Source organism: Triplophysa rosa, linkage group LG21 (genome assembly GCF_024868665.1).
Source record: "Triplophysa rosa linkage group LG21, Trosa_1v2, whole genome shotgun sequence".
In the NCBI taxonomy this organism is placed as follows: domain Eukaryota; kingdom Metazoa; phylum Chordata; class Actinopteri; order Cypriniformes; family Nemacheilidae; genus Triplophysa; species Triplophysa rosa.
Window position 1 is genome coordinate 2,569,195 of NC_079910.1, and position 59,153 is coordinate 2,628,347.

The window sequence follows — 59,153 nt, forward strand, 5'->3', positions numbered from 1 at the left end:
TTATATATTATATTATATTTTATATTATATATATTATATTTTACTGCCACGACACAGAAATGGATTCAAAATGCAAATAAAATTATTATCAGCCATAAAATTATTTAAAATTAAACAAAGTAAGCATTTAATTAAGCTAAATAAAAACAATTTTTGACAATTTTTACCATGCCAACAATTCATCCTTGATTCAATCTAAACCTCTTTTACACATGTTCCATGGCCTGCTCCATGAATGTTTGATAACACCCTTCAACCACCACACCATCCCATTACACAATGCTGTGTGTGTGTAATCGCTGCCACACACAGACCCATTTACACAGCGCGCTTTCATTAATAGGATTGCGTTATGCACAACACCTCATCTCATTGGCTGAACAAGAAAGTGGGCGGAGACGATCTGCACCAAATGGGCTGGGAAAAACCGAGGATGCTCGGACAGTGTGATACCCATCTTAGTCCAACGCTGCATGGCACAGGAGAGAGATAAAGCGTGAAATGCAAAGAGCATGAATCAGATTTTTTTACGCAGGGCCTGAGCAAAACCGCACGTGTAATCTTGTCATTTTATCTTTTCTGGCTTGCTGGTGTTTTTCGGGTCGCTCTGCAGACTGGTTCCTGGCGCTGGATTTATGGAGAGCTGCTAGTGAAGTTGGAAGCCTGTGAAACGCAATGGCCGTGGCGTTGGACGCCATGTGGGTGCGAGTGAAGGGGGTCTGTAAGCAGAACGGCCTTCTCATCCTCTCAGTGCTGGCCGTTGTTATCGGATGTTTGCTGGGATTTTTCCTGCGCTCCAAGAACCTCTCGGAGCAGGTTAGTCCACCTGACCACTTCTCGTATGCACCAGAACCTGTACTGCAGCACCCAACAAACTCTCCTCAAAACCTTAAAGCCCATTCCCAACCCACCTACAGTGACTGTCCAGACGTCTCCTCAAGGTCTCCTTCGTGTGCATGAACTTTTCGTCTCCTTTTTTAATATTTCCCATAGAAACATTCCCATAGAAACAATTTTTCCCGATGACAATTTTTTCCGATGACTGTAAAACAGAAGCGTGTTTTTTCAGAGCCATTCTTTGCATTTTCAAATTTGATTGAGCATTTGCGGCGGTTTTGGTTTATAGAAGGGGAGGTGACGTTAGAGAAACAGTGGACATTTTCCTGAAATGAATCTTAACACTTGAGAAAAACACTTGAATGGAAATTCGATGCACACTTGTTCACGAAACACTATAGTGCAGTTTATTTGATTACGTCCGTAGATTAAGATTAAAAGGGGCAGCTAAAGGTTGCGTTTTTCCCTTTTCATTTTGCCACGGTCACTTCCACTGAAACCTCTGTTATGATTCTGAAATACGGCTAAAAATAAACCCAGCGAGAGGCATTTGCTGTGACGGCCGGGGATTACTGTCCAATCATACAAATGCTCTCAGTAATTGTACATTAAGCAAGAGCTGCTTAGTGTCACGGCATTTAAAGCAGGTCCATCCTGCTGTCTGCCATTTCAGCTAAATTACAATGTGCTTCTGAAAAAAAGTACAACTTGGCTTATTTTTTAAAGAGAGGGCCATTTTTAGAAAGAAAGAAAGAAAGAAAGAAAGAAAGAAAGAAAGAAAGAAAGAAAGAAAGAAAGAAAGAACGAGAGGTTCTGACCCCCTTTCTCGTTCATTTTCAATCTCTCACTAGATACAAGAGCAGGCATCTGAGAAAACACTTGAAAGATACACAGATCTCTAGAAATTTCTAGGTTATCTCTAACCCAGCGTTTGGTTGAAAAAACCAAACCCAACCGTTGGGTCATAGATTCACGTTGGGTCAAAAATAAACATTCTCTATCTTAATTTAAACTAACGGTTGGGTTCGTCCCTTTTTGACCCAAAGCGTTTTTTTAGAGTGTACATTTCTGTGTGTGCACTTCATGTTTTTTTCTGTAAGGGTTATGTGTGCATCACAAATTTGTATCATAAATGAATGTTTTCGTGATTTTTTTTCTGCAAACTAAAAAAAAGGCCGAAGAATAGTCTTTGTGACATTTAAATGTCGCTATTTCTATTACACTGTTTTGTACGGATTGGCTTTCTTTGACAGTAAATGTAAAACCTTGAAAACGTGTCCTTCCCTTAGACAAAGAAAACCTTTTTGTTGGTGCATTCCGGTGTGTATAATGTGTGTATGAATATTGCACATAGTTTTCCCGAGATGTGAAAGATTCATAATCTAACACCGTGTCTACACCGGACGCGGCGCGATGCGACGCGACACATGGCTTGTTCTGCATCGCGCCACGTCCAGTGTGGACAAATTTTAAAATTATAATGGGTTCTAATGTGTTCTATTGTCTCTTGTCGTGCCGCATCTGGTGTAGACGCGGTGTAACACGCTTCAGCTTTCGGTTTACAGAAAGTGTGGTTGCATTAGTAGTCGTGAGTGCTGTTGAAATGGATGTCAGGGAATCAGTGACATCAACATGTCAGTTATCATTTACTGGTCCAAACCTGATGACCTTTCCTCTTTTACATACAACAAAAGTGAATGGAAAGAATAACGACAGTCAGCTCAGCTCAGTGCAGGTCAGTTTTATTTAGAGTATATGGAGCTTTTCACGATGCACATTAATTCCAAGCTAAAAATTTGTAGACATAATTACCACATTTCACGGGTTTATCATTGATGGCTTTATTTACATTTCCTAGTGGAATTCCAAAGGCGAAAATTAGTGGGCGTGGCTTGCGTTTTTCACTGCGAATTGATTGGATGTGTAAAAACAGCTGTTGCATTGATTTTGAAATGAAACTGGCAGCAGACTGACAGCTGAAGGGGAGGAGTTAAAGCCAAGCCGTCTAGTTTACGTCATTTGAGATGGATAGTCATTTCAGATTTTAACTGAAGATTATGAGGGTACATGAATTTTAAAAAGAAAATGACCCACATTGATAAGCTATTTACTATAAACGCTGCAATATTTCATGAAAAAATAAGAATAGTCATTTTTTATTTCACTGGGACTTTAAAGTTAAAGTTTCATGTAATTTTGCCTCTCGTCATTGCAAACCTGTCTGACTTTCTTTCTTCTAAAGAACACAAAGGAAGAGATTTTAAAGAACGTTGGTAACCAAACAACATTGAACCCCATTGACTTCCATTGTATGAACACAAACCACCGAGACATTTCTCAATATATCTTCTTTTGTGTTCTACAGAAGAAAGAGTCATACTGAGATTTAAATAGCTAAAAAATCCCTCTTTTTTGTAGCTCTCAAATCTCACATCTTATTCATGTTCTGCATATATTAACACATACAAATGTTAATGTGATGTGAGAACTGATGCTGAGGTTTAACTGGTTATTTTTACACTGGGTTCACACCAAACACAAATTAAGTCATGCAAATTACGAACATGCGTCAATCTCGTCTTCCGCGAAGGTTGAAAATATTTGTCAGATCACGTCACTCACGCGAAAATAACGAACTTTTCCCGTGAGTAATAACGGGCGTGGAACGCGATTGTTCGCGTTTGGTGTAAACCCAGCATAACACTATTCATTTACATTACACTTACATTTATGCATTTGGCAGACGCTTTATTCCAAAGCGGCTTACATTGCATTATACTATTTGTTTCTAATTATGTGGAATCCCCTGGGATCGAACCCATGACCTTGGCGTTGTTAGCGCCATGCTCGAACCACTGAGCTACAGGAAAGCTGTTTCTGTTCTTCAAAATCCTATAATAAACTTTTGTAGTTTACACCAGGAAATTCAAGAGCCTTCTGCACTTAAGAGAGAATTGTTCTTGGGGCTGGACTCATATCTCAATGTCAAACGCGTCGGGCCCGTCGAAGGTCAAGTCATCATTTTTGTTGTGTTTTGGCTGAAACCTGGTATGAACTTCAGGCATTTGAAAGGTTGTATAGGTAGAGATCTCAAACTATCTGACAGCGAAAAGGCGGTTTAAAGGATGTGAATCGTCAGGTTATTTGTCTTTTTACCCTGCTGTTATGACAAGACGCATGAGTAAAATTGTTTAGTGATTATTGGCTCTCGAGCTCAACAAAAGTTTACATTTTACATTTTGTTGTTCCACTAAAAAAAAATAACTTGCGACGTAAAGTAACGAAAGAAAAAGCCATGCTGGCCAAATCTTTCGGGCAAAAACGCAAATAGAAAACCAATTTGCTGTGACTTAAAATTTCTATTTTGTATTTTTTTTTTAAAAGTCAGTTTAAAAAATTGGCACTGCAAGACTGTTTAAGCAAAAGCTAAAACGTATGAAAATATGATTAAAAGAAAATGAAACCTGCACAAAACTGTTACAAGTAACAGCATCTTGAACATTTAGGACGACCTTCACCATTTATTCTGTTTTCAGATCTAGAATACTTTAATGCCATATCAGAACACAGAGATCTCTGTGATGTCCAGGACACTTTGTTACTGACAAAAAGGATCAAGGTGATTCAGGACATTTTCTACAGCACGTCTTAAAGAGAGTTGTTTTAAACACATAGTGAAAACTTTCCGCGCTGCGGTCTAAAGTTCCTCTTGGTGTGAGAATATCGGTGCACTTGATTGAGGAACAATGTTACCTGATTAACAACTGTTTCTCATCTCGACTGGTCTTACAAGCAATCAGTGGGTTTGTTTTACAAGATGACGTGATGCGGGGAAATGTCCTGAGGTGCACCAACGCTTTATAGGAAAACTGACTGTGCACGTATACTTTCAGGACTGATTTTGTACTTTAATTATGTAAACGGACAGAAGTACTGGAGCGCTCGGTCCAAAATGAGCTTTTAGAGACTAATAGTATAAGAGCAAAAGAAACATCAAACTCCAAAAGCCAGGTGAAGTGGCTTTTAAGGGAAAATAGCAGAAAGCTGATCTTTGTTAATGCTTTTAACCATCTCCGGCCATACTGAAACTCCAACGGTTGAAACCATGCTGAGACACAAACAGGAAAGAATTACAGAAAGTTTAGTGACATGCGTTCAGCCGGGAGATGGATGCTTGGATCATATGTTGAACTTGCTGTATGTGACCATACACTGTTTTTGCTGGGGGTTTTCCCGGGGGGGGGAATGGGGTGGGAGTAGTTCGGTTTTGTGAATTTTGGATAATTGCGTTCTTAAATTAAGATTCTTGTTTCTCTTTTTAGTTGCAATGTAATAGCGGCAACCAAAAAACACACAGGCTAAAAAGATTTAAAGGGATAGTTCAACCAAAATTGAAAATCTTTTCGTCATTTACTCTCTCTCATATCATTCTAAACCTGTTTGACTTTATTTCTTCTGCAGAAAACAAAAGAAGATATTTTGAAGAATGTCGATAACAGAACAACACCATTGACTTCCGATGTATGGACACAAAACATCCAGACATTTCTCAAAATATCTTCTTTTGTGTTCCACAGGAGACAGTGTCATCAAATATAGGAATTTTTATTTTTGGCTGAACTGTCTCTTGAAAGTAATTTAACTTCAGACTCTAAATTCTGATTGGACGAGTCATGAATAATGTAAATACGTTTCACTGATAGCCAGGCAGATATTTCTACTGGACCTTATAAACAGTAAAGCAGAATCTGTCATTTCTACAGTTTTACACGATATACGGTCATCATATATGATCATCCCGCCCAACTCCAGTTAAGCTATTAAAAAGGGTTCCTTGTTGCGCTGTAGGAGCACACATGCGCTTCCTTTGCAATGAGTTGAAACACCTCCACACAAATCAATGGGACATTTAACAACTGCACGATTCTTCTCAAAGCACATTGAGGGTGTAAAAGCGTATCATTACAGTTTGTTGAGAACATTGAGCACTCACAAACAAAGGAAAGCATGAAGTGTCATAAATAACGAAGAAATCACAGTAATCATTGTTCTATTGTAAATGAAGTATCTCTGCATCTGGGCTTTTGTTCGATTATTTCTCCAGAGTTTCTGAGCGATGAAGTATAGCCGCCACTGTAATTAAAGTGACCTAAAAAGTTTTGTAACGTTACAACAAAAACCTAAGACAGATTTTGCTGGAAAGTTTTGATGGATGATAGCAGGCTCCCTTATGGTTTTCCCATCTAGCCTGATCTCACAGGAACTCGCAACTATTTTACGAGATGGCTAATTTGCATGAAAAACGTACAGTTGTTAGAAAAAAGTAATAACGAAGCCCGACCCCTTAACCTGACCATCGCTTGCGTGAAAGAAGATCCAGTTAGCCACCATGTAAAATAATTCATTCAAGATTGTGTTGGTTTTTCAAAGTCTGCGTAAGACGACTGATCGTACAGTGAATGAAGCCGCTGTAAGCAGATAAAAGGAGGTCTTTTGTGCTGAATCGAAGTCATCTTGATATCTATAATACACTGCCATGAAAGATCTTTCCTATACTCTAATACTGACACACTTCACATAAAAACAAGTTCTCCTGGCAGCACTGGATGACCACAGATAGCATTCTCTGCATTGGGTATCAGATATTATCAGTCCGGTGAGTCCTCGATTGACCGCTGGGTAGGATGTCAACAGCTCGATCAAAGAACACAGCTCTCTCTCTCTCTCTCTCTCTCTCTCTCTCTCTCGCACACACACACACTCCCTAGATCCAATCCTCTTCTCAGAGGAAACTCGCTCAATTATCACATTTGATTATATTTGAGGAAATATACACAAATGAGAAAATTTACTGACATACATTAGCAGTATAGAAAGATAAAATGTGTGTAGCATAATTCAGACGGCTTGGTTTTGGAAAAAGGTTACAATATATGTTTGCGTTCATATTGAAATGTCAGATTTTGTTTGTAGATTTGATCTACATCAGTGATCTCATCAGTGACTTTCAACGGTGCTTTTAGATTTGCCTGGAATAATTTCTCATCAAATTCTGCATAATTATCTAGTAGCTGTGCGATTCACATTCACGTTACACTGCTATAATTAGTATGTGATATGAATACATATTTGTGTTTTACTTTCTATTCCTTTTAAGGTAATTAAAGAAGAAAAAATCTAAGATTCAGTTGAACTGAATTGCAATCTAATGTGCATTGAACTCACATAACTCAATTTAAAACCGTGTGCATTTTTCTCTGGCTTTACAGTTTGTGGCCGTGATATATATATATATATTTATATGAGAGTGTGTATGTGTGTGTTTATCCCTTCGTGAAGTTTTTCATGGAAGTTTCTGTGTATATGTTGAGATTTTTATTGAGGTTTGTATGTGTGTGTCGGTGCTTGAGAGTTATGAAAGTGTGTGTGTGTGTGTGTTCATGTTTGTATATCCCGGTGGGGACCTAAACCTGAATACACACCAACACATGGGGACTCGTGTCACTGTGGGGACCAAAATTGAGGTCCTCATGGGCAAAAAAGCTAATAAATTGTACAGAACAATATTTTTTACAAATCTAAAAATGCAAAAAGTGTTCTATGATCTTTAGGTTTAGGGATAGGGTTAGGGATAGGGGATAGAATATACAGTTTGTACAGTATAAAAACATTACGCCTATGGACTGTCCCCACGGGGATAGTCAACCAAAGCCTGTGTGTGTGCGTGTGTGTGCGTGTGTGTGTGTGTGTGTACAGGTTTTTATACATTATAGGGACCAGCACAATAAATTGATTAATAAACATACTAAATAATGCTTATTAAAAAATGTAAAAATGCAGAATGGTTTGTGTGTGGGCTAGGGGATAGAAGGCACAGTTTGTACAGTATAAAATTCATTATATGTATGGAACGTCCCCACAGTGTAAAGAAACGTGTGTGTGATCAGTGTATAGAGTGCTAGTCAGAGTTTTAAAAAGGATTAATTTCTCAGTTCTGGCAGTTGAAAGCACATAACAGACAGCGCTTAAAGCAAAGAGGCTTTCTCAAAGAGGAGCTCTGACTGCCAGCCAAATATCCAACTTCACACAGAGAGAGAGAGAGAGAGAGAGAGAGAGAGGTTGTGCGATATGCATTGCACAGACGTGCGCTCATAGTTCAGGACAAGTAGTGCAACTCTAAATTGAATCAGCTATGTCTCTAAATGTCTTATTTATAAATAAAACCAACTGACAATCAAGAAAATGAATCGTACGTTGTCAAAGTCCTTTATGAGAAATGTCTTCTGAAACTCCACAGGAGACATGTGTGATGACTGGAGTCTCTCACAAGAGAAAAACTTGAGATGCTTTTGAGTTGGTTTGCGTTACCGAGGTCTGTCAAACTCAAACGTATTGAATCTTGTGTCTTTTTCACAATCCAAATCAGATTTTGGAAGCACATTTACCGTGGTAATCACAGCGTCTGCCAAAATAGCTCAATAGATAAAGTGTTGTAAGATGCACGCAGTTAGACATCAGATTTATATTCATCCATCGCTTTGAGTCTGCTGAAAATAACTGTAGTGAATGTGTAATATCGGGCCTACATCAGTCATTGTCTCACATGTAGAAAACTGTCTCTCTTGAGTTCTTATATTGTGTTTATTATTCTGATCATTTGCTATGCTTCAGGAGGTGAAATATTTCCAGTTTCCAGGAGAGCTGCTGATGAGGATGCTGAAGATGTTGATTTTGCCTCTCGTTGTGTCCAGGTAAGAATTACAGTAATCGCACTTTCTGTGACTTCATATTGAATTTAATATTGACTTTTTTTCAATATTGACTTCAGTTCGTTTTGAATGCAGACTTGGCAAATCCGAGCTCAGTTTGTGTCACTGTTGAAATCCCATCTGAAACTCTGATGACAGAGACATTTGTGAGATTTCTCTGGAAAAATATCTGAGATGCAGGAGATTTAAGCAAAACATGTTTGTACTTCTTGTACTTAGCTTCGTGTACTGTGATAGGCTTACTGAGACCATTTTTACTGCACTTATGCATTGTTGTCCATGTGTTGTTCTAACTGCTTCTGTTGTTTACCTCATTTGTAAGTCGCTTTGGATAAAAGTGTCTGCTAAATGACTAAATGTAAATGTAGATATGGTAACCTGTTAAATGAATGCCATTTAGGGAGATCATGTAGAAAATTATTTCAATTGCAGAGCTGATTTATGAAGCTCAAAATATCTGCAGCTGACTTGAAAGCTCTTAAGGGTTCAAATAACATCTGAGTTCTGGGGTCTGTTTGACTCATATTTAAGTGATAGCAATGACAGGCTAAATGGCCAAATGGTTAACACTCATCCATTAGATGAATAATACAACTCTCAGCAATGCGTATTACAGTCAGTTTGAGTTAAGTGTGTACTTCAAGTTTACTTCTAGTGTAGCGTCCTTGCCTGAAAATCTCTCTTTCCGTTCAGCGTAAGGAGTTTCTAGTTTGTCTTTCGTCTGTACGAAAAGCACTGCAAATGAGTGCTCTCATGTGCATGTTAAAAACATGTCCGATAGAGCACTAATGAGTTCTTTAGTGAATGCGACAGCGTCAGTGTTGTGGTCTCTTGGGGAACTTTGGATGTTGCGAGGTGGGATTATTCACGAATATGCTGAATGCCGGGTTATAAATGGGAAAGGGAAGATGATCTCCCGGACAGATGATTCTTTATCAGCTGGTGTGTTCATCTCCCTGAGGAAACGAGGCAGAGTCACTCAAAAACCGGCAATTGGAAAAATAATATTAAAAAAAAGACAAAAATAGTCAAATAATCAATATACTAGATAATGCTATGGGTTTTGAACTGGTAAAAATGACCCCAAGGGGAAAACGTGGGTGGTCTGATCAGACTGGGAAAGTAAAAGTAGTCAGATCTCATGAATTACATTCGTAACGTTGTCTCGCTTTTATTCATAAGGGAATATTGATTAATAGCTTGATTTCAGTGTTATTTCTGTTGGTGGTGAGATAAACAAAATATCTCCCAAAATGTTGCAAGTCAGTGACTGATGTCAGTAATTCTTGGCAGTGAAGCGGGTCAAATGAAAACATGCAGATGTGACACATTTCCATAATCTTCTCGACATGCCGCAGTTGGTCTTGTAAACTGTTTAACAAGCAGGCGGACCGGAGTGCAAATCTCCATTTGGTGCTTTACAGCGGCTGTAAAATTCAGTTTCCTGTTGTGATTTTAATCTGGGGATGCAATATTTAACATTATAATAAAACTTCATACAGAAATGGCGAAGAATGATTTAAGTTAAGAACTTCTCGTGTTCTCATATTCACTTCGCTGTAGCCACACAAACATGGCTTGAAGCATTTAAAGGAAAATCTGTATCTTGAGTACCTATACAGTAGTATTGCATACGTCGCATCTTCGAAGAGTATTTAGTTTGATCAAATTTATAAAAGATAGATACAGCTGTACGATTATTTATGGAAAAAGATGAGCTGCTGGAGGCGTGCAGGGGTCTACAGCACGAGCACACAACACATCATCGCATTATCCCTTCGTGTTGTTTACATTACACACATATGCCAACAAAACACAGACATATGACTTAGTTTGATTTACTGCGTTCGGTTCATGCCGGCGTCTTTTAGAACTGGGACCGCGCCATCTATCTCCAAATTCAGCGTTATATCCACCGTTTATATAATATTCATCACCGAAATGCAAACAAACACAGCTAAACTTCCATCAGCCGAGTGAAGTGGCATCGATGGGCTTGCTCTTTCTCACTCTGGCTGGTTGACACGTTGGTGTGCTCTTTCTCTCATGCTAGCGCGTGGGCGTGCTCTTTTGCTCGGTGGATGACGCGTGGGCCTGCTTTTCCGAGAGAAAGACCAATGAAAGGAATAGGATCCCTGTTTTGAAACAGGGATCCAGACTTATAAAAAACTTTCCGAATCAAGTTGGAGTGCTGGGGGAGTGTATCGAGCACAGAAATACCACGTCACTACGTCTTTTTTTTAACAAGTTGAGCATGTTAAGCATGAGAAACCAGCACGTTTAACAGTGTAGTAAGAACGCATGAAATAGCATGTTATCCCATCTTTAATGAAAGTTTGTAACTATAAGCCATTTTGGGTCACCATTGACTCCCATAGTAGGACATTAAAATATCTTCATTTGTGCTAAGCACACAAAGAAATGTATACAGGTTTGTAACTTTGTAGCAACTGGAGGGTGACCAAATGATGACAAAATGTTCATTTTTGGGAACTATTGCTTTGAAGTATGTGTGTGCGCCTACCAGTTATTTTTTGACCTTGTGGGGACATCTTTTGGGTCTACAGCTTGTAATTCAAACTAAATTGTGTTTATTTGAAAATGTACCTACATTTTTTCAACAATTTCTCAGTTTATAGTGATGAAGATGCATGTGTGTCCTTATTCATTTTCAATACCGATATCGATGTCCCTATTCCGAATGAGTGAATTTCACTCATTTACTGTAAAGAAGAAAAGAAATTTTTCTACCCTAAAGTATGTCTCCCCAATTTCCGTTTCTTCTTTTAGATGGTTTTATCGATTAGAAATATGAAGTGATATGTGTGAAGCTGTTATTTCCCACAGTATATACGCAATACAACTGCACATTGATGAACTGGTCCTGAAAGGAGCTCATTTACAGAATATGTAGTTTATGTGTGAGTGTCTTTCCTCCAGTATTCTGTCTGTTCAGTTGTGGCGGTGCATTAATCGGGTCATCTCACCCTGATCTCCTAAAGAGAGCCTTCAATACCCACAACAACATAGAATTTAAAACCGTCTCATCTTCAATCTCCCGTCTTCGTCTTGCGGTTTCATTACAGTTGTCAACGGACATCTACCGTTCGCTGTGAATTGTGTTTTACTGCGCACTGGGAATTGAGTGAATTAGATTTGATCTGTGTGAAATTGATTGGATTGTGAGGCAAGGAGGTGAGGAAAGCATTTGTGATGTCAGGCAAAAATTAAACTGCACAGCAATTCACGAGTTCGCCTCGCAGATAATAAAGTGGGTCGGATAGAATTCCTATTTGGCGTGCTTTCCCGGGGAGAGGGTTCGGTGATTCCTCCCGAACTCAAAGCACTTCCTCCTTGTCCCAGTATCTCTCCTGTATTTCTTATTTAATTTTGATCCATGTTGACTTTAAGCCTTGCTTAAAATGTATGATATTTGATTGTAAAATATCTCTCCTTTAAAGGCTACTAAGGGTTAAAAACATCTTAAATCCAGCACCACATGCACTTTCAGATGGCACTGCCTATGGATTACCCACAATGCTATACAGGTCACGATCTTGTACAAGAAGACAGACCGCGCACACATGCTGCCCCTTAAACTGACTTGATATCAGCTTTGCAGTGTTTCGTTCAGAAAGATGAGGCCGGTTCAAGAGCAGTTGAAAAGGCCGACCTCCCTACATGAACGACTGCGCTGTGATGTTTTACAGCTCATCCGTATGGAGTATCGTAGGTGTTCTGTATAAAGCTGTTTAAACTTCAATACAAAGTTAAAGTGTTTAATTGCTGAATTCATTAAGAAAATTAGACACAGTCCTAAAGGTTATCGTGGAGTGTTGTTGTCATTAAATTACGTAAATGGCTGTTTTATATGCAGTTTGTATTCATTTTTGTGGCTGTAAGATACAAGCACAAGGAAAAGAAAATCATAGCTCTGGTCTACTTTCTGGTGAACAAAATTCTGTGTTTTTGAGGAAAAGGATGTGACTTGTCCTTCCCAGTGCAACACGTGTCACGGAGATACTGTGGTATACCGGGCGGTTGCTATGGCACTGGGAGGCAGTTGCTAGGGTATTGTTGGTGGCTGCTACTCAGCAAAATCGCCAGTGTTAAAAAAGGTCAATTGAACTCTCACTTAAAGCAACCCAGGCAGAGAAATAAAAGTCCTGGATGGGTGAAAAAGCTATATTTTTGCTCTGACCTTTCCATGCGAGATGTCCTGCTGTTATGAATATGTAATCTTCGGCCTGATGCGGCCAGCTGTTCGCGGGTCATTTGGAGGAGACCTCCTCTCACGCTAATCTTTGAGCTTTTGTGTGGATGACTGCTCGTGCTGAAGTGAGATTTACACACATTATTATTCAACAAAATAAAAAGGAAGCGATGAATGGGTGTCGTCCAGGTAAGAGTCTGGGCCACAGTGGCCACCCCCACTCTTCTACTGGTCTGTGGGGCAAAAGAGGCGGTGCCTTTATTTAGTGTTTCAGTTTTACCTGAGCCCACACCGGGTCGAGCCTCTCTCTCTCTCGCTCCGACTTCCGTCAGGAATCAATAAATGTTCTAGATGAGTTTTAAATGTAGCTTTGCATTGTTAATATTGACATAGAACTCGATCGATCCTCCTCACACCTCAGTAAATCATAAACACTAATGTGTATTTCTGTCCTCTCAGCTTGATGTCCGGTCTGGCAGCGCTGGATGCTAAATGTTCCAGTCGACTGGGCCTCATCACTGTGTCCTATTACCTGTGGACCACCTTCCTGGCGGTTGTGGTGGGTATAGTCATGGTGTTAATCATTCATCCGGGCGGAATGGCACAGAAAGAAGACTCGGAGGACAGCGGAAAACCCATCATGAGCTCGGCCGATGCCCTCCTGGATCTCATACGGTGAGACGGCTCTTTTGATATTATTCTGACTGACACACATATAAAACGTGTTTTGCATGGACTGATGGAAATGCGCTTCGAAATAAGATTTCTTATGGTGCTATTCAAGAGTGTACTGTACAGGCTGAAAAAATCTCTACGGCGCTGTAATTGTGCACAAGCTGAATGGTGGAAATCGATCCGGAAACGTAGTTTAAGTCTCTCGTTCTTTGTCAGAAATCTCCACCAGCAAATAAAGAATTGATTCATGAATTGCCTTTAACTACGGGGTAGGTCAGTAATATGTCAGAATGAAGTATCGTCACGGATACGATCTCCAGGCAGCAGGTTGGGTTTTTGATTGAAAGAATATAGCCACATATTGTTATGAGGGTACTTAAACCTGATGGACCATCTGTAAATGCGTGCGTGTGCATCAAGAGATCGCTATATCTATCTATCTATCTATCTATCTATCTATCTATCTATCTATCTATCTATCTATCTATCTATCTATCTATCTATCTATCTATCTATCTATCTATCTATCTATCTATCTATCTATCTATCTATCTATCTATCTATCTATCTATCTATCTATCTATCTACAGTATCTATCTATCCATCCATCCATCCATCCATCTGTGCTTTGTTAGTCATTGGCCTTCAGTCTTTTTTAATTTCAAACTCGAGTAAACCTCATCAAGACACCTTCCTGAATGACATTTCATATGGATTTGATATTGTTATGTAAGGGATAATGTACAGGGAGGCGGGTGTTATCGCAGAAATAAGCCCCGACAGGGTGATCAGGACCCGACGCGAAGCGGCTTATTTCACGATAACAGCCGGCTGCGTGTACATTATCCCGCTTCTTACCCGGCTACTTGCCACATGAGAAAAACAACTGGACATGAAATGTGTGTCATGGTTCTCCGGGTGAGACACAAAGATACAAGAACAGAGGACCCAGACGCAGACAGCGGGTAAGGGGTTAACATGGACTTTTAATAAATAATAAAACAAACAAAACAAAAACCCACGAGGGGGTAAAACAAGAGTATTACAAGAACAAACTAACTACACTAAACAAGACTAAACAAAACATTTACTACATATTACAAAAGACTAAACTATGCTAACAGGACACGAACTCACCCACATGAAACACGACACAGCACAATGAACCAGCACAAGACAGAAGACACAAGGGCATTATACAGGGGATAAATCAAGAGGGATCAGGTGTGGGGCATGAACTAATTAACAATCAATAACGAGGAGACGAAAGGGCAGGAACAGAGACGCAACACCGGAGAGTGGAAGACCAACAGGGTCAAAACGCCTCTCTCCACATAAAACAAGAGGTTCTGTCATGGCTCTGCCACAAGATCAAGAAAAGCAAGACAAGATGGGGCAGAACCATGACAATGTGAATTTGAAATATTTTATTAGCTCATTTTTACCGAATGCAGACCTTATGCGAGGAAAAGCCATTTACTTTCGGGTTTTAAGGTAAGAAACGACGTTCAAATGTCACGACCAGGCAATTTGGTTTAATCGTTTGTAAATATAATGTTATTAAAAGACATATTTAATTTGTCAAAAAACCTTGTCAAAATGATTTGCTGCATCCGGGTTACCGTGTGTTATTAGTTTTGAGGGGTTGTTATCTGGGAATAACGAACCTGCAAATGTCGCGACTGGCCAATCACAATCAAGCATTCCAACGAGCCGTGTAATAAATTCATTAACTCATTGTAGCTATGCAGTAGCTCATTGTCATGTGTTTATGTTCCCAAACAGAAACATGTTTCCTGCGAATCTTGTTCAGGCCACATTTCAGCAGGTAAAACTACCATCTTGCGTTAACATTTTTGTTATCTGTTAGGAATCACTTAGTTTATCATTTTTTTGCTTAAAAATGATACACTTTCATTCTTGCATTTGTTTGAACTGATAGCAAGCTAATTGACTGGGAATTCAAAGAAAAGCAGATGAATGTCTTTCTTACCTTTCCCTCAGTATCGTACCAACAGCGTACCCATAATGACGACTCCGAAGACCACCGTGAGCCCGGGTCTGACAGAGAGCACCACCCGTCGGGCTCTCATCTACGGGATTCAGGATGATAACGGTACGGACATCCAGAACTTTCAGCTGGATCTGACCCCGCCTCCCGACGTGGTGTTCCGAACACTTCCCGGCACCAGTGAGGGAATGAACGTCCTGGGAATAGTGATTTTCTCCGCCACTATGGGTAACAATACTGTCCTCTTATATATACTTGAATATTTATTGTTATCTCACAAAATCCTTCCTCTGCTTTTTCCGATCAGGCATAATGTTGGGCAGAATGGGTCCTAATGGCAGTGCCCTGGTGAACTTTTGTCAAAGTCTCAATGAAGCTGTGCTGAAAATCGTGGCTATAGTCATCTGGTATGTTACTGTACCTTACCTGTAGACCAAGGTATGAGGTTTACAGGTAACGGTAGAAATCAAAATGTGGGTGTCGGCATGCTTGGCTCCACCCATTGAAATTATCGAGCACATGTAAAAAAACAAGAGTGTGAACTTCCTGTTGTTCTGCAGGTATTTCCCGTTTGGCATTGTGTTTCTGGTGGCCGGAAAGATTCTGGAGATGAGCGACCCGTCTGCGATGGGGAAGAAGCTGGGATTTTACGCCATCACCGTGGTGATGGGCCTCATTCTGCACGGCCTCTTCATTCTGCCCAGCATGTATTTCTTCATCACCAAAAAGAGTCCCATCGTGTACATCAGAGGAATCCTACAGGCTCTGCTCATCTCGCTGGCCACGTCCTCCAGGTAAAAATGGAGTTCTCCGTTGTGTTTCATTTGAAAGGACAGTTCACCCAAAAAAGAAAATTCTTTTATGAGTTGTTCCAAACCTGTTTAAATTTCTTTGTTTGGTTGAACACTAAGAAATTTTTTTGGACGAATGCTTGTAACCAAACAGTTCTTGGACCCCATTGACGACCATTGTAGTAAAAATGATAATGGTTGTCAAAAGTGCCCCAGAACTGTTTGCTGTCCTACATTCTTCAAAATATAATCTTGTGTTCAACAAGGAAATATATAGAGCAATTTTACTACTATGGTAGTCAATAAGGGTCCAAGAACTGTTTGGTTATAAGCATTCTTCCAAATATCTTTCTCTGTGTTCATCAGAACAAAGAAATTGATACAGATTTGGAACAACTCGAAGGTGAGTAAATGATGACAGAATTTTTATTTTTGGGTGAACTGTCCCTTTAAGCATCAGTTTAGTGTCACCTGTGTCTCCTAAAAATTTGGGAGATATAAAGAGAGGAACAGATAAGACTGTAATTTTTGTCAAATCAATGTAGATTGTTGAGGTAAAATAATCAGGATTTGGGTAAATTTGGTGAGAAATGTTTGAGTTCATATTGAGATCTTCAATAATATTGACTTTTGATTGCAGACTTGACAAATCTGAGCTCAGTTTGAGACTTTATTGACATCTCTTCTGACAGGGACATTCGTGAAATTTCTGACTCTTTGCTCAGGGGAAATATCCAATAGACACAGATGAGACTTAAACGGAAGTTCCCATTTGCTCTCATTGATGTTTAGGAATTGTCTTTCCCATGGAAAATTCAAAGTAAATCACATCCATTTCTATAAATCTTTGCAGATCCTCTTATTCAGAAGATATTAAAACTACCAATTTCAAAGATGGAAATCAAATCTCTTTTATTTATCACAAATAAGGGAACACGGTGGTGAAAGTAAACGGTTATAAATATTAACCGTAACATTGACCTTCAATGACAAAAGTTGGTTTTTACAGCCATATTCAGAGCGGTGCAAAAGTTCAGAAGGTGCAGCATAACATGTTTCTATTATTCACGAGGAACAAACCAGATCTTCTTGGTGTGGGTTGACGGGTTTTGTGTAAGCGTGGACTGCTTGGAGAGGTCAACACGTGCCTACAGACAAAACGCATCGAAAAACGTGATATACATTATGCATTCACAAACAAACAGCAGTGCTTTCATGCACAGCTCATGGCAGATGTTCATATATAAGTGCCACAAACACAATGGACTATTTCCTGCTATTTTCTAGAATTATACACATCAACAAATTGCTTCTCTGCAACACGTCTGTAATTTACATCTATATGATGCTGTACCTCTGTTATTGCGATGGATGTGTTGTGCGAGAGGGATGTGAACATCAATTAAAGATTGTTTGGTTGTAAGGGGAAAATGGTGAAAATAGCTACTTGTACTTCTCTGTCTAAAAATGACAATTTTGACATTTTACATCAACTATTTTTCAGTATACTTTGGTTATTTTCAGTTCTGCCACACTGCCTATCACGTTCAAGTGCCTACTGGAGAACAACCACATCGACCGGCGAATCATTCGCTTCGTGCTGCCCGTAGGCGCCACCATCAACATGGACGGGACTGCGCTTTACGAGGCCGTGGCGGCCATTTTTATCGCCCAGGTCAACAACTACGAGCTTGATTTCGGCCAAATCATCACCATCAGGTACCAAAAAGTTCAACCCTTGTATGGTTTTCATGTTTTTGTTACTCAGACAATGTGCAAGAGTCAAGTGGACCCACAACATTATTCTGTACAGCCTTAAAAGTTTGTATTTTACACCGTGTCCTAAACAAACGCGATGCCACGCTGCGATACGCGATAAACGGTATCTTTTCCATGTGAAGAAGAGGTTTTGTCTTAACCAGCCCTGACAGCGCTACGCGGCGACCAACAGCCGTTTTTATTTTAGAAACGGTTTCTATTTCTGCGACGCTGACAGCTCCGCCCATACAACGGTCTCATTCGATGTAAGTTCTGCACCTCATGAATATTATTCGCCAAACATGGATGAGTACAGGCTATAAACGTTTGACAAAATGACAAAATGCTTTTCGCAGGAATCTCATTGCATCGTGTTTTATATGTAATGTTACGATTAAATAAAAACATTTTATTCATTTATTATTTAAAAAAAAGTTATTTTATTTATTATTTATATTTAGTCCATGTTAAATCACATTAAATTATACAAAAATTATATACAGTAGGTGAAAAAAAGATGCTTATCTTAAATAAATATAAATGTTTAAGGTTGAGAAAAACAATTACTTAATCATATCATTTTGTACAATAACAAATATTTTAGCAAAAATGTCAATCACAAATATGTTTCCCTATGTTAACGTTTCACTGTTTCACACAGATTATAAGACTGTGTTACAATTTTATTTAGCTTTACTCTGCATATGAATTATTTAAAAAAAAATTATGTGTTTAACGTGCAACATAATTATTAAATATTAATATTTATTTATTTCGTATGTAATACAAATATTCATTTTATTTATTTGATATTTAATATGACTAATAAATAAAAACATTTTATTCATTTATTATTTAAAAAAAATCATATTTCTTTTATTCATATTAAGGCCATGTTTAGCTTCATGTCACGTGTGGATTGAACTACAAAGAGATATGAAAAGCACTTCTGCTCTCTTCATGTCCATTGATGGATCTGAGTATTGGAAACCATTGAAATGAAAATACCCAAGAGTTTACAGATTCTGGATGCTCTGTGTAATTTAGCTTGTGACATATAGACATCATAATTAAGGTTCACTTCAGTTCATGAATCCCTCAGATGATTTGAATCAGGTGTGTTAAAAAAGACCCACAGAATGTGCAGTGATGATTTAAAATAATATAAAACAATAAAACGGAGTCAGTTGATGGATTTGTTATTGATGCTTTTCAGTACTTTCAGCTCTTGTTTAACCTACAGAATCCTTTCTTCCTTACCTTTTTGATGATGCATTCCTGTTGGGAAAGACATGTTCCTCTTTGTTTTGCTTTCTGTGTTTACTGTATATTCTTTTCACCTGCTGTCTAGAGAGTCTGTAAATCAGCCTTCCGTGACTATATTGTCAAAGTTGAACGCTTGAGTAATGAGGCGTGTGAAAGCCCTGACAGCCACAATGCGAAAAGCACTTAAATACTAACATGAACTGTGAATGAAAGATGAATATCATACCTTCATGTAACTCCTTCCCTGCTAACACACAAAGTAGCAGTTATGTGATTTTTAGGTACTTTACTTTTATTTCACACGTTGCATGCCGTGCTCGTAGTTTCTTTTGCGCATTTGCGTGAGTATAGCACTAAGTGTGTGGCCAGGGTTTCAGGTGCATCCTTTAGAGGCCGCGTTTGTCCACCGCATACGGGGTTCCCACATTTCAGTTGACTTTTTTTTTACATTTATTTCTCTTAAGACGCATAATGATTGTGGTTCAATTCTCACCTTGAAATATAACGGTTGCTTTTCTGTTATAAAACCTGAAATTATAAACCTCGATGACGTATGCGGTGGACAAATAGAGGACGCACCCGCAAATCCTGGCCAGGACGTGTCCGGGAAAAACGGTCACCCTAATGTATGTGCGTGTAACAAACAAACACTGTGCTATAAACAAATAGACTGATGTTTGGTGGGACAGTGGGTTTGAGCTCAAAGGTTAAATGAAATGACAGTCGTGATGTGAAAGCCAGAGATCAGAGAGGTGGAGGGGAGAAACTGAGAACTGGGCAATAATCCTCTGGTAAGATGCCATGTGACGGGGTAAATCACCATCCCCCCGCACACCACCGGTCCGCTTTTATCCCTGTGACCGCCTAAAACTCTCTCTCCCATCTCTTCAAACTCTTTATTTGCTCAGGCCAGACGTTGTTGCATCAATTTATGTCTTTATATTTACAAATTTTTGTTAAATAAGACAGTTGGTTTAACGTCTTATATTTGATCGTTAATATCAATGTTAATATAATGATATGACTGATATCTTACAAACACAGCTATAGAAATGGATTACCCAAGATTTTATAGCTCGACCTGATTTTGCCAAGTGGTTGATGTCCTCAGAGCAACATATTTTGTTGACCTAAGGACAACATTTTTATAAATAAAACCTAAACCCTAACCATAACTTACCCCTTAAATCAGAGGGAAATGATGAGTGAAAAACAATGGTCTAGAAGCACCTAGTCCTGGTTGGAAGATTACATTTCAAATAAACTGTAAACTTTTTTCTGAAATCTGATGGGTTGATTTAAATGTTGTCCCAGGGTCAACATGATGTTGTCCTAAGGATATCAACCACTTGGCAAAAACAGGAGAGCCGATTTTATATCTCATTTCCTAATTATTATCTGACTACCTAAGTTTGAGAGCTTTTTTCATCTGTTTTTTCTCAACTATAGAAAGAATTATGTTACATTTTAAAATTACGAATTTGAATTTAACTTCATGGGAAGCGAAACAGTTCCGTGGATTGAAGTACATGTTTAACATTATTCTCTCGACTCCTGTAGTCAATAATTCTGCCTGTGCAATCTTTTTCTGTATTCAGCTCACCGTCTCCAGAACACAACTTTGACTTTGTCCATGCTATTTCATGCATTCTGACTTCTTTACACTGTTTAACGTGCTACGGCTTCTCAAGCTTAACAAAGGTCAACTTGTCAAAAAACGAGTTGAACGTATGATGTAGTATTTCTGTGCTCGATTCACTCGCCAGGGTTCGTACAGGTTTCAGAAAGTTTTTCTGAACATGGATTCCCGTTTCGTAACAAGGGTTCTTAGTCCCTTATTCTCCTGGAAAAGCACGCCCAGATACCAAGATATATATATATATATATATATACTACTGTATATACTGTATTTACTGTAGATTCTTCAGATAGGTGTTGTGTATGCTTAGGGTTTGATATCTGCTAACAAAGTAAAAGTGTTCTTGGTCAAAATAAGATGCAAATTGGTACCTCTGCTTTAAGAAATAAAAAGCATCCCATGATGGAATGTTTTTTTTTCCAGTTTCAAGATTTGTTGACCTTGTTTTCCAGTATCACAGCCACGGCGGCGAGCATCGGTGCGGCTGGAATCCCACAGGCCGGCCTGGTCACCATGGTAATAGTGTTGACATCTGTCGGCCTGCCCACTGATGACATCACTCTTATTATCGCTGTTGATTGGGCCCTGTAAGTAAAGACATGTTTGATGTTTATACTTGATTTTATTAGAAACCACCAGTGTCCGTGTCTCACTTCAGCATTCAATGTTCAATTTAAGGAGCTGAATAAAAGATCACACAAAATGTGTTTTATTAATGATCTTGAAAACCCAAACTTACAGACGTGGAGAATGAGATTAACGTTAAGTTTAAAATCACGTCTGGTTTCTTTTCTTTGCAGCGACAGATTTCGCACTATGGTCAATGTGATGGGGGACGCTCTGGCTACAGGAATCATGGCTCATATCTGCAGAAAAGACTTCATCAAAGAGGGAGATGGGGTCAGTTTTCTTCTGTGTTGATGAGCAGGGCGGTGTATGAAACGTTTTTTGTTTGTTTAACCTTCTTTAAGCAAAACACAGCTTTGGAAATTATTAACTGAAATGTTTCTAATGATCTCAACAATCTCAAGGTGTATGCTTAAATGTCTGAAATTTTTGTAGGCAAAAATATAATTGTGCCAGCATATCATTTTTTTTTTTTGGAAAACAATTTTCTTCATTGCTTTCAGGTCCCGCTCATCTGCGAAACAAAGGCCCTGAATAACCAGAGCCTGCCCAATTGTCAACAGAACAATGGGAGTTTCCAGTGCCCTCCAGCAGGGGGCAAACCTGAGCACATCCCACCTGATGTGGCCCGTCTCATGCAGCTGGAAGAAGGGGTTCGTCCGCCACCCACCGAGCGGAAAAAGCCCCCGGTGCCCCCCCGCCACCTGAAACATAGAGACAAGGACCATTGTGCAGTTGACATGAACGGTCTGGAGACTAACGTATAGCAACCCTTCAGAGATTTAAGACTAATATCGTATGGACAACATGAAAACACAAGCTTCTACTTCAGAGTGGGGGTCTGGATGTATATTATTTCCTCTTATATTTTGGGTAACAGCATTTTTTTGGATTTTTCAAAAAGGTGCTAGTCCACAGACTAGATATTGTGATGTTACACATGATGCGAGTCTGCACATATGGGCCAGTGTCCCAGTTATGCCATTATTGGCGGCACATGTTGGTTGATCCGTTCTGTGCATTAGATAATGAGATATAATGAGAATAGAAAGCAGGTCGAGATCCGACAATCCAGCATTTCTTTGGGTTGAATAGAGCTGGCAGATGGCAATATATTTATGGCCTTGAGAGCGAAGCTTTTCCTGTAAATGTATTTTGTAAAATGGTTTGTTAAGTGTGAGTGAATTTGCAGTTGTAAATACACAATACAGTAATTACTGTACTGTATGAACTGTTTATTTCTATTTCAAGTTCATATCATTTTATATTTTATTCTTATTCATTTTTGTCTTTAAGCATTTTGAGTCAGGTGTATTGGTCATTCTCGGCGCATGATGAGAATGAGAATTATCCCTCGTGTTTTTCTGTCACATTATTAGTCTTAAATCTGGGTCAGTCCCGCTGTTTGTGTTCGACAAATTATTTCTATATTAAACCAATAAGCACTCATAAAACCATTTAAAGGGATAGTTCACCCCAAAATAAAAATGCTGCCATCATTTATTCATCCTCATGTTGTTCGTATCCTGTATGACTGTTTTTTTCTGTGGAACAAAAAACGATATTTTGAGAAATGTCTCGGAGGTTTTGTGTTCATACAACGGGGGTCAATGGGGTTCAGTGTTGTTCGGTTACCAACATTCTTCAAAATGTCTTCTTGTGTGTTCTGCAGAAGAATGAAAGTCAAACAGGTTTGCCATGACGTGAGGGTGAGTAAATGATGAAAGAATTTTCATTTTGAGGTGAATTATCCCTTTAAGGTAAGAGGTGCTAGCCTGTTCATTATATCATATCCAGACAAAAGAAAATCAAAAGGTGATCCAATGATTTTTTATACTGTATACAGCCACGGGAAAAAATGAAAATGTACTATATAGGTATTTGTTTGGGTAAAATGATGATTTTTGTTTCATTCCGTGAACAATATCTCTTCCAAATTTCAAATAAAAATAAAGTTTGTATTTGCATTTATTTGCAGAAAATCTCAACTGGAGAAACAGGTGAAAATAACAGTATAGATGCTCTGTATTATTTCAGACCACAAATACAGCAAAGAAAACAAGTTCATATTCACTTTTGCAACAGTATTTTTCTACATGTATTTAATGTTATAACCAGGGTTTTAATCACAGTTTTCATGTGTCTTGTCATGCTGTCAGTTGTGTCTGTTGAATTACTTTGTCACTCCTGAGATTTGATTTTGTTGAAATACAACAGACACTGGACTGGAATGACCACAATACATCTAGAAATGCTGATTTGAATGGTTTCTTATATTTTTCCATGGCTGTATATAAATGACATTTATTTCATAAGTACTATTTATTTTAAGAATTTTTTTTAAGGATTTGTATTTGTGGGCTTGCGTCGAGTATGTTGTGGCGCTTATGCAGCATCATCTTAACCTCTCACATCAACTAAAATATAAAAAACTGCATGCATTGATAATAAAGGATTCATTGAAATTCCAGCGTGTATGTTGGAGGGTAAATTGTGAAGAAGTTTCATCTCTCTAGTGAAGTACAACAGGGATTTATCTCAGTCAAACACCCGTGGGCTGTCACCTCTCACTGCCGTATCTCATTGACATCGATGTTTTCTTCACTTAAGATGAACTCAATTAGGTTGAATTCACCTCACTCAGCTTCTGCAGCTGATACACAGGTTGAGAAGTCTCCGTCGCTGAGGGTTTGCTGTGGAAACAAATGTTTTTTTTAGAAACTGATTTGACGTCCTGTTTGATATGGAAATTTATTTGACATGCAGTTTCTAAGTGTCAAAAGGGATTTCGTGAAGTGCTTAAAATGCCAGTTTTCACTTTTTGCTCTCCAGGTTTTTTTCTGAAATCTGCCTCGAGGTTGGGTTGATTTATTTGGTAGTGAAATAAATGTTAAATCAAGGTCTGTGTACAAAAGCTGAATGCTTCTCAGTTGCATTTACACGTTAACAAATGTTGAGTTGTTTCAATCTGTGTTTGGGTATAAAATGTGAATAAAATGGCCATGTTTGACCCATGAGATGACAACTTTTAAGATGAAAGATGAAATTTTGTCTGTAATGCGTTTCCTCAGATGTTTTAGAAATGGTTCATCTCATACTGTGTACAACGTACTTTCTATATTGCCTAGGGATGTAGCAATGTTATCGATATCGTGTTATCGCAATAGCAAAATTGTCTCAATATTATCGTGGTCACATGACTGTGTGAAACAATAGGTCTTCCGGGCCTAACAATGTTAGGAAAAAATAATAGATGTTACCTTCATCATGGTCCATCTGGTGCAATGATTTTATTTTATTAAAGGCATTTTTAGGTCATTTGACCCATCTCGAACTATAACTCGTACCTCTAAGCAACAGTTATGATTAGAGGATAAAGAAAAGAGGATCCCAAGTCATCATTTGCCATTTAAAATATTGCAATAAATACCGTTCCGTGGATCGTATACCGAGGTATTATCGTACAGTGAGGTTTTGATATTGTTACATCCCTAATATCGCCATATTTAAAAAATGTGTATGTGCATTGTGCAACATGCAGATGTCAACCGTAGAATCAAACAAAATGATTATTGTACACGTGTCTCAGCGATAAAATAATGAGCTGAAACAAGAGCTGTTGACTGTAACCTTTACCAGCAGAAGATAAAAGGGCATTGCATTGTGGGATACTGCGCAGTGCTGTAGGTCATTTAGATATTTTATGCATTCCATACACACATACTATACATACTGCAGAATAGTAGAGTAATATGATAATGTGCTGTTCTGAAGATAGCACAACCGAGACTGCAGAATAATATGTTGTTTGTGTTTAGTGTTTGTTTTTTTATCAGAACAACATCTGCTTTCAAAACATGTCAGAGGAAGCTTTGTGTGAGGATCAGTCTGAAAGCTTGCAAACTTGAAATCTTGGTTAAAAGAATGAACAAACACGCAAAAGGCAAGTGCAGGCTCTGTGGGATGCATCCGTCACACACTTGTGTTTTCCATCACAAATTGTTAGTATAGACATGAAGCGAATTCAAAAATCTTTCGGGGAACTCGTTGAGCTGTCGATTTTAGTTCAAAAGAGCTCATTACTGGGTTTTCCTAGAAAACCTGCACGTTACCATAGAAGAGCTCTGAAACAAAGCACAGCCCGCTAAACATAAAGCAAGTTTCAAAAGTAAGTAAAGTTCACCAAAATATAAACATTTTCACTTGCAGTTATGTGGCCCTTATATACAACGAAATAGGAAACAACTGAGACGATTGTGAAAATGCATTAAGTGGAAAAATAATCTGGATTTGGGTCAATTTGATGAGAAATGTTTGAGATCTTCAATAATATTGACTTGAAGAGTTTCTCTTCTGAAACTTTATTGGAGACGTTTGTGAGATTTATGAAGCATAAACATCGGTGGGCATAAATGAGTGAGCTGCAAAACAAACATGAACAAAACACAAAATAAATGTTTTTCTGGTATCCTGCACCATGTTTATATCCAAGCCCTTAATGTTGGCTTCACATTAGCATAAAGCACAATTTTAAATGGGCTCTAAAATATTTTCTTATGCATCCGATGTTGTGTTGAGACCTTGGTTTTCGAGATGAAGAGTCAGGTGGTTTGTAGACAGATAAACGCAGTAGTTGCATGCACAGGCTTGAAGGACAGCCGACCCACAAATATAGTTTCTATCGTAGGCTATGCAACAGAGCAGCGATATGATTCTGAAAGAACGGTTTCAAACAACGTATGAATTTTCATTTTGAGTAAACTGTCCCTTAAGCAGCAACAACCAGCCCACAATCTGATCATTTTAACTCTGGTTGTTGTTCTTGGGAAAATCTTTCCCGGCTGACTCATAAATCCGTCTCTTCATCATCTCCATACGGCAAATCCTCTTCTTCATCTTCCTGCCCTCGATTAGGAGAAATGTTGCCGTGGCCGATGTCCAACACCTGAAGCTTGGACAGGTGAGAAAAAGACTCCTCGGACACCGAATGGACTGAGAGTCGATTAAATCTGAAGAGAGAGAGAGAGAGAGAGTTTGATTATATAAAGAACGATTCATGTCAAACTTTATGGTTCTCAGTGAGTTTCTTAGAAAAGCTGAGTGGTTTTTCCTCGTTCTCTGGGCAATGACGATGGGAAGTGTTCCGTACTGTTATAAGTAGATTGGCTAAATTGCTACAAAAGTTACACTGACATGGACTCTTGTGCTTCAGGCATGTCCATTAGGAAACTTTCACTGAGTTCAGGATGTTGTCCACTCAAGATTAAATGCAACGTTTTATTGACTCACATAATTCAATTTTCCATTGCACTCTTTTTTTATTTATTTATTGATAGAGCTAAGAAATGGAATAGGCTAAGATAAAGTAGAAGGACGCAGGTTATCTGTCATTTAAAGGGCCAGTGCACCCAACAATTCCACTAGTTTCAACATGAATATTAATCATTCGTGTTCAGGTGAAGACGTCTCTGAGACGGCATGAGGAAATTATGAGGGAATATTCGTTTTTGGTTGAACTTTTCCTTTAACGCTGGAAACAATATAATGTCCACAGCACCTGCGTCTGCGTATGTGCAGCTGTTACACACCTGCTGAGCTTCACGTGTGTCCGTCATTCACCCCACAACATCATACGATGACCCCAACTTTTGAAGTTGAAATATATAGGTTTACCTTGAATTTTCAAGTCAGATTTCAATTCTGATTTAATTAAAAATTCAAAGCAGCTTTTAATCTAAAGTTTTGAAGTTGAAATAGGTGAATTTTTCAGCGCACGGTTATATTTTTACTATGATAGAAACATGGTTAACTTTTTATAGACGTTTCATCAGACGCATGCGCTGGCTCAAAGTTAACTTCCGGTTTGTTTTTGGTTTACGATTTACTGTCTATTTAACATATATGAATTTACGTCAATATTTTCTTGTATATTAATTGTATTAAATTAAACTAAAAGTACTCATCAGTTACTGATTCTTTGCAGAGGTCCAGCAGAAGTTAGGTTTGTGCCACATAACGTTTCTTTATGTTGTTGCTGCTGAAACCGTCTTTAACGGTCAAGTGTTTAAACAGGAAGTGAAGAAAGAGAACTGTGACCTGAGGAAGATTGCTCTGATGTTGGGTGTGTTGAGGAAGGCTGTGGCTGTGATTGTACTGATTCTGTTGTTCTGCAGATGAAGATACTCGAGAGACTCGGGCAGGTCGGCAGGAACGTGCGACAGCATGTTAACTGACAGATCCAGCGTCTGATACACATACACAAAAACACACAACTTATGTACAATGTATCACTATTAATGCATAGCAATTTATATATACATGCAAATGTTTCCTAAATATATACAGGTACATGCATGTGTATGAATTTATAAATATAAAAGAAATATGCACAGTGCATAGACATATATTATGTAAACGCAAACGTTTATTCTGGATGCAACAAAGTAACAATGTTGCCGCAGGTCTTGCTAATAATCGTTATCTAATGTTGAGATTCGTGGCAAGCTGTTTCAATTCAAAACATCAAACAAAAGTAGAGGTTTCATGACGTGACCTCTTTAAAGTTGAAGCTTTGGGACATCGCGATAATTTACCGTGGTTTTACTACAGTAAACGTGTAGCGACAATTTTTTTTATGCAGACTGACTTGTATAACCACAATTTAACTACAATACAAATACAAAAAAGTTGCAGTTAACATGGTTTAACTATGGCAGTTTTGTTCATATTTGTTAACATGTGACATGTGGTGCTGTTTGCTGTGATAGCTCTTGGGTGGTCTCGAGTGGCTTCCAACAAAACATCTGGTTATTTTTGGCCGGAGTTTCCTACCGTTGTGTGGTTCTTGGTATTTACGTAACACCGGCAGGCCGAGCCAAATCTGAAAGGAACTGTTACTCCAACAAACCCCCAGATAGTACAACGCTGAATCTCACCGTGAGCGCGCTCAGCTCCTGCCACGCTCCCTGGTAGATGGAGTTCAACTTCAGCTGATTGTTGGCCACATTGAGCTCCTTCAGTTTGCTCATGCCCGACAGCGACCCCTCCGGGATCTCCGTCATCTGGTTGTCCTTCACCTTTAGAACGTGCAGGCTCTTAGGAAGTCCCATGGGAAGCGTCTGCAGCCGGTTCCCCGACAGGTCTAAGGTCTCCAGAAGCCTGAGTTTCCTGAAGGCCTCTCGGTGCAGCTTGGCGCTGGTGAGGCGTTTGTAACTGAGGTTGAGCTCCGTCAGCGTGTAAAGCGTGATCAGGTCGTTGCGTCCGATCTCGCTGATGATATTGTGGAGAAGCATGAGGGTCTTGGCTCGCCGGGGGAGGCCGCGGGGAACTCGCTCCAGGAGATTGTTGTACATGTGGACGGTGTGCAGACGTTTGAGGCCGTGAAAGGCGGACGGATGGATCGAGCGAGAGCGGAGCTTGTTGTTGTGGAGGAGGAGGTATTCCAGGTTACGGATGGGTGTCAGAGCGTTGGCCGCGATGCCCTGGATGGAATTCTTCTCCAGGTGGAGCAGGATGAGATTTCGAGGGAGTCCGAGGGGAACCGCGGTTAGATTGTTGTTGGACAGATCTAGATATTCCAGACTGTTTAAAAGGCTGACGAGAGAGCGAGATATGTTTCATCAATGACAGCACGGGTAGGTTTGCACCAGAAGATCGAGCAGTTGAAAGATCAATTCTGGGTTACCTGAAGGTCTCGTTGTCGACGCCATCGTTACTCAAGACGTTGTTTTGCAGGTAGAGCTCTCGAAGATGAAACAAATTATCAAGCGCACCTGAGGGAATCTTCTCTAACTTGTTATTCTACAGCATGAAAAAAAAACGGATTTATTATTGAATGTTTACATTGTTTTTTCTTGATGGTCAGAATGTTGTAGTATACTTCGAGTATACGTTCAAGTATATTTGAATCATGCTTTTACATAAAGTATATCAATGTGCTAGTAGTATACTTGCATGCTTGGGACTTAACTCTCACTTTTTAGTTTATAAAAGTATACTTTTAAGTGTACTTTAGGTGTGACGGTAGTAAACATTAAGTATACAACTATGTTTTTCATTCGCACTGCAAGTATGCTACAAGTGAATCAGTATACTGATAGTTTACTAGTTTAATGCTTTTAGCAAAAAAATTTAGTTCACGAAAGTACACTTCAAAGTTTACTTTCAGTGAAAGTAGTGCAAAAAGTGAAAAGTTGGCTATTCACAATCCAAGTGCACTTAAATATCTTTCAAATATCTATATACCGAAGTATAATTAAGAACAAGTACATACCAAATATGCTTTGACTTTTTTTGTCAGAATACTTAAAGAAGTATATTTTTGGGAAGAAGGTCTACGTAAAAAGACCTATTTTCTTATTTTGAGTTTAAAAGAAGTGTAGCACAGTAGTGTGGTGGTCTTACCTTCAAGTGCAAGCGGTAGAGGGCCCTGGGCAGACCCTTGGGAACATAGCGGAGGAAATTACTGGACATAATGAAGATTTCAAGGTTATCGGATCCATTAAACATGTTCTCCGGTAGACCGGCATCCGTTAGCTTGTTGTTATGAAGATACACTGACCTGTAATATAACACACATGACTGACTCGCACATAAAGCAAATCGTAATACATGTCAAAACAGTGTCGATGCTTACTTCAGAGCCGGCTTTTGGCCGAAAGTGTCGGGGTAGATTTTGGTGAGGTGGTTAGCAGCGAAGTCAGCACTGACCAGAGAAGCTGGCAGCTGTCTGGGAGCGGCTGTGAGCTGTTCAAATTGACATTTGATTCATTATTATAATCTGTTCTCATGATGTCTGCATGGTATTATTGATCCGTTAAAATGTTTGTTAGACATTTTGTTTACTGTACAACAACTGTGTGACAGGCAACATTTATCACTGAAATACATGGAACAACCGTTTCCAAAGAGGACCAAAACTGTATTTTAAGTAAATGGTGTTATCCAATGAATACAATACGGAAACAGGTTGTGACAAAGTTACTTCGAAACATCATGTTTTAAAAACATTCAACACAGAGGCAACACAAACAAATATTGACAAAACACATCCAATTGCCTCCCACAGGGATGATTGCTACCCTGAGACTGCAATTTACAACACCATCACATCCGCAAAGTGAAATGTTTTTCAAGGAACACAGTGTTGAAACAAGTTGTGACAGGGCTGTTTTTATGTGTTGTTTAAAGAGAAAGTTAATGGTCATTCAGAGCTCCAGCAGTCAGGAGCCCTTGGGTGCCCTGCTTCCCCTCAACACATTAACTTTCTGTGTTGCTCTTTGGATTGAAGAGGGCCACAGAATGAGCAATAGGACATACTGTCGTCCTTCAGAGCACAACAGTGTGATTTTAAAGAACTTACTAGGTTATGGAGCTGCAAGGTGATGTGTGTCATAAACAGGAATTCAGCGCACAATGAAGTCTTTTCAGCAATGAGGTTACACGTCATCATAGTTTCCCACATAATATCTGCGTGAAATTGCGTCCTGCATGCGTAAATAGTAACTCATTCATTCTCCACGACTAACATTGCTGAAGCTTTGCATTGGCCCGAATGCACTGTAAGTCACATTGGATAAAAGCCAAATGCATAAATGTAAATTAATTTGAACTTCTTCCAAAATAACAGGTTGCTCGACAGGTAACGCCCCTTTGCGTTCCGCGCTTTTCCATCAGGGTGGTACGCACGCCCGTGTCAGACAGCTTTTGGGATAAAAAAAAAAGCGCGGTGAGATACGGTGAGATTTCTCTCTCTTCCCAATATCCTTTTTCAAGTCCATCGGGCACAAATCTGCTCATTAGCGCACGCTCCAAGGAAACAGCTGTCGTTTCGGTGATTAGAGAGAGAGAGAGAGAGAGAGAGAGAGAGAGAGAGAGAGAGAGAGAGAGGCCATGCGTGCGCGTTACCGGGACATAAACAGCTCTCTCAATACCAACATAAGCATCAAACTGTGATTCCCATCAGCCAAAAATGTGTAAATGACCGCGTAGAAAAACGACGGCTAAAAGGAGCAGGTGAGTCACTCTCGGACGTCGTGACCAAACATTCTGGCCTTCTCACAAAAGATCCTTTTCATGTTTTACAACGGGATATAAGGTACACGCTTTTCTTGCCAATATACAGGAAATAAAAACTGCGTTATATGAGGATGATTGTTTGGTAAATCGACATCGCAAATGAGAAACAGGATTTCAATTTATTATGTTGTTACACTTCTGAACATGACAGTGTGAACTTCTCTGGTGCGCAGCTGAGAATCATTTAAGAACTTCACGTCTGATTATATGAAGTTCAACTCTGAGAGCTTTGAGAATTCATGTTCGTGACTCACCTTATTATTTGCCAAGTATAAATAACTCAGTCTTTCCAGAATATGAAACGCTTCGTCGTCAAGACCTGAAGAGCACGCACACACACGCACGCACGCACACACACACACACACACACACGTTAAAGGAACACAAACCTTGTTTTACAGTGTTTTTTTTAAAGAATGAACATTGAAGAGAATAAGTCCGAAATATCGACTGTAAGAGAGACAGTGTTTATTAACATTACACCAAGAACATATCACACAAAAATATATTCTGTAAATTCAAATCCCAGTTGTCTATGAAACAGAAATGGTGACATTCTGGACTATATTTATGGATGTTTCATAGCAGTTAATTTACACTCATCGAAAGTTTTCTTGTGGCAATTCTCAAGTTTTTTTTACTATGTGGTCAATTCAAATAAACTCATGCAATCTCATTTGCAGATTTTAATACAATCTGCTTTGGCATCAGTAATGTTTAGGTTCATTATTCATTTTTCTAATAACCATAGTTGTTTTATCATTCAAAATGTATGCATTAATACAAATTACACACTTTGTAAAATACTTGCAATTTGTTATTGATTATAAAAAAAGAAAAAAGTAGTAAAAAAAATTCTGCCTAAAAAAATATTTGAACAGCCATGTTGACCACACATGAAGGAAACGGTCAAGTTCCTCTCCTGGCAAAGACCCCAAACACACCCCTCCATCCTGCTCTCTCTCTCCTATCCCCTTTTTTTCTCTATCAGTCTCTCTCTCTCTCTCTCTCTCTCTCATATGTTGATCATCTGCAGGACATTATTGCTGTCCTCTCTTCTCTCCTCGTGTGTACCTTGTGTTGTAAGACGATTGTTCTGCAGGTTCAGCGTCTCCAGTTGCTGCAGATGTGATAGATGTTCCAGTGCCACCTCTGTGATTAGGTTATTCTGAAAAAAAAACACATAGAAAAAAAACTTTTTAATATGGATAGAAAAATAGGTTCCTTCTTGAATGTATCTTTAATTATGTTGATTTCTAAAGAAAATTAGGCCTTGGAACGTTTGCGGATTTTATTGAAAGAACTGTAGGTTTCCCAGCAATGAAAATTCAGTCCTGGTTTACTCACCGCTGTGACGTGCCAAACCCGTAGGATTTTCTTTTCTTCTGTGGAACACAAAAGGAGAAATTCAGCAGAACGTCCTTGGTGGTTTTCTATACATTGAAAGAGAAATGAGAGCGGACACTTCTGAGCTCCAAAAAGGATATCTCAAGTCCTCTGAGGACACACGCGACTTTGGATGAACAAAAGACCAAATCCTTCGCCTGTTTCACACTTTCAAGTATTTACACTGCCATGTCATGATCGGGTGTGACAGCCAATGACATTTTAATGAGCTTGAATCCAATTCATTTTCGACATGGTATTGCTTGAACACACGCATGAAGTAAAGTTTGTAGCTTATCATTTTCCATTTGCTCAGTTCCCTTGAATTCAAGCCTGTGATCTTTGTGCTCCAAAAAAGCTCATTTTAAAAGAACAAGTTTATTTTCAGTGGATTCCTCAAACGATGCTATTGTATGACTTTACACGTCGACTTTAAGGATACTTTCATGTTGTTTCTTTCGTCATTTTTGGAGCTCAACAGCATCAGTCTCATTCGCTCTCATTGTATGAAAAAGTGAACAAACAGCTCAACATCTCTGTTTGTGTTCCTCAGAAGGCATGTGGGTTTGGAACGGCATCAAAGTGACCAAAATTCACATGAAACATGAAAACGAAATATTTTACGAGGTGGCGATTGGCAACACTACCATACCGATGACATTCGAATTAGTCACCTTGTAAAAATGTTACAAACAAGATCGTGTTGTCTATAAAATGAATGAATCCATGACAGGAAAAGGCCATTTCAGACCTCTGAACATCTGATGCTATTTAACTCCACATTTCCTTCATTCCCCTGATTGAAGACACGAGCAGTAGATTCAGAACACACACACCTGCAGAGAGAGCTGACGGGTGTGATCTGATAACTCTTCTGGGAATTCATTCAGACTGACTCCATTACAGTCCACCGATCCCTCCGCTGTGCAGCTGCACTTTTCCGGACAAGATATTTTTCCTTTTGCATTCGCCGCGGCTCCGGTCGAGTCTCCCTCCTCTCCGTCCATTTCCACGTCTTCCTCCTGCGGCAGGTGAATCTCCAGGTGTGTTTCTCCCTGACCTCGCACAAACGTGCAGCCCAGAAGCACCAGACACACCAACTCCAACAGGCCGCACCGGTGACCCATCGCTTCCGGGCTTCAACGCTTTCACTCGGGCCAAACAGAGTCCAGAATTTGCCTCCCAGCTCTGGATTTCTGTTAATATGTCGAGCGCAGTGTTGGGTGTAACTAGTTACTAAGTAATTAGTTACTGTAATTTAATTACTTTTCCCTTAAAAAAGTAAAGTAAGGGATTACTCTTGTTTGTTCTGTAATTAAATTACTGTTTCTTCTGATGTAACTGAATTAAATACTGTGTAATGTATACAATAGTGGAATTGACATTAAAATTGAAAATCTAACTTTCAAATGCATGCATTAATGTATCTTTCTCACATTTGTTATACAAGTCAGTTAATAATTGTACTTTATGTAGTTTTATATGATTTATTTGAATGAATTGAGAGTCGTTTCATGTCTATCTTTGACTCACTTAACTAATCAAGGTTGATGTAGGATATAGAAAGTAATTAGTAATACTTTTGTAAAGAGTAATTTGTACAGTAATCTAATTACACTATTGAATGTGTAATTAGTAACTAGTAATTAATTACTTTTTCAGAGTAACTTACCCAACACTGGTCGAGCGGTTCAGACAGAACTAAACTAAACCGCAGCCGCTGGACATCCAAAGAAACCTGCATGAATATACAAGAGGAGAAGAACGATTTCATTAAAACAAGATCAATGTAAGCAAAATTGCATAACAAAATGAAACTTTTAGTAAAGTTAAAATTGTGTTTCGAAAAATCAAGAGTTCAAATTAGACGAATGAAACCAAATCCGGCTGGATGAACAAACATCATTTAAAAAGAAACTCTTGCAATCAAAGACAGAAAACGTTTCCCTCGTGTTTCACACAAGCTTAACATGATTACAACGCTGTCAAAATGATCCCCAAAACATTGTTGTGCCATTTTTCATTTTCCGCCGTTGTTGTGTAAATGAACACAACAAAATAACACACAAAACATGTTTGAAAACAGTGTGATGTAAATGCACCCCTAACAAATTCCTTATAATCCAAACATGACTCTCTTGTTTGATTTATTACTTGTGAAAGGTTTGCTCTGGACGTCGAATTAACAAACAACATTTAAGGCTACTACACAACATAATAATGCGCTTCATTTCACCCCGGTAAGTAAAAACAGATCCTGATTTATGACCAGGGTTCATTCTTCATCCATGAAATACTTTCTACCCACTGATCTGCGACCAGTTTTCTCCAGCATGTTCAAAACATCAGCATTCCTGTCCGAAGCCTTGTTTGCCAATTTCCAGAAACAAATCTGGATAGATTTCCAACCCTGATAAACAGGTGTCTTGTAAAAAAACACTTGAAATGTGGTGAGTGGGAGGGGCGGGTCTGAAGCGCTCAATGCTTCTAGAAAGATCCCATCCAACAGTCTCAAGAATGACAGTCAGAAAACAATCGTGTTGAACGAATTCTGCTGATAGCTTCAAAGCGATCGTAACTGGACACGTTCCTGGTTAAACATCTTTCGCTGGTCCTGAGAAAACATTCCAGTCAAAGAAACAAACACGGCCAGCACTATCAGTTAACTATAGCCTTAAAAATCACAGAAAAATGACGAGAATGTTGTTAAAGTGCAGCCCAGCCCTTTCTACAAGAGGTCAGATATTCATGCTTTTAATAAAGCGCACAAGATGCTCTTTACTGTAAACATTCACAAATCAAACTTCTGCCTACTCGACTGTCATAAAAACACATACCAGATGCTAATAATATCGAATCACATCCATTTTTAAATTCAACTCTTCACTTGAATTTGTAATTAAAATAATTGTGCATTCAACTATAAATAAAAGAACGCTTAATAGAATGAGCTAATAATGTAAATAATGGACATGTTGTGTGTTGTACGTATGCAAAATCTGCAAGAGTAGCTTCAATTAAAGGTCAATATGACCCTTTAAAACAAGGTTTTAATTGTTAACATGAACTAACTATAAACCATTTTTAGTTTATTTTGTACTAATACATTTTAAAGGGATAGTACACCCAAATCGTTTATTCACCCTCATGACTTTCTTTTTTCTGCAGAACACAATAGAAGAGATTTTGAAGAACGTCGGTAACCAAACCACGCTGGATCCCATTGACTTACATGTATGAACACAATACACTGAGACATTTCTCAAAATATCTTCTTTTGTGTTTCACTGAAGAAAGAGTCATATGCAGGTTTCGAACAAAATGAGGGTGAATAAATGGGTATATGTGAATAATGTTATGATTTGGGCTGTATATGCACAAACTAACATGAACAATAACAAACAATTGGTATTAATAATTATTAACAAAGATGAATCCATTTATTGTTCCATATTAGTTCATGTTTGCTAATGCATAAACTAGAGTTGTCAGACCTGACTATCGAACCTTATTGTAAAGTGTTACTGGTAACTCTTTGCAAAAGAATAAAATCCTTATATTAAAAAAGAGAACGCACAGTGTGTTCTGAAACAAAACCAGATTCATGCACACATACACACATGCTCGTTTTGACGTTTGCTGTTACGTAACACAAACTGTAACTTAAGAACATCCACAGGTCAAATACTAGTAAACATACTATAAAAACATGATATGAGATAAGCCACCACACCTGCTTGACATCATTACATTCAGTACACATCTGGAGGACATTCCCACGTTCGGTAAAAGCAGAATGAATCGGACGGAAAAACTTGAGTCTCCAGAGATTTGTGCAGCAGAAACTATGAACAGATTCCATACCTCAATGCCCTCTCAAGGATCCAAACGGCCAACGTTCAGGATCTAAAGCAGACGGCGAGTGGGTCGAAGCCTCCTAAACAAGTCCAATCCCATCCTAAGAGCAGCGGTTCTGGAGAGAGACGGTCACCGTGGCACCTTCCAGATGTCTGAGGAGCGCGAGGGTGGGAGAGAAAGGCAGGAAAGGGGTAATAAGTGCCGTGGCCAAAAATCTCAAATCTGGAAAACAAGCTTTCCATTTTTGTAGTGGAAGTGTCAGGCTAAAGATTTCAGCTTCTGGGAAACATCAGAAGTGAAGTAGCTGAGGGAAATGTTCTTTACTCTTCATAAACAAGATTATAATGTTGTGCTTCGTGTTGGGAAACAAATAGGTCAGGCCAGTAAAACATGTGGTTTTCATTTATCTCTCGGGTTTAAAACGCATCGGTTATCTTCAGAGAGCATCTGCTGAGATGGTGTAAATCCTGAAGAAATGCTTTATAGTGTGTCGCAGATATTCTCTCAAATAAAAATGACACGACCTTTTCACTTCTGTAACCAGGACGTTCAACAAGGCGGGACTTACCGAACCATGGAATCAGAATTGACCCAGATGTGTTTGGGTTTGCCACAGACCCTCAACACCAGACACTCACTGCTGTTTTTTCACCCGGACATAAAGGAGGCTGAAGATCAGGTCTTCATGCGTTGCCATGGTAACACATCTTCATCGAACCTTTTCTTATTTGCTGTTATTGTGATTGTACACTAACTGCATTGACGTTCACACAAAAACTGGACCTGTTTCCTTTTTAAAACTGTGTGCAAAATCCATTTGTGTACATAGAAAAAAATCAAGAGAAAAACATTAGTTATGCCAGCTTTTTAACAGAACGATCCAAAACTCTCTCCATTTGTTCAGGATGAACAAACACATAGTTCGTGATGCTGCCAGAGATGAGATGTGATGATAAAGCAAGAAACACATTTCACATGAACTTGGAAATCACAGATGTTTCACATGAATATCAATAGAACTAGATGGGTGCATGGGGGATCTTTTAATTTTAGGCTTATTTACATGTTTTATTATCAATGCCACAAAGTCACACAAATAATTCTGAAGCAGCAATAATAACTTTGTTGTTTGCTGAGATTACTTATCATTTTTGATGAGTGTCACTTTTTCCCCCTCTCCTGCCTTTGGTTATTTCTTGTTTCTTATATTTGTATAAATATCCATTTGTTTGGTTGTTTCTGTTGTACATATTACATTTCATCTCCTGAAGGCTTTTCACTAAAACTTACATCCGTCTCTGCATGATTCACTGCAGCACACGCTCATATTTAATAACAGAAGCTGGTTTCAAAAATCTTTGTTTTGTTTTGTTCTTTAACATTTAAAAAGGGACGCAAGAAGCTACAATATCAGTTTTAGTATAGCTTCTCAAGTGCACGTCATTTAAAGGATACTGCAATTCACAAGAATTGTCTAAAGTCATCCAATAGGAGTTTCTGCAGAAATGACGTTAATTGCTTTTTTTGTTAAAAAGATAAACACGACCTTGTTCTTTTGGTTTGGGTTGAGCTCAATCACTGTATTTATTCAGTAATTCTGTGGATCATAGTCACGATATGACTGTGTGCCAATATTAATATGGCAATAATGAATAAGCCTACTGCTTACGCGTACGCACAAAGATCAGCACGGAGGAAATTAACATCTCTCTCGCTCTCCTGAAATATTAAGAGTGATATCAAGAGATGATTTAATGTCTCTTAGTAAGAAGTGTATCATTAATTCATCAAGCTTTACAAAAGAAGCACTGGGGTTTCATTTAATAAAGTACCTGGATGTGCTTGCCCAATCACAAAGAAGCATCTCAAAATAAAAATACACACGCATGCACGCACGCACACATTTTTACTCTTCTAGTCCTCTCTCTACTCCAGACACATATATCTTGCTTTGCCTAACAAACTGTAATGAATAATGGGCATACAAGAATCTATATACACATAGCAAAAACATCCAAATTATAAACATTTAAAGTCACATAAAATATGACTGCAGAATTTAGCTTGGCACACGATCGTTAGACCTAAACAACAGAGCAAAAACCAGAGGCCTGCTGTTTCTTTAAGAAACAGATCCATCATCATTTTATCAGTCTTATGTTTGTTTTATAGATGTAGGATGACCTCTGTTCTGTGGAATACAAAGGCAGAAGTTTAGCAGAATCTCTGAAGTTGTGCAGTGATCGACGACCCAGAAAGTTTACAACAACAGCTGCATGTCATGTCTGGATGCATGTACTTTCTCAAATCTTGTTTTCCTAAAGTATGACACAATATGTCTGGACAATTCATCAAATAAAATCTTAGCTACTCTGATACTTAGTATCAAATAAAGGGGCTTCAGGATTCTTCAGCGTTTTGTGTGGCCACGCACAGCTGCACCGATCTGCGGTTTTCTCTCATTTTCACTGTTATTGCTCTGGTAGCCGTTATGTCAGATAGAGAGAAACAGACCCTAAAATTGATGGCCTTGAAATTTACGGCCTATGCACTCCCTATAAAATCTCTTCCTGAGGAGCGAGCAACGCGCAGCGAGCCGGTAAACATTTCCAGCAGGTCACACAACACGCTCCCAATTCACCTTCTCTCTTCAGTAAATAACAGAAATCCCCGAAACTTACATGAGACCAGTCCTCAAAACAAACACTATTCAAGACCACAGCAGAATGAATTCATTTCAGCAGAGCTACGTTTGAGTTAAACTCGCTGTAAAAGTACTAGAAAAGGAACGCAATGAATGATGCAGAAAACCTCTAGAAAGACTCTTGACAGGCTCAAGTGCATATTCACAATTAAATACACTAAACGCTACTCTAGGAAACATTGTGTGAATTTCTTAGTATTACTTAAAGACAGTATGTAAGAGGTATTAGCTGTATAAAAGATATACGAGTTACTTAATGATGAGAGAATTTTAGGGGACTTGTAAAAATAGTGACGGTTTAACATTGCTGGCACAAAACACGTCCATTTAACTTTATTATGAGAACTCTTCACTCACCTCAATAACACTCGATAACACAAGGACACTCAGCTCGAAACACAAAAATATGTGCATATAGATTTATCAGCATGGCCCTGTTGAATCAAGGACATTTTAAAGCACTTGTCATACTGAATGAGCTGAAATTGAAAATGTTGTCTGTCTTGTAAGAGTCTGCTTCTCTGTAAGAAACTACAGATACAACGACAGGCTGCGTTCAGTGGCTATAACTTGGCACTGATGTGTCAACACAATCTGAAAATGTTACTTTGTAGATAATGAATTTAAAAAATATAAATAAATAAGTAGAATATATTAGACCAGTTTTTTAATGCACTTCCAATTGCTTCCATTGTTTCCCTCATCTGTAAGTTGCTTGGGATAAAAGCATCTGCTAAATGTAAATAACATGAAATAATGTAAAACAAATAAATACATACTGTATACACATAAAAACAAACAATATATATATAACAAAATACAATAATAAACTATAAAATAAATGTAATAAAATATTTTGACTATTTTTAATTAAAATATATATTAAATGTAATATTTAAGTACACTATTAGAAAATAAATATTTTAAAGTGAGATCGTTTTTTCAATAATTATTTAAGTTTAGAATTTTTTTCTTAAAGGGGTGATGAATAAAGACCTCAATTTTAATCCGAGCTTTTGTTATATAAGAGGGAATCGTATTCAAGCGAACATCCTATAAGTGTCACACCTGAAAACGCCCTTGTTACTGAAATTACATCTGTTATTGACACCAGGCCCAGCGAACGCCAGGTCCTGGAATGCACCTATCAGGTCGAACACCGCCTCCACAGAAAAATATCAACTACTACTTCTCTAGCCCCGCCCACTGGTTCGCGCATGACAGTACTGAAGTAACACAAGTTGCGCGGAACCAGATAGAGCGAGAAAGCAATAATCATGCCGTTAAAGATCACAAAATACTGTGCAGTGCCTGGTTGTGGAAGTGCACATCGCTGCATAACCTTCCTTCAGATTCCCACATTAGTAATGCGTAAGTTTATTTTTAAAGACTTTCCAGCTCACGTGGGTAAAACATTGAGCGTTTGTTCGCTTCATTTCACCACGGATTCCTTGAACAAGGCACAGGTCGACGCTGAATTTGCGGAGAGACTAAAATTAAAAAGCAGTGCTGTGCCGTCAATATTAGATCCGACAGGAATACTTCTCAACCATATCAGCCACTTGGTAAATCTACCAAAGTGCATGTGTATGCGCATGGAGAGAGAGAGAGAGAGAGAGAGAGAGATAGAGAGAGAGAATCTAGGTCAGAGCTCATTAACAATTTCAGGGATTTAGTCCCTAGAAGTTTTCAAAGGAAAACAAAAGCGTGGCAGGTTGGACAAGAGCCTGGTCTGGTTGGAAAGTTTGGAGGTTCTCATATGTGCTGAGTGCTGATGTAAGAATTACGCTGGACCATTTCACAAGAAGAGCAAAAACAGTTTAACATTAAAAAACACAGACAGACTAGATCCAACACAGTTCATCCAACATTTTCTGAGAATTCTTCCAAAATAAAAATCAATAAATGAAAACAAATTTGTAATAATAATCTCACAGGTACAGTGAAAGAATTAGACAGAGCAAATACTAAATATGCCAGACACAAACTCAGACCGCCATCTGTTCACATGACTTTAAAGAAAAGGAGAAACTGAGAGAGACACCTTTCATTTGAATGCGAAATATTAAAGTTTATTTAGTACAAAATCATTTTCAAATCTGGTGGGCAGAAGTCAGCGAGGTGCATGAGAGATGAACACACACAGACAGATGAAAGCACTCAATGCTTTGACAACACTGTAGGATATTAAAAAAAGATGTATCTGTTAAATGATTAATAAATGGTGTTTATCTAAACTGTATTGTAAACACACCTGATGGAAAATCCTGAAGAGACTTTCTCTTACTGCTGTTGAATATTTTAAAGTCAGGCTCCATGCATTAAAGCGTTGAATACTGTAGTACGTGTGTTGTTGACACTTCTGTTTTTGAGTTGTGTGTTGAAATTTCCCCAAATTACCCACAGGCTGCATGCTGAGCTATAACACGTCATTTATACACAGGAAGATACTTTAATAAATCAATAATCAATGTACGCATGTACAATTATAACTGTTATGGGGGCCAACTAAACAATATCAAATTGAATTTATTAAGAACATTAATTCATAGTGTTTTGTGAATACCCAAAAATGATATTTCTGTTACTGTTTACTCGCCCTCACATCATCGTCACACAGCAGTATGCTTTTATTTTGAAAAACTCTCAGTTGTTTCCACACAATTGTGGAATTAGCTTTCCTGTAGCTCAGTGGTTAGAGCAAGGTCATGGGTTCGATCGCAGGGATTACACATACTTAGAAAACAAATGTATAGTATAATGCACTGTAAGACGCTTTAGATAAAAGCGTCTGCCAAATGCATAGATGTAAATGTACAATTGAGGTTAATATTAATCAAACTTTTACAAAAACACTGGGAAATGAAGAACTTAACAGAGGAAGAACATATTTCTTTTTTTTGGTATGTTCCGGAAACATGACTTTTAAAATGCCGTGGTGTTTTTTTTGTCTGAATTGGATATGGAAAAGAGCAAAAATTCACACAGAAAATAAAAAAGCCCGCTTGAAACTAATGAGGGCGAGTAAATTACGACAGTTGTCGATTTCGGGTGAACTTCACATCTAACCTGTTAGAGACGAGCTGAACACTACAGCGCAGAAAGTGACGCCCGTGCAGCTACGCTAATGAGTGCGAGTGTGGGCGGAGCTCTTCCAGACGCCACCCACGTGATGCTCCGCCTCTCACAGCTTGGCTTTGCCAGGCTGCAGCTGGAGGTTCTGAAGTTTCATGGCCATGCCCATGTTTCCAGTGATCTTGAGTTTTCCCTGGAAGAACGCCTGCATGGACAGAAGAAAGAAAGATCGGTGTATCATCAGTTTGGTTTTTAAAAACGGCTGATATCACATTGGATTTAGCATGAATTGCAATAGATTTTTAAATGGTTCCTTATGAACAACGTTTAAAACACGAAGCAAAATGATTTTAAAGAAAGACATATTTTTTTAAAACTATTTAAGAGACACTTGAAATAATGTACAATCTGTAAATGGTTTTTGACATGACCCACTGCACATTGCGAGTCCCGATCCCTCTTACAGAGGACAAACTGTGCAAATAAAGTACAAGGAAAAAATCTATTTCACATGTTGCTTACGCTCGAATCAATGTAATGACTGCATGCCGTTCTCCCTTTAAAACATCCCTGAATATTCTGGTTTTGCAAGCAGATTTTATACACACCTCTCTAAAGCTGTGGCTCAACTGATTTGGTTCAATTCAATCAGATGCTTTGATTAAATCGATGTCAATGTTAGGGATGTTACAATATTATCGATATCGTGTTATCGCAATAGCAAAATTGTCTCAATATTATCGTGGTCACATGACTGTGTGAAACGATAGGTCTTCCGGGCATAACATAGAGAATGTTAGAAAAAAATAATAGATGTTACCTTTGTCATGGTCCATCTGGTGCAATGATTTTATTTTATTAAAGGGATTTTTAGGTCATTTGACCTTCTTCATCTCGTACTATAACTCATACCTCTAAGCAACGGTTATGATTACAGGATAAAGAGGATGCTTATGGCACGTTTCCAAGTCATCATTTGTCACTTGAAATACCGCAGCAAATACCGTACTGTAGAGTTCACACCGAGGTTTTATTATACAGTGAGATTTTGATATTGTTACATCCCTAGTAAATGTAAATGGCTTCAGAGAAACACGTTGTGATGTAACTGTAAAAAAAATGTGATCTACTCCTCCTGAAGGGCAGAAACGCTCCTCGCTGAAGCCGATGTAGTGAGCGTGATGCTCGGAAGAGTTTTGTTTGTAAGATGAAGTACTTCACAAGTCAACCGCCTCATGCAAACAAAAGCACTCAGGTAGACCTTGATGACTTGGCTAGCTGCTCGCATGCAATTACCCCGCTCATTTATAGCTAAATATAACCCGCATTCATTCTGATAGCCTTTACTAAAACGTGCGTAATAAGAAAACTTTATAGCTCTGGATTGTGATGTGGCTCAATGTCTCGCTTTCTTTCAGAAACTGTATGACGCAAACTTTTTGTTGACATGTTACAATGTAAAACTAGACAACAAAAGCGATTAGATAATTAGATTTCATCATCAAGGAAAAACTGGGAAAACACAATGCAGAGAGCCTTGGAACCAAGCTATTGAATGGGATCCATCTCGTGGTTCTTGTAGTCTTGATAAATCATTGTGCTAGCAACGTAAAGGTTATGGGTTTGACCCCAGGGAACACAAATAGTGTTCAAAATATAAAGCTTGATCGCACTGTAATGCACTTTGAATTGTGGTGTCACACGCTATACCAGCATCTACAATTATCGTGATATATTGATACTGTGGTAATTCTACACATTTGATAATATTGTAAATAATCCAGCACCTGAATTTGCCACAAACTCTCCCTCTAAACCGTACACTCAAATTTTAAGTGCGATTTGTTGGCCTAAAAGGAGAAGGCCAAGACTGATGCATTATTTATTCATTTGAAAAATCATTTAAATAGATATTGTGCTAATATTGTTACAGCCAGTTTTTGGCCACAATAACCGTGAAGTGAAAATCTGTTACAGTCCTACAAAAGAAAAAATAGAAATAAATAGAATAAATAAATAGAAAATGCAGTGAAGTGTCCAAAATCATACTGTAGTCACATCAACCACTTGTGCCGAGATGTGCTTGTGTTTTATTGTTAAACACACTTTTCCAACGAAGCAGGAAAATAAACCGAATTTTCTTTTAAAACACATTTTGGCATCTCACAACTTTCTCCTCTCAAGTAAACAGATGGTTTTGAGGATGTCTACATGCTTTAACACAAAAACAAGACAAAACAAAATAAAAAATATTACAAACAGACAAACGTTGGGTTTGAACATCTGGTCCTCACCGTCTGTGGATTCATCTTTCCAGTCATGAGCGCCAGCAGGTCAGAGTCAGACATGGCAATAGTGCAGTCGGCTTTCTTTTCTGGGAAAAGACACAGAAGAAGGTTAACCGGGTGCAAATGAACAAGAATGAGCTTATAGAGCAGAATTACTTGTGTATTTGTTCGGGTAATGAATGGCAAACTGTCACATGACGTGTGAGCTTGATCTCGATCGTTAGGTCACAAACACAATCTCACATGTCTTAGTTTCTTTTTTACCCACCCACACAACACATTTTTATTTGAATCCTGAACATTTGCCTCAAAGAACGCTGTGGACACACACCTGGGCGATTCCGTGAAAATGTCAAGTTTTTACCAAAGGTTTTTGCTATACTAATGGCACAGATAATAAAGATGAGGTAACACACGCAGTTCCTGCCAATCTCATATTAATCTTGAGTACCTATGCAGTAGTATTGCATACTTTGTATCTTCCAATAGTATTTAGTTTGATCAAATTTATAAAAGACAGATACAGCTGTACTTTAATTTCCGGAAAATTCGAGCTCCTGGCGTGCGGGGGGGTGGAGCAGGAGCACACAATACATCATCGCATTATCCCTGCATAACTGTTGATTCACTATAAGTTCTTTTGTTTACATTATGCACGTACTCTCCGATTGCCAACAAAACACAGACTTACGACTTAGTTTGACTCACCGCGTGCGGTTCACCGTGTGCGCATCTTTTAGCGCTGGGACCGCGCCATCTATCCGCTTCAAAAGATCTCCATATCCAGCGTTAAATCCATCGTTTATATAACATTCATCACCCAAATGCAGTGAGTAAACAAACACAGCTAAACTTCTGTCAGCCGAGTCAAGCGGCATTGATGGGCGTGCTCTTTCTCAAGCTAGCTGGTTGACGCGTGGGCGTGCTCTTTCGCTCGCCGCATGGGCGTGCTTTCTGGGAGAATTGTCCAATAAGGGACTTTTTCTTAGAATTTTTGGGGTATTATTGCTTCAGGTTTGTATTTTCATTCACAGCAATCCCACAAAGTTTGTCGTCTTTATTTCACATCCATAATGCAAAATGTCATATCCATAACATTGGAATCGCCCACCTACACATCATTATAATGTTGGTGAGGCAAAGCACATTCCTAAGAACTACCAGAATAACTGCACTACAGTAAAATGGATCCTCTTTACTGCTCACGTGACCTCATGGGACCGAATAGAGTCTATCTGATGGATACTGAGAAATCTCGTTTTCGGACTCACCCGTGTCGTTGTGAACCGAGCCCCTTCCGTTCTTTACATCAACGATCCAGGTTGCCTCTTTTTCATCTGGACCGTCCTTCACCTTGAAGGCAAACACACCTCCGATCTTCTTTACAAACTGCTCTCCATCCTACACACACAAACACACATCACAGGAGACGTCCGTTTCTCACCCACAGAAAACCGTTCCACCACAACAGCTAAAAAAAACAGATTATCCGCATGTTTAACATTATTTTGGGTCATCGACCAGAGACGTGAAGAATTTCATGTGGATTATTTAAAGATAATACACAAGTTTAGTACTGTGAATACTGCAAAAACGGACGGAGGAACGGACGCATATATGTCACAGAAAGATCAGAAGATTTCGTGATACACAAGAAAAGACAATCGGTCCAGCATCCAGTATTTCTAGTTTGAATCAAACTTCACAAGCCAGTAAAGAGTGAAAGCACACAGTGGATCAATGCATACAGCACTAAACCTGTAACAACACAACTTCAGAGATATTCGCCGCACCACAGCCCTTGAATTCAGCTCAATTAAGCGAGCCGTGCTCCTCGTACCTCTTGCAGCTTTTTATTGATCTCCTGGAAGACAGCGTGAGCTTTAAAGCCCTCTAGACCCGAGGAAGCGCTGGTCAACGCTGCACGGATCCTCTCAGAGCTGGAAATAAAAGATTGATTCACATGAATGATGCGTGATCACACCCACAAATAAGAGTAACCTATTATAACAAAAGACAAGTGCATTACATTTTACATTTACATTTAGTCATTTAGCAGACACTTTTATCCAAAGCAACTTACAGAGAGTTCAGGGAGCAATAAGCGATATGTCACACAGGAGCAATAATACAATAGGTGCTCATACCAAGTTACTACATTCAAAGTCACCGGACATGCAATGGATTTGCATGAGAAACAAAGTGAAATTTCATATTTCTTTGATCTGCTCTTGGATACCTGCATGCATACGTCCTCATTTTCTTAAAACAGAAATCCTAGTGGACATATTTCATGTTGTCCGATGAATATTAAAGCACAGGATGATGTTCAGACACAAAAAGACTACAGGCTGCACTGATCACACATGTGCATTTTTACACAGCGCGGTCTTTAACAAGTTAATGCCACAGTACTTGGTTTTTGCACAGCTTACATGTCTCATGTAATGAAAGATATCTTTTGTAAATCAGCTTTGCAACAATGCAAAACTGTGAAAGGGCCACTGAAATGCATTTAAATTGAACTGAATACTTATGTTAGTAATAACAATAATGTACAGTCAGTGTGTTACACATTTACATTTCTTTTCTAGATTAAACTTTTTACATTTGACACTACATCGAATCGTAACAACACCCAGGTCGCATTTCCAATGAATGACTTAGAGAGATTTGATCAAACCATCAGAAACTCAAATCTTGTTTTAACGCACACGCATAAACACACACTGTATGTGATGACCTCCGCATGCTCTGTCATTTTGCTTCAGCTTTGTAAATGACATCAAACACATAAATGGCGTTATGCAGCTTTGATCATCATCATCCTCACCTTGTCACTTCTGTAACTCTCATGGTTCTTGTATACGGACAGCAGACAACCTCCTGCACACTTATCAAAGGGCTTTCCAACGAACAGCAAATGTCACATTTGTATCTGAACTTTACTTCCGGGTTCTGTCGCCATAAGACAGACGCTAAGAATCAAACACCGATGGAGACCCCGAGTACGTCTGAAGTTTGTTTTATTTCACTTAACAGTACATTATGATAACAACGTACAGCAAGCACGTTTAGCTGTCCATGGCATCAAAAGCGATTCAAATTAACATTTTATTTAATAATATAGAATAGATCTAATTGTATGTGGCTAACTTACTTATTTAATTATGAGAAATGTATTACAGTTTATTTGACAGAAACGTGACCGTTATAGAAGGCTTGAAAAAATAAAGAATGGACGAATATGTAAAACACCTAGCATCAAAATTTCTTTATTAGACTAATGGAGTGAATTCTCTTTTAGCTTTCTAAAACGTAGGTTGACATTCTGCTGCCATCCACTGGACAGATATTGAACTACATTAGAACAACAGAAACAACTAGAAATCAAACTCCAAAAAGGCCAATAAACGTTTCATTCTAATGTAAAATATTTTTTAAATTAATTCTCAAAATAATATAAATTGTTAATCTGAGTGACGAGAGAACACAGTTTCTAAACAAAGCATAACTGTTTATCACAGTTTTGAAAGAAAGGGGAATGAAAGATAAGTCAAATGGGCGGGGTTTAGTTTCCTCGAAATTGTGCGTTTATGATTTGTAGCTATAATAATTGTACCATCAACAATTTTATTTAGACTGTTTATTAATTTGACTACAATAAGGATTTTTTAGCTGACCGCTGCTATCACAAGACATTTGGTGATCGTTACTTTTCTCCACGCTGTATAGACGGTGACCCAATCACAGCCGTCTATGATTATTGGAAAAGCGTCGTTAAAAAGAATTTTATATGGAAGTCTGTTGCTAACTGTTTGTACTAATATTTGGACTTACTAAATGTTTTCTACGTACTTTTAAATCTACAATAGTCTTTAACAAGACAAAAACACGTCCTGGTATTTGAACGTGGCTCAATGATGGACTCGGAACTGGAGCCGTCAAGCGCCCCCTAGAGGAGTAAAAGATACTTTACAGTTCAAAAAACGTTATTTTGCTGTAAAACGCACCGTCCACTCAACGGATACGTCCGTTTTCGGTGGTTTTTCTTGTTCTGGGCCGTTGGCAGCGACATTGAAAATGTCAAATTCAGTAATATCTGTGATTTCGAGGTTCTTGGATGAATATGTGTCCAGCACCCAGAACAAACTGAAAGTGGTAGACGCGTATCTTTTCTATATTATGATGACGGGAGCTTTGCAGTTTCTCTACTGTTTATTAGTTGGTACATTTCCTTTTAACAGCTTTCTATCTGGTTTCATATCGTGCGTTGGATCGTTTATTCTTGCAGGTAAATATTTCTTTTCTTTTTTTGTTTATTCGTGCGCACAATGTTTATTTATTATTTTGTATGAAGCACAATAGTTTCAATTCCTGTTAGGCCGAATGTTATTGTTAAATGCATGCAAGTTTTTATAATCTCTGGCTTCATGTTGATGTCATCATTATGTGTTGATTTTTGGTGGTTGACATGTCTATGTTTCTTCTCCAGTGTGCCTGAGAATCCAGATTAATCCTCAGAATAAAGGCGAGTTCCTGTCCATCTCACCAGAGAGAGCTTTCGCAGACTTTCTCTTTGCCCACACAGTCCTACATCTGGTTGTCATCAATTTCATAGGTTGAGGATGGTAGAAAGGTAAAATAAATTCTAGCATTTGGTATTTTAGCTTCAAATTAAATTTATAGACCTGGGCCAGTTGCATAAACATAGAGGCTAAATAAATTCTGTGTTTTACCAACTATTCTCACAGACTAGCAATTAGTTAGGACTAATCTGTTTTACTTTTCATATTTCAATTAGAATAATCTATGATATGTCTGACTTTTAAATTAGATGACTAATTTATAAGACTAGTTTATGCAACCGGCCCCTCCCTGTTAAAAAAACAGCATACTGTATGCTGGGTTAGGTATGATTTGATGTTGGTTTGACCAGTTTAAACCAGCTAAGGACCATCTTAAACCAGCAAACCAGCATCAAAACATACCAAACCAGCATATGCTGTTATTTTCAACAGGGCTGGGAGCATTATTTTGTGTGGTTGGTTGGTTTTATGGTTTAAGATGGAAGCAGCGGGTTTACCGCCTGACCAGCAGACCAACTTGACATCTGAAAAGGTGATCAAAACTCCAGAACATCTAAAACAGCTAAAAACAGACTAGTTGGTTTTAGCTGTGCTTTTTTCAGCTGGGAAATTGAACATTAACTTATGTGACCTTGGCAAACATGAACAGCTCCTGTCAACTTATGATGGTGTCTAATATAATGAAATTTGTTTGTATATAGTTGTATGGTATTTTTATTATCCTATGACTTAAATACATTTTAAGAATTATCATTTTGCATTTAAACATTGTAAATGTTTTTACACATGCTCATCAATGCGTTTGTGTCTCTTTATGCAGATTCACCGTTCAGAATTGACCAAACTTGGAATGCACACGCAACTTGCAGTGAATGAACACGCTTGTTTGATTTTGGGGATATAGTTCTGTGACCAATCGTGCAATTGCCACGATAAATAACACTACTCACCGTACAGTTTGAAATTTAGTGACCACATAAAATTGGGCTCATGAGTCATGTATGCTGCATCCAAATATTGAGTGATAAATGAGAAAAGACTCTCAGTTCTAATATGGGCGTTAACAGTGCTGAATCAAAGCTATATTTTTCAATTGACAAAGATTTTTGTACATTTCTTTTTTTAGTGTGACACATATTGTAATTTTCTTTAAGAAATAAATTATATAATACACCTTTGTGTGTTGTGCTGTTTGTGTCCCAAACAACTAATCTTTTAATACGTTTTATCTTTAGATCAAGTTTATAAAGTTTTTGCTTTATGTATTTTGTCTGTTGTGCGGTTTTGCTATTATTTTACCGTGGAAAATGGAAAATAATTGTAGAGAATATCTGATTTAGGGTGAGCAGACGTCAGTACTTCACAAGTGTTACAGTCATCCATACAATGTTTGTCAAGTCTTGGTATTTACAGTTTAGTTCCCATAAATATTATATCGATTACATATGTCTAAAAACGTCGGTACAACGGTCTCAATCTGCTGCAGTGCCCGCAAAACTTACATTTCGTGAATTCAATGCACGACCTCATTGCGCCACACGGGGGCGCATCGAGACTAAAAAAAGACTACACTGAGCAACATTCAAACCCAAGGATGTTTTGTACTGTAAACATGTAAACTGTAATTATTTCAATCTTTTGATTCTGAGTGTTTTCTGTCATACGATGTTATTGTCTCAGCAATATTTACAAAATCATTAAAAAAACTTTAGTCACAATAATCACAAATAGCTTTGATTGGTCCCCCGTTCATCAGCGCTTGAAAAAGTAACAGTTCCCACTTGACAGCTCCTTCACGGCGTACTTTGCGTCTGACGTCATCTGAAAGCATGCGCAGTAGCGTCCGCCCGGTTTGCCCAACGCTTCCTAAACACAAATTCACACAACTCTAGCAGGTGAAGTTTCGATCTATATATATTGTTTTTGTACTGTTTGCACAGAAATATTGTTCGTCTGTATGTTTTGTCTTTTAGTAATGCGTCTTTTTTATTTCTTACATTTGTTTGGGTAAATTGTGGCGAAACGCGCTGCGTTTGTAAAAAACTGTTCGTAAATATTTGTGAGTTTTAAACGAAGTGTGTGTATTAACGTTACTCGGCTATGTAAATACAAAGCGTTTTTAATCTGCTTTTAAAGTCTTATGACATAAATATTGGCCATCATCTAGTACCACAATACTTGTGGCATGACTGACACAGTACCATCTATTGCAGCCAAAAATTTTTCATCTTTTAAATGCTCTTTTTCTCTCCACAGTTCAGGTGTGAGTGATCGACGCCTGTCAGATGCTGCTGACCCCATGGCTTCGACCTCTGAGGTGAACGTCCACATGGAGGAGGTGGTGGTGGTCACGACCCCGGACAACACGGGTCAGACGTCTTCCACGGATGAGGAGAAGAACATTCTGGTGGCTTCGGACCTGGAACAGTCTAGGTAAGAATCTCGCAGATGTCTCTCATTATCTCCCATCATGCACCTGTCTCAGACTGACCGCAGTCCTGTGTGTTTTCATACAGTGAACACAGTGTGGAGCAGACTTTGGATTCGGAAGCTGAGTCAAGCAGCACCATTTCCCTTCCCAAGGACACTGTTTTGGGTATGACGTGTTTCACAGATTAAAGACTTTGTATGACAGCAATAAAGCACACAGGGTAATGCATTTGCTATGATGACGGGTTTGAAACTGCGAATCAGGCTTACTTCCATAAAATCGCTGCGTTTATAAAGTGTTGGCAACATTAAGGCACATTTTAGGCTTGATAGGGTATACTTAAAGTGTGTATGGTAGCCATTGTTTGATTATCTGAACACCTAACAACCTAAATTTGTTCATAGAGTTGTTTATTTACAGAAATAAAACACGTGGCATGCTCATATATACACAGTGAAAATCTCTGAAGATATAGATGTAGAGGGAGATATTCTTTATCCAATTACCTGCGGGGAAAGCAAAGCCAATCTCGTATGGAAGAAGTTTGTGTGCCCTGGCATCAACATCAAATGTGTGCAGGTAAATACATTACAAAATTGTTATTGCATTGCTTTAGATAAGAAAACATATAATGATAGAGCTTATCTCAGAAATAACTTTCATTTTCTGAGTCGTTTTTTCAAAGACATCTGACCGACGAGTGTCAGGGTAATTTTAGTGGAAAAAGTTCACGCGGACTTGCTATAAAAATGTAATCGTAGATTTGTAATAAACGGCATTAAAGCTACTTTACTAAACTATATGCGCGCCTGTATAAACCCTGATGTAGAAATATTATTTGCGAGTTATGGCAACGTTAAGGTTTTCCTGTCCGGCGGAGTCTTGCTGTGTAGACAGTTTTATCTCTGCATAAAAGAATCTGGTAATGTGCCTCAATGCTTTGTTCCAGTTGAATGAGCATCTCATCAGTCCAAAGGAGTTTGTGTATCTGGCTGGCAAGTCGACGCTGAAGGACTGGAAAAGAGCCATTCGCCTCAATGGGACCATGTTGAGGTTTGTGGTTGTGAATATATGTCCTACGTCCTGTATATATACTCCTGTGGGGTCGTGTGTGCAACCGCAGGTGATGGTATGGAATCAGATCCCTCTTTACTTGTTTTAGTATTCAGTTATCTTTATGCCCAGCGAACACAAAACTGATTCTCAAATCATCCTTAGTTCCTGGTGAAAATAAGCTATTGATGGGACCAGACCCCCCCCCAAAAAAATGGTGTTATTATTTATTCACCTTTACCCATATATGACACATTTGATTCCTCTCTAATTTTGTGTTCCTGAATGTAGCATTTCTGTTATTCTATAGGAAGATCATGGATTCAGGCGAGCTGGACTTCTATCAACACTCCAGACTCTGTTCAAACACATGTCGCAGTACCAAGATCGACCCGGTGGGGGCACGAGTGTCACTCAGTAGCCAGCCATCCACAGAGACTGCCCCCGCAACCCCGGCTTCAGTGGACGGTACGAACCAGCCCCACAAATCACATGCCAAAATGATTTACAGAGAGCGTTCTCAATCTATTAAAGTGATGTTTAAAAGATTTAAATAGATACACTTTTGTTCCATTTAAAATTGTATTTAATGATTAGTAATGTTTGCGTCGTTACTGCAGTGAATGGATCCGCAGCTTCGTTTTCCACAGACGCTGCTGAGGATACCACAGAATGGGTCACTTTAGGACGTGAGTGAGTGCACCCAGGAATTTCACCTTGGACATTTTGAAACGTCCATGTTGTTGATCTCGGTTGTTCTGTTTCATGTCAGAGGACACTGTGACGATCTGGAGAGGGCTGAAGGACGCTGGGTTACTGGATGAAGTGATGGGGGAACTGGAGAGAGAGATGCAGGAGATGCTGAAAGGCTTAGAGGAACGCATCCAAGACCCTCCTCTCCAGGCTAATGGTCAGACACCTCTTAACCTGTTCACAATCACTTCAATTGACTTTTCCCCCTATATATTCTCTAATGTATTGTTGTTTGTTTAGACACAAGTATTTGGTCTTAATTGTTATGCATTTTAAGTCAAAGCTGTATGGTACAGGAATGTTAGTGTTGAAATTGGTGTATATAGCAACCAGAAAAAATGAATCCAAACGGTCTTAAATTCTTTATGCATTTGCTGACTTCTTTTTTCTTCGCTGTCCACTCTTGTTTATTAAAAGTAATGCACGTTCTTTCAAGATTTTTTTGTTTCTCAAAGCATATGTATTACAGATGGCACCAGGGTTATGGCATGTGATGAAATATAATATAAATCCAATGAAATTTATTAGAGAAATAAGCAGAAACAACAGAATTGATGTTCTAGCATTATAAAATGAAATGTCTTTGGTGCAGTTTTTTGAGATTTTATCTTTTGATGTAAGTTTTGTGGCATGAATTTTCTTTTGGGGAGGGCACCCTCCACAAGGTATTTTTATTATTAATTGCATGTTTTTTTCTGTATCGTTGATGCTCATGACATTACATGAATCTGCGAACAGATGCCGCTCTACTCAACAATATCGTTCAGAACTTTGGGATGTTGGATCTGGTGAAGAAAGTTCTTGCCAGTCACAAAAGTCAGATGGACCGTTGCAGAGAGCAGTACACTCGCAGCTTAGTGGGTCTGTACCTGATTTGTGCTCTGTATGTATATTCTGCTCCTTGTGTATTCTGTATATATTAGCAGTGCAGTAGCAACAGATGAATGTTTACGTTTTCTATATCCTGTTATGCCTACTTTTTTGACAAAAGTGACCTTTTACCTTTATAGCTCTTGAACAGCAGTGCGACGAGCATCGCAAGCATGCCAAAGAACTGAAGAGCAAATCACAACACCTCAACAGCGTCCTCATGACCTTGACCCCCGTGACCTCCTCTCCCCCATCCAAGCGCCCTCGCCTGACCCGTGCCGTCTCTGGACCCGCCACGGTCGCACAGCCCACGCATTTCACCCTGCCTATCACTCAGCTCGCCGGCATCACATTGGATAAAGTGCTGTCAGCGCAGGCTCACTCTCCCATGATTAGTGGATACACGGTGTTGACTTCCCCCACTGGAGCCGAAGTCCAGCACGATGGCTCTAATCTAACGGTTCTGAGCACGGCAGCGGTACAAGAGGGAACCCAAGGACCCACTATCGTCAAAGTAGTCAGTCCGTTTCAGCTGGTCACGCTCCCCACGATGGGCACTGCAGCCACGGTGCAGAATCTTGCAGGGACAGTAGGGGGGGCTACAGGTAGCACTGTAGTCGCCATGCCTGTTAGCATGGTTAGTACCGCAAATACGGTGTCGGTGGAGGCAGTGGGACCACACGCAGAACAGAGAGCTAGCCAGCAGGAGAAAGAGTAAATATCCCCCTGCAACGTTTTGTTTCACCCAACTTCAGTGTGTCACACGGGGGATGAGCTGGTGCTCTATCAGCATCTCAACCATCACTGTTGCAAATCAGCTAGCATGATTTGAAATTATATTTTGTTGCGTTGCACTTGGTTCATTAATAATTGCAGTTCAGAGGCAGCACTGGAGTTTCCATTGTATTTTGTTGTTTTACTATTGAAGTGCTTGACTGCTTTGTTTACCGTTTGTACCTAAAACGTAATGTCCTTTGGATGTAAATATCACTCTATTTATACTAAAGGGAAGTGTTGACATGACGTGTTTTCTTTGTCATTTTTATATCTTGATGTCACTTGGTAGAAGGTAGAGGTACTTCAGAAGATACTCGCAATGGGTTACATCCGTCGGAGAATTCCTATGAACAATCAATTTAAAATAGTCTTGTTTGAAAAGCATAGACTTTAAGAATCGTTCAAAATAAATATGAATGATGTTTACAGCAAATTATGTAAATTATATATAACACAGGACTGTAGACACAGACTGTTCATCGCTGACTATACATCAAGGGGATGTTTAATTATTCTAATTTGAAAGAAATTGTTCGTGCAAAAAGGACAATTATGTCATCATTCACTTACCCCTATGTCATTCCAAACCTGCATGGCTTTCTTTTTTCTGCAGAACACAAGGGAAAACATTTTAATAGTAACCAAACAACATTGACACCCATTGATTTCCATATGTGAACACAAAATCACTTTGTGACATTTCTCAAAATTTCTTATTTTGTGTTCCACAGAAAAAAGTCCTACAGATTTTGAACTACGTGAAGGTGAATAACTGATGACAGAATTTTTATTTTTTTGCGAACTGCATTGGTGGATGGTGCAATGTTGGTTTTGACCAACAGATGGCGCTGCTTGTCTAACATTAAAACAACGTTTGTTCGTTAGTCCGCAGATTTGTTTGGAAATGATCTTTTGGGAATATAGTCATCCCATTACGATTCCAACATTAACGCATCTTCTAAAAAACTTATATGCATTTTCCACATTTATATTCCATTTTAATATTAAGACACAAAACATTTTCAGTTAAGCAGGTAAAGTTCTTGCCCTTTATTTGTCATTTTAAACAAGCATTGTCTGCAATATGTACCGTTTGCTTATACAGGATATCTTTAACGGGAAACAACAAGTGGCCGCTCACTGTTAAGTCCTCAACACTGGCGAGTGATTGACAGATGATTGACAGGATGACAGCGGTGATTCCGTAAGTCAGCAGCCAGGTTGAGAAAACATGTATGAGATCAAAAAACTAGAATGCGAAGTGAGTGTAATTATTTTTGTATAATATGACCCTATAAACCGTAGTCCTCGTACGATGAGGGCTCTTCGTCGGAGCGCACGGATATTTTAAAATGGCGACGTAAAAATCCGCCGTATCGCTTCTGGTTGTCCCATCGCAATTTCGGACGGATTCTTCTCAAAAATCCGCCGTATCTTTTCTGCAGCACCTGCCGGCTAGCGTCATCCACGTCGCTTCGTTTCGGGCCGAATTTGCGAAGAAACCCCCCGTATCGTTTGACTTCGTTTAAAGGAAGGTTGTTATCGTAAAGTCCGGTTTCGTTTTCCGCCGCGATATCTTCTCCCTCCTCGTCTCCGGTTATGGACGGGACGTCGCGTTCGCGCAGTTTCGAGAGCGATTCTCCGTATTTCTGCGCGAACATTCCTTTCAACGCGGCGTTTTCTTTCCAGGGTGCAAATAATTTCTTTTTATTTTTATCGATCCTCTTAATGAATCCTCCGTATCGTTTGACCAGGTTGGATGCCGCTGGCGCTTCGACATCCTCCTCGCTTCGTTCTCCGTCTTCCTCGATGCTGAGGTCCGATAATTCATCCGATAGCTTCTGTAAAATCTTCTCGCATCTGTCCAGTGTACCGGTGGATGAAACGGCTCCTTCACATTCTAAAGTGCACGTCTGTAAAGATAAAGAAGTGGTTTAACTCATAACTTAAGTTTTCGATAAGAACCAAAATGAGTTTTTACTGTCATTCTACAAACATGCAGGGTAAATTCAGGTCATCTCAAAGTGTTCCAATGTACCTCCCAATTGTGTTTTATCTTTTGAATTTATTTTGTGATTCAATGATGTTTGGCCTTAAGAACTAGAAAACCATGATGCTTTACAAAACCCAGGAGGATTTTGCTTTTACTTTTGCTTTTGATGATATATAACGTAACCAATACTAGTTTAAAGAACTTTTAACATCAATAACTTTTTTCACAACTCAAACCTTGTACAGCGAAAATCTTTATTGATCAGAAACGGTGACACCGGTGCAGCAGTAGCCTACTAAAAGGATATCTTCAACGGGTGCAGTAAATACTACAAGATCTTTGGCTGTAGTTTTGTTATAAAAAATACATTTTTTCACTTGTCAGAATGATCATAAATATTTATTTTCTAAACAACAGCTTATTTTGCGACGCGCGCGTGCGCTCTCCGTGGTGCTGAAAGCTCTTGTTTACTGATGACATAAAACACGACAATTCATTTTCTTACCCTTTATATTTTTCGTTTTTTAATGTATGCCTTATTTTCTTTTCTTTTAAAGTAATTTGTGTCATTTCATTTTCTGTTTGTCCGTGTTCGCGCAAATCTAAATCAGAGTATTGAGAATAGTTTACCAAGCGGTTGACTGCGGAGTCCAGGTCGGAGATCTGTTGCGCGCATCTCAAGCATTGCGCTGTGCAGTCTGCCTGACTCAAGGTGGGCAAGCTCAACATCAACAACAAAACATACAACTCCATCATGTGTAGGCAACTAATTCCTAAAGTACAAGAGAAGCACAGAAACAGTAAGTATTAGGCTATACCCCGAGCCCCCATACAAAATATTTTGTATCTTTAAAGTTGAATCAATTAATTTAGTGCCACGTTTTTCTAGTTTTAGACATGATTGAAAAAACGAAAACTCATGCATAAATACGACCAGAACATTACCTTGTTGGAACAGAGATTCTTGTTCTCCAAGCGTCAAGGCAAGCACTTGGGGAAACTGGTTAAAACTTCGTTGTTTTCCTGTCCTTGGATAAAAACCCCTCTGTATCCATCCACGGTTTGCTTATTTCGACTCAATCTATCCACTCTCCATTCTTTTATTCAAGCAGCCCACGCAGCCATCTGAACGAAACGTTATCTGACCAATAGGAAGAGCAAAAACCGGTGGTGGTTGATGGATTGATTGATCCCACCCTTGCGATGATGGTGTCCTAAGAGACCAAGAAGTTTATATCTGTTCTTTTACGTCACAATAATGTAGTAGTAAAAAGAATAATGAGGGGGGAAGAATAGAAATCACCGTGATAACGTTGTATTATGAATATTCACGGTTTATGAGAATTGTTGAGTTGGAAATTTCATACTCATTTCAACTTTAACAACAAAGAAAATGTAATGGTGTCATATAGGTTTTACATTATTCAAATTGAATTTGAGCCACTGAATAAGTACTTCGTGCCAGAGATCACAGTTTGATACTTTAAATCAAGCCCATCTGCTGCGAACAAGGCACGGAATTCATTATTGAAGTATTTGCTTTTTATAAACGTTTTCACAGAATAGGATCATTCAATGTAAGAATATGGGGCTCTTAGAGAAGGACATCTACGATAAAGTGTTAAATCTGCGATCCAAGGATATGACTCGATCTCAGTAAATCAGAGGTTTAAACACAAAGTTTACCAAGAAGCTACGTAACCTTTCATAAAT

General features: G+C 38.8%; 5 protein-coding genes across 8 annotated transcripts; 2 read left to right on the plus strand and 3 right to left on the minus strand.

Moving 5' to 3' along the window:
* Window positions 1-427: 427 nt before the first annotated feature.
* On the plus strand, window positions 428-24,748 carry slc1a7b (solute carrier family 1 member 7b). 2 transcript variants are annotated; one of them, XM_057319430.1, is made up of 11 exons: window positions 428-816; window positions 8,509-8,588; window positions 13,279-13,494; window positions 15,280-15,322; window positions 15,499-15,733; window positions 15,813-15,912; window positions 16,066-16,299; window positions 17,821-18,015; window positions 21,412-21,546; window positions 21,760-21,859; window positions 22,090-24,748. In XM_057319430.1, the coding sequence occupies exons 1-11, from the start codon at window positions 676-678 to the stop codon at window positions 22,351-22,353; spliced, it is 1,743 nt and encodes a 580-aa protein (XP_057175413.1). In that variant the 5' UTR covers window positions 428-675; the 3' UTR covers window positions 22,354-24,748. The 2 variants fall into 2 exon arrangements, with proteins under 2 accessions (XP_057175413.1, XP_057175414.1); XM_057319431.1 differs by lacking the exon at window positions 8,509-8,588 and having other exon boundaries at window positions 704-816.
* A 461-nt stretch (window positions 24,749-25,209) lies between these two features.
* On the minus strand, window positions 25,210-37,618 carry podn (podocan). Of its 2 annotated transcripts, XM_057319429.1 has the most exons (12): window positions 37,476-37,618; window positions 36,914-37,059; window positions 34,722-34,787; window positions 33,886-34,245; window positions 32,738-32,831; window positions 31,918-31,982; window positions 30,222-30,331; window positions 29,990-30,146; window positions 29,271-29,386; window positions 28,522-29,179; window positions 27,683-27,831; window positions 25,210-26,595 (listed from the first exon to the last, which is right to left on the minus strand). In XM_057319429.1, exons 4-12 carry the CDS (start codon window positions 34,174-34,176, stop codon window positions 26,433-26,435), a joined length of 1,803 nt encoding a protein of 600 aa, XP_057175412.1. In that variant the 5' UTR covers window positions 34,177-34,245; window positions 34,722-34,787; window positions 36,914-37,059; window positions 37,476-37,618; the 3' UTR covers window positions 25,210-26,432. The 2 variants fall into 2 exon arrangements, with proteins under 2 accessions (XP_057175412.1, XP_057175411.1); XM_057319428.1 differs by lacking the exon at window positions 37,476-37,618 and having other exon boundaries at window positions 36,914-37,392.
* A 4,024-nt stretch (window positions 37,619-41,642) lies between these two features.
* On the minus strand, window positions 41,643-47,945 carry scp2b (sterol carrier protein 2b). Its single transcript, XM_057319231.1, has 5 exons — window positions 47,808-47,945; window positions 46,815-46,914; window positions 46,246-46,375; window positions 44,981-45,060; window positions 41,643-42,891 (listed from the first exon to the last, which is right to left on the minus strand). The coding sequence occupies exons 1-5, from the start codon at window positions 47,828-47,830 to the stop codon at window positions 42,796-42,798; spliced, it is 429 nt and encodes a 142-aa protein (XP_057175214.1). The 5' UTR covers window positions 47,831-47,945; the 3' UTR covers window positions 41,643-42,795.
* A 3,420-nt stretch (window positions 47,946-51,365) lies between these two features.
* gmeb2 (glucocorticoid modulatory element binding protein 2) lies at window positions 51,366-55,693 on the plus strand. Of its 2 annotated transcripts, none has more exons than XM_057319967.1 (10): window positions 51,366-51,458; window positions 51,820-51,996; window positions 52,080-52,159; window positions 52,449-52,573; window positions 52,944-53,047; window positions 53,358-53,515; window positions 53,668-53,736; window positions 53,820-53,957; window positions 54,539-54,661; window positions 54,811-55,693. In XM_057319967.1, the coding sequence occupies exons 2-10, from the start codon at window positions 51,863-51,865 to the stop codon at window positions 55,386-55,388; spliced, it is 1,509 nt and encodes a 502-aa protein (XP_057175950.1). In that variant the 5' UTR covers window positions 51,366-51,458; window positions 51,820-51,862; the 3' UTR covers window positions 55,389-55,693. The 2 variants fall into 2 exon arrangements, with proteins under 2 accessions (XP_057175950.1, XP_057175951.1); XM_057319968.1 differs by having other exon boundaries at window positions 51,403-51,458; window positions 51,825-51,996.
* An 844-nt stretch (window positions 55,694-56,537) lies between these two features.
* pdyn (prodynorphin) lies at window positions 56,538-58,606 on the minus strand. Its single transcript, XM_057319969.1, has 3 exons — window positions 58,386-58,606; window positions 58,071-58,213; window positions 56,538-57,360 (listed from the first exon to the last, which is right to left on the minus strand). Exons 2-3 carry the CDS (start codon window positions 58,194-58,196, stop codon window positions 56,740-56,742), a joined length of 747 nt encoding a protein of 248 aa, XP_057175952.1. The 5' UTR covers window positions 58,197-58,213; window positions 58,386-58,606; the 3' UTR covers window positions 56,538-56,739.
* Between the last annotated feature and the right edge of the window lie 547 nt (window positions 58,607-59,153).

Excerpts from the sequence above, each read along its gene's own strand:
- slc1a7b (XM_057319430.1), top strand. The coding sequence starts at position 676 with ATGGCCGTGGCGTTGGACGCCATGTGGGTGCGAGTGAAGGGGGTCTGT. Across the intron at positions 15,323-15,498 it reads TTCAGGCCACATTTCAGCAG|TATCGTACCAACAGCGTACC; the intron begins GTAAAACTACCA and ends CCTTTCCCTCAG. Across the intron at positions 21,547-21,759 it reads ATCGCTGTTGATTGGGCCCT|CGACAGATTTCGCACTATGG; the intron begins GTAAGTAAAGAC and ends TTTTCTTTGCAG.
- podn (XM_057319429.1), bottom strand. The coding sequence starts at position 34,176 with ATGGGTCACCGGTGCGGCCTGTTGGAGTTGGTGTGTCTGGTGCTTCTG. Across the intron at positions 31,983-32,737 it reads CAATCGTCTTACAACACAAG|GTCTTGACGACGAAGCGTTT; the intron begins GTACACACGAGG and ends CGTGCTCTTCAG. Across the intron at positions 30,147-30,221 it reads GGCCAAAAGCCGGCTCTGAA|GTCAGTGTATCTTCATAACA; the intron begins GTAAGCATCGAC and ends GTTATATTACAG.
- scp2b (XM_057319231.1), bottom strand. The coding sequence starts at position 47,830 with ATGAGAGTTACAGAAGTGACAAG. Across the intron at positions 46,376-46,814 it reads TCAATAAAAAGCTGCAAGAG|GATGGAGAGCAGTTTGTAAA; the intron begins GTACGAGGAGCA and ends TTGTGTGTGTAG. Across the intron at positions 42,892-44,980 it reads GAAAGATGAATCCACAGACG|GCGTTCTTCCAGGGAAAACT; the intron begins GTGAGGACCAGA and ends CTGTCCATGCAG.
- gmeb2 (XM_057319967.1), top strand. The coding sequence starts at position 51,863 with ATGGCTTCGACCTCTGAGGTGAACGTCCACATGGAGGAGGTGGTGGTG. Across the intron at positions 52,160-52,448 it reads TCCCAAGGACACTGTTTTGG|TGAAAATCTCTGAAGATATA; the intron begins GTATGACGTGTT and ends ATATATACACAG. Across the intron at positions 53,737-53,819 it reads AGAATGGGTCACTTTAGGAC|AGGACACTGTGACGATCTGG; the intron begins GTGAGTGAGTGC and ends GTTTCATGTCAG.
- pdyn (XM_057319969.1), bottom strand. The coding sequence starts at position 58,196 with ATGATGGAGTTGTATGTTTTGTTGTTGATGTTGAGCTTGCCCACCTTG. Across the intron at positions 57,361-58,070 it reads ACTCCGCAGTCAACCGCTTG|ACGTGCACTTTAGAATGTGA; the intron begins GTAAACTATTCT and ends TTATCTTTACAG.